The 72089-nt window shown below is 41.1% G+C and overlaps 4 protein-coding genes across 13 annotated transcripts in view; all 4 read right to left on the bottom strand.

Annotated features, from left to right (window-relative positions):
* The window catches only part of LOC110515656 (retinoic acid receptor beta), a 17949-nt gene extending 14850 nt beyond the window's left edge, over positions 1-3099 (bottom strand). For 2 of the 5 annotated variants that reach the window (XM_036973354.1, XM_036973355.1), the window contains exon 1: positions 2435-3096. In XM_036973354.1, coding sequence (XP_036829249.1) covers positions 2435-2585 — 151 coding nt within the window. In that variant the 5' untranslated portion in view covers positions 2586-3096. Of the gene's footprint in view, positions 1-2434 lie in introns of all 5 variants that reach the window. The other 3 variants (XM_021594476.2, XM_021594479.2, XM_036973356.1) reach the window with 2 other exon arrangements.
* A 10481-nt stretch (positions 3100-13580) lies between these two features.
* On the bottom strand, positions 13581-25160 carry LOC110515629 (nuclear receptor subfamily 1 group D member 2). Of its 3 annotated transcripts, none has more exons than XM_021594460.2 (8): positions 24500-25160; positions 19358-19585; positions 19044-19132; positions 18756-18900; positions 17847-18571; positions 17416-17592; positions 16921-17122; positions 13581-14947 (listed from the first exon to the last, which is right to left on the bottom strand). In XM_021594460.2, the coding sequence occupies exons 1-8, from the start codon at positions 24516-24518 to the stop codon at positions 14751-14753; spliced, it is 1782 nt and encodes a 593-aa protein (XP_021450135.2). In that variant the 5' UTR covers positions 24519-25160; the 3' UTR covers positions 13581-14750. The 3 variants fall into 3 exon arrangements, with proteins under 3 accessions (XP_021450135.2, XP_021450140.2, XP_021450145.2); XM_021594465.2 differs by lacking the exon at positions 24500-25160 and adding an exon at positions 19826-19979; XM_021594470.2 differs by lacking the exon at positions 24500-25160 and having other exon boundaries at positions 19245-19392.
* Positions 25161-28132: 2972 nt separating this feature from the next.
* LOC110515611 (ubiquitin-conjugating enzyme E2 E1) lies at positions 28133-37588 on the bottom strand. 2 transcript variants are annotated; one of them, XM_021594448.2, is made up of 6 exons: positions 37437-37588; positions 35889-36063; positions 35610-35678; positions 31458-31590; positions 28784-28931; positions 28133-28363 (listed from the first exon to the last, which is right to left on the bottom strand). In XM_021594448.2, the coding sequence occupies exons 2-6, from the start codon at positions 36032-36034 to the stop codon at positions 28266-28268; spliced, it is 594 nt and encodes a 197-aa protein (XP_021450123.1). In that variant the 5' UTR covers positions 36035-36063; positions 37437-37588; the 3' UTR covers positions 28133-28265. The 2 variants fall into 2 exon arrangements, with proteins under 2 accessions (XP_021450123.1, XP_021450128.1); XM_021594453.2 differs by having other exon boundaries at positions 35610-35660; positions 37437-37587.
* A 381-nt stretch (positions 37589-37969) lies between these two features.
* Positions 37970-68087, bottom strand: LOC110515597 (ubiquitin-conjugating enzyme E2 E2). Of its 3 annotated transcripts, none has more exons than XM_021594439.2 (6): positions 67898-68087; positions 65710-65895; positions 64066-64116; positions 40682-40814; positions 39189-39336; positions 37970-38724 (listed from the first exon to the last, which is right to left on the bottom strand). In XM_021594439.2, exons 2-6 carry the CDS (start codon positions 65886-65888, stop codon positions 38627-38629), a joined length of 609 nt encoding a protein of 202 aa, XP_021450114.1. In that variant the 5' UTR covers positions 65889-65895; positions 67898-68087; the 3' UTR covers positions 37970-38626. The 3 variants fall into 3 exon arrangements, with proteins under 3 accessions (XP_021450114.1, XP_036829229.1, XP_036829216.1); XM_036973334.1 differs by lacking the exon at positions 67898-68087 and adding an exon at positions 67654-67810; XM_036973321.1 differs by lacking the exon at positions 67898-68087 and adding an exon at positions 66300-66434.
* Positions 68088-72089: the final 4002 nt, after the last annotated feature.

The following is a 72089-nucleotide window of genomic DNA, read 5'->3' as shown; positions in this document are numbered from 1 at the left end:
TGCCACAAGATCAACTGACTGATGATGAAGCAGTGGAATATTAAGCTAGACTAAGTGGTTTGGAGGGGGAGGGGGGTGCTCATCCACATTTATTAAGAGAGAAACTGGTAACGAGTAAAGTTTGAAGATGTGTGCCACGATCTGCTTCCACTATGTCAAAGGAAAGTCACTTTCTCTGCGCGCTATCCCAATGCTATCCCAATGCTATCCCAATGCTATCCCAATGCTATCCCATTGCTATCCCAATGCTTTCCCAATGCTATCCCAATGCTATCCCAATGCTATCACAATGCTATCCCAATGCTATCCCAATGCTATCCCAATGCTATCACAATGCTATCCCAATGCTATCACACTCTCACTGAGTTCTTTTGGGGGACTTTTAGGGATGGATGCTGAAAGTAAAGGCAATCTGTAGTGAGGGAATGTCTGTGTGTTGTGAGTAGGTCAATTCCTCAGTGAAATCCAAACACCCTTAACATTACACTTGTAAACAGGAACAATAATTATAGTCATTTGGATATCAGCACTGGCCATACAACATGAATGTACTCGCAGAATAGCCAAAGTGATGAACGAGGTAAATATATGATTGTTTTCCAACAACTACTTTGCTGTGGGTGAGACAAGCCAAGCAGTCTGGGTCTCGTCTGACCTCCTGTTGGTGACCGTCCACTGAACCCTCGGTGACCTCCAGTGACCGTCCTGACCACTGACCACATTGGCTGTGCTTCGGTTGAGATGCTCCTTCATCTGCAAACACTGAGCACTGCCAGAGAGGGTCTACTGTTGTAACTGGCTTTGGTGCTGCCTTCGAAATGCTTTTGATATTGCAGAAAATATAAGGACCATAATGTCATGTGAAGCCCTTGAGACTGACTGTCAGAAGCACACCGGTGTTGGATAAATGAAAATCTCAGAGGAGACAGCTAGATCAACCATCAGATAGAGGAAACCAAAGGTATCTGATTGGAATTTGACTTCCTAATCTGGTCTGTAAATATCAACAACTAGTTGAGGAAATGGTCTCCCGAGTGGCGCACCGGTCTAAGGCACTGCTTCTCAGTGCTAGAGGAGTCACTACAGACCCTGGTTTGATTCCAGGCTGTATCACAACCGGCTGTGATTGGGAGTCCCATAGGGCGGCGCACAATTGGCCCAGCGTCGCCCGGGTTTGTGTTTGGCGGGGGTTGGCCGTCATTGTAAATAAGAATTTGTTCTTAACTGACTTGCCTAGTTAAATAAAGGTTAAATACAACATTTAATAAAGAGGGACAGTGAATGTAGTAGGCGACAACAGAGGCGTGACAAGTCAAATAAGAGTGCAGATTTTATGGCCAATTCATTATCAATGGGTTCACTGTAATAATCCATGTATTATTGATTTAGGATAACAAGTAAGTATACTGATTGATTGCACAACGGTGAATTCATTCCATAAACTAGGAGGTAGGCTTACCAATATTAAACTAATGCAATCATCAGTTGCAACAAAGCAAGCAATATGCATATGTAAAATAACAACAATATTGACCATATTCCTTTGCTATAAAGGCACAATCTGTCTCCCCCCCCAAGCCAAATAGCAGCCCTGTCACTTGGTTTGCTATAAAACTGAGGGATTGGCCTGGAGAAATGTAACCACTCTCTGATTATCAATGAAGCTATGGATGCAAGGACTGACAGTTATATCAACATTATAGTTTGAAACATATTTTGAACTATACATTGTTTACAAAGGCGTTATTTACAAATGGAGTAAAAAAAGCAACCTTATATTTTGGGTTATAGTGGTGTAATACACTTGCACTGAACGCATTAGGCATTTATAAATTATTCTTCAAGATTCAATGGGTATCATTATTTGAACTGACCATAAAAATCAGTAAATATTGCAGACCGCACCTTTACCTTTCACGTGTAGGCCTACATAAATGCTGTTGTGTGTTATTTTTTGTTTAAGCTTGATTTTACTGTACAGGCTTCTGATTTGAATTTGATGTAGGCCCTATATCTGAAATAATTGTATAATTTGTGTTGATTTGAACTAGATATGACATCAATGACATATTCAGAAAGATGTATGAATAAATGCCATCGAACTACAGCTTCTGGAAAAAAAGATGGTAGCCTGCATACAACATGACCTAAATAAATATGTTACATTGTTTTTGGATTAAAGATGCAATGATACAAGACTGCACAGGGAACAGTTCAGGCTACAATGTACGAACAATTGACCTAAGGAATAGGCTATATTATAAACAGTGCATCAAAGGTGTGAGAAGAAGATACAACTGGATATATCATGTCAAGTCCCACGTTCAGTCTTTCAAACAAATACTTCGATTTAGTAAAGAGTAAAACAGTTGGCAACTGAGGGATTATTACTTAAACCCTTAAATAGACTAAATAAAAATAAAGCTTCACCTACATTGCGCGACCCGATGAACTTGCCAATCCGTTTCTGTTAGTCCAGTGAAGCATGCGGTTTGAGATGGTTCCTGGAGCATACAAGGACTTGCAGTATAGAAGTCCAGCGTTTCCCCTGGACCAACTGCGAGAAAATCCATATAGTCAAACATGGTTTTCTATAACATTAGTGTAAGGCCGAGTCCTTATCAAGATGCGTCAGGATCTAAAGAAATGGAACAAATGGAATGCAACTGTCCTTAATTCGCACGCCCAAGTAGGATTCTGTTTTCCCTCTCAGTCAAGCGTATGATGGACATTTTTGTTCAAAGTTTGTAATTGACCAAAATTATATTTTATTAATTTGAGTCGATGCAAAAATATCTACAGTTGTATGCGGGCGCCGAGAGAAGATTTCCATCGATGGATTCATTCAAAAAATATTTGAGTCCATCGCGCGCAGGGGGCTCAGCAAAATAGTCCGTCCCTGTGAAAACCTGACAAAAACAGAATAGTAGGCTATTTTACATAACAAAGTTTGTTTTGGAGTTCTTAGCTCCCATTTATTGACGAATGGGTTATGTTGTCTCTACACAACCACTTCATACTAGTTATGTCACAGGGACCGATTGAATTACCTAATATATGCGGGTGAACTTTCCATGAACCTTTTTGGCGGCCGCTAACCTGCAAATGACCCAAACACTGTCTGACATCACCAAGTACAACGATTCCCTCACCAGACGAGATAGACGACAATATTTTGTGTGCGCTTGGGTAGAATGTTAGGTAAATGGTAGTAGAAATACAGTGTGCGAGCAAGTTGTATGATTCTGACTTTCTTCATTGATTTCACACGTTTTACTGATTATTGAAATGGCATGTATTTGGGAAGTCTGACACGATAGAATATAATGAAATACAACAGAACAGAATAATATAAAATAGATACTTGGAAAAACACACTTTTCAAAATGTAGGCTATCTAGCAACCATGTGCAATCATCTAAGTCTCCCCCTGTGAGCATGTGGAAGCTAGGCTGTTTTTCATATCTGGAAAGTAGGCCTAATAGTAATGAACTAGGCCCTAGTCATTTGTTCCACAGTAAAGCCAATTGCGTAATCTATACTTAAAAATTGAACTAAATGTTTCTGTAAGTGTACATCTTGGGTGGGTGAGATAGATAAGCAGTTCAAAGATTGAACCGTGTTATAACAAAGATTTCAAAGGCTATTCTCTATGCTCTCACATCAGCAGAAAACATGATAAGAAAATGATAGAGCTTTAAGCTAAAGATAGTGATGGAATGAAATAGAAAGGAAAGGTCAGTAGAGGTATGTAGATTCTAATTTGAAATATGTCATATTCCTCGTCTTTAAGTTGAACCTAAAATAACAAGGCAATCTCAGATAAGGAACCTTAAAGCCCCAGTCTGTAAGATTTACGGTAATTTAACCTGAAGAAGTATACCCCTTGATTTTAAAGAACAGATATGACACGTTAAATACTTCAATGAGTAGTACAACTTCCTTTCCTAGCAAAAAGACTACACATATTTGGCACACCTTTACAATATTATGCATCTCACAGTGTGTGACTTTAAAGCTGATTTGTGTTGTTGATTTTAATAATATATTTTCCCTGAGAATGTGTGGTTTTGTAAGCGAAAAGGTGGTTAAGGCAAATTCAGAACCTGTACCTGTCAGAAAAGGACATTTCAATTGTCTCTTTTGAAGGGACACTCAGAATTCAATAAAATGACAAGAGTCGAAAATAAAACTAACATGGAGGATGTCACAGTATTGGCATTTTGTTATCTAAACTACCATGTCTCTGGAAAATCAATACTCTTTAGCTTCCATTTTTCTTAATCCATGTCTTCTTCCATTTCTAATTCCTGCCATAAGGAAGACAAATTCACTGAGAGAGAGCATCATAATTAAATCTAGTGCAGGAGAGATAAAGTAGGCCATCAAGATGGGGGAAAAAGGGAGAAAAAAATCTGCGCAGTTTCATCATAACAGCACCAACTGCAGCGTACATCAACTGGAAACGAAACCAAAGAAAATAGGAGTGGGGGATTAACTCAGAAATATCAACTGGAAATTCATATAAACAGGATGGGGGTTAACTGAGAGAACAAATATAAAAAATATTAGAATGTGGGTTTTTTACATTGTAAATACACTTAATAGTTTCCGTCAATGCCACGGGACCATAGCTTCAATGTTAAAGGAGGCTAATTACCCAGTATCTCCCACACTCCAGGGAGGAGGGGTCATTCAGAGGACAGGCATGCAGAGCATTCCTGCAGCCTGCTGGCCCCCACCACCCAGCCCAGGCAGCCTCACTCCCTCTCCCTTTACAGTATCTCCCTTTCTCTCTTTCTCTCTCGAAGTTTCAAGTTTCCCCTTATTTTACCAGGTGACTGAGAACATATTGTCTTTTACAGCAACAACTGGGCTCCCGAGTGGCGCAGCAGTCTAAGGCACTGCATCTCAGCGCAAATGGTGTCACTACAGTCCCTGGTTTGAATCCAGGCTGTAAGACATCCGGCTGTGATTGGGATTCACATAGGGCGGCGCACAATTGGCATAGCGTCATCCGGGTTTGGCCGGGGTAGGCCATCGTTGTAAATAAGAATTGGTTCTTAACTGACTTGCCTATTTAAATAAAGGTTACATTGAAAAGAGAAAAAAAAGCTGGAGAAGAGTTACAGTGGGAGGAGAGGGGATGAATTAGCTAATTGGAAGCTGGGGATGGTTGGGTGGCCATGTTGGTATGAGGACCAGATTGGGAATTTAGCCAGGACACCGGGGTTAACACCACAATTCTTACAATAAGTGCCATGGGATCTGTAGTGACAACAGAGAGTCGGGACACCCGTTCTACATTTGCTACATGCGTAATCATGTGGACAAGTATCCTGCCTATATTGTATTGTGTTTTGGAGAAAATGGTTACTGTTTAACCAAGGTAAATAAAAGCCATTTTTCTCAGTTCCACGCAATGAGCAGTTACTGCCTTTTTGCTTTGTAGGGCAGAAAACATCGATCATTTTTATTATCTACTTAGACCAGAAGTAAGAGGGCCCCCCTACTGGACCTCCAACACCACTTCCAGCAGCGTCTCTCATCCAGAGACAGACTCAGACTCCGAACCTGCTTAGCTTCAGAGACCAGCAGTGGGATGCAGGCTGGTATGCTGCTGGTCTGTACTCCCTCGCTTTCCATGGGTACATTTCCATGATACATCCCCGTTCACTCTCTTCCTCTGTAAAAATGTTTCAGCGCCACCGTACCACGGACATGGTACAGGACCTGCTGTCTGTCTGTTGGTCTGGTGGTCATTCAGTCTACCTGTCGGTCTGTGTCTGCGTCTGCCTGTCTGTTCATCTATTCATCACTTTATATATTAAAATGCCATATGTTTCTGTGGCATGTTACCTTGAAATGGATGAGCGTAAAAAAAAAAAACATTCCTTTCTAGCAAGATAAGCACTCTCTTCCCACGCATGTGAAATAGCTGTGAAATTTCATCTCAAAGGAGTGCAGTAGTGCCAATTACTAGCAAATCTGCACTGATTAGATAAGGATGCCCTAATATGGGAAGCAGCTTTCCCAACTTTAAGACCATAGTTAAATTGTCACAATGCACCCTCCCCCATTGCTACTCAGATCCCAGTGAAACATTGATAACACAGTAGATTTATTTGTGATGAATCATTTATTATTAGTGAATAAATATGGTCCTGTATATGAACTGTGCCTGTCCTCTTTCTCTTCCCACATTATCCAATACATCTGTTCCAATTATCCACATAAACTACATCATCAGTGAACTCAACTCAGCAAAAAAAGAAACGTCCTCTCACTGTCAACTGCGTTTATTTTCAGCAAACTTAACATGTGTAAATATTAGTATGAACATAACAAGATTCAACAACTGAGACATAAATTGAACAAGTTCCACATACATGTTGTCACACCCTGACCATAGTTTACTTTGTATGTTTCTATGTTTTGGTTGGTCAGGGTGTGATCTGAGTGGGCATTCTATGTTACATGTCTAGTTTGTCCAGTTCTATGTTCGGCCTGATATGGTTCTCAATCAGAGGCAGGTGTTCGTCATTGTCTCTGATTGGGAACCATATTTAGGTAGCCTGGGTTTCACTGTGTGTTTGTGGGTGATTGTTCCTGTCTATGTGTTTTCACCAGATAGGGCTGTTTAGGTTTTCGTTACGTTCTTTATTTTGTAGTGTTTGTATTGATTCGTGTTTTACGTTTGTTTATTAAAACATGGATCGCAATCTACACGCTGCATTTTGGTCCGATCCTTGTTCTACCTCTTCATCAGAGGAGGAGATAGAAGAAAACCGTTACACATGTGACTAACAGAAATGGGAATAATGTGTCCCTGAACAAAAAGGGGGTCAAAATCAAAAGTAACAGTCGGTATCTGGTGTGGCCACCAGCTGCATTAAGTACTGCAGTGCATCTCCTCCTCATGGACTGCACCAGATTTGCCAATTCTTGCTGTGAGATGTTACCCCACTCTTCCACCAAGGCAAGTTCCCGGACATTTCTGGGGAGAATGGCCCTAGCCCTCACCCTCCGCCTACAAACCTTCAGTCCAGCCTCTCTCAGCCTATTGAGGACAGTCTGAGCACTGATGGGGGCGATTGTGCATTCCTGGTGCAACTCGTGCAGTTGTTGTTGCCATCCTGTAACTGTCCCGCAGGTGTGATGTTCGGATGTACCGATCCTGTGCATGTGCTGTTACACGAGGTCTGCCACTGCGAGGACGATCAGCTGCCCATCCTGTCTCCCTGTAGTGCTGTCTTAGGCATCTCACAGTACGGACATTGCAATTTATTGCCCTGGCCACATCTACATTACTCATGCCCCCTTGCAGCATGCCTAAGGCACGTTCACGCAGATGAGCAGGGACCCTGGGCATCTTTTTTAAATGTTTTTCAGAGTCAGTAGAAAGGACTCTTTAGTGTCCGAAGTTTTCATAACTGTGACCTTAATTGCCTACCGTCTGTCTGTAAGCTGTTAGTGTCTTAACGACTGTTCCACAGATGCATGTTCATTAATTGTTTATGGTTCATTGAACAAGCATGGGAAACTGTCTTTAAACCCTTTACAATGAAGATCTGCAAAGTTATTTTGATTTTTACGAATTATCTTTGAAAGACCGTGTCCTGAAAAGGGGACATTTATTTTTTTGCTGAGTTTAGTATGATTGACTAAATATTGGCATGTTATTGCTGTTCAACATCAGACTACATTACACCCATTCCATTCCAAAGCCTGGGGAATATCCTTATAGTTTAGTTCTGGAAGGAATGACACTCTTCTCCCCACCCTTAAAAAGGCAAGAATTGGAAAAGAGATACTATGAGTAAAGGCAACATTTTCTTTAATATTAGTGTTGCTTTTTAGCTGTTTACAGCCTGTTGTTAGCCCTCACTCAGCTCATCACATCTTTAAAGAGTTATTTATTGGAGTCATATATCTTTTATATGGGCTGTTACACAACCAGCAACAGGATGATAGGGACAAAGTGGCTTTAAAGCTGCCGACGTTCAATCAAACCCTTTTTAAAGGGGTGTTTGATTTTCTAAAGGGATAGTGTCAGGCCTATTAAGAAGCAAACAAAGGAAAACCATCTTCTTGATTGATGTATGGTTGCCATGGTTATTCAAAATGAGGCATATGTGGCCAATGGGGATTGAGGACATCCACACGGTCTCTGTTTTGGGATCATAACCCTAATCTATATGGAATTAAGACTGGAAGAGGACATTCATCTGCACTTGTCCCATATTTGTAAAAGACACAGTAAAATTCATTCAGATGTAGGATCTAAATTTGACCAGTATTGCCACAGCAAAACAATCCTGCAGCAACAGGATTTAAACATTTAGTCCAGAATGTTGGTTGATAGGGTGGTTAGGCTATTAGCTACCTGAAAAGTGCAATACTGTTAATATAACCGTGTGGTAGTGCAGGTTTTCAGTGAATTTATGTAAATCATGAAGCGCAAGAAAAAGAGTGATCAAATGAAGATCCTACACCAGTAAATAGATGTTTTGCATGGATTATTGCATGGGTCATGTGACACAGAGCAGAGTATTCTAAGGATGTTTACAAAGTGTGTCTGGCACAATTGTTTAATTGAAAATGGCTAAATTGTATTATCATTGTCCAACATTGTAACCAAAAACATTTAAAAATATGTATATATAAATAACTCAAAATACTGAGTATCTTCAAAGCAGCTGTACAAACTACATAATTACATAAACAAATTATTAAATGCAACAGAACACAAGTTAACAACAATTTGCAGATTACACTGAGAAACCACTGCGCACATCAATTTAATATTTCGATTTTGTTACCAAACCTCTGCACACATTTTGCTTGTTTTATGCATACAATGAGATAAACATTATACTCTTACTGTAAAATGAACAATAAAATGAAATGACTTAAATGACACACTAGGACATTCAATCCCAACCACAATCCCATTTTGTCCCAATACAATGTATCATTTCCATAGTGGAAACCATTCCACAGTTGCTGTTGATTTGATGGAACCGTTTGTGTATGGCTCTGACCATCATAGCAGACAACGGATTTTCGATCACTACAGGGCACATCATTCCAGTCTCCGCCATCCCCATTTCCCTCTCTATCGTTACACAGTGCTGATCGCTATGCTTATTATTCGGCTGACCGGTCCATCCGTTTTGAAACCCTGTATCTTTCTCATCAGTGCTATTAGCCAATGACCATGTCCAGTTGGTAATGTTATCATACAGTCCTATCCAGGCCAAGTCAGTATAATCAGCCGTAATGTCATTCGGTGGAGTCATATCCTCCATGTTTGACTATGGTGGCCAGGTCAATATACTTCTCTCTGCAGTAGCTCTGTGCTTAGGCCCAGGTCATGGGCAAGTTCACATAGTAATAGTCATAGGGAAGGCATGCACTGGGATGAATCCTGAAAAGGGAGAACTTGTTTGTGATGTATGTTTTCCTGTAGAAAAGCTGCAAACCACAGGAGGGAGGACAGCTCATTACAATGACTGGAGTGGAGTGAATGGAATGGTATCAAACACATGGAAGCCATTTGTTTGATGAGTTGATACCATTCCATAAATTCCATTCCAGCCATTATTAACCTCCTGTGTAGCAATAAATTAGGGTTCTTCAAGGATTTTTGGGAACAGTTGATGGTTCTGTGTGGAACCATACTGACTCAAATAACTCTTTTAGCCCTTCAATGGTTATTTGTTTTTCAGAAAAGGGTTATTTCCTCTTTTAGTGATAATTCAAATGTAGAAGCGTCTCATTCAAATATTTTGGGGCGTGGTTTGTTCACAGCTCTTTTTGTGCAATCGTGAGTGAGCGTCATTCCAGTTGATCCAATCTGTTGTTTTATGCTAGTACGTATTATTTATGGCTATGTCCAGTGACGGTGTCCTGTGAAAGACTCACATATGGCCTTGTGTCAATTGAGAACGATTGACTAAGCCAGTAGTTCTCAATTCTCTCCTCAGGGACCCGCAGCCTTTCCAGAGCTTGCACACCTGGTTCAACTTGTTAATTAACCAAATATTAAAACCTACAGAATTTTTTACAATATAATATGACTATTAACCTAGAATAAAAAACCCTATATGGTTCTACAAAGAACCTTTGAATTTGAGATGGGTTCTATAAAGAACCATTCTCCAAAAAGGTTATATAAATAACCATAAAAAAAGGGTTCTATATAGCCCCATAATGGGTTAGAACCATAGCGGAACCCTTTTTTGGTGCTATATATATATAGAGAACCTTTTTTATGTTTCTTTATTGAACCATAGGAAAGGGTTCTTTATAGCACCATACAGGTTCCATTGAAGATCTGATGAGCATGGTACTTTATAAAACCTTTTTAAAAATCCATATAGAACCAAAAAGTGTTCCGCTGTGGTTACAAGCCAAAGAACTCTTCTTAGGCACATTATAGAACCATTTGTTTTTAGTGTGTAGAAGGTGAGGTGAGGTTATTGCAGGTCACATCAGGTCAGGGGTAGTCCTGTCCACCAGCCAGCTCTAGCAAATAGCCTGGGGAAGTGGTTTGGTTTAGTTATTCGGACAGCTACATTTCCTGGGGTCCACATAAAATGTACAAATACATGAAAAAGTACAGAACTGTTATAGACAAGAACAGCATAAGATATAACTTTTTTAAGACACCAAGAGACAACAAAAATACTATTTACACACTATTCATATAAACACATATTTATATTATTATATACAATACAGTTCAATTAGATCTTTAAAAAGAGGAGAGCTTCTGTCATACAATAGTTTTTTTTAATCAGATGTTTTGCAGTAGCCTCTGGTTGCAGAGCATTCCATGATGACATGACTCTATACTTAACTGAGAGAGGCATTAAATCTGTTTTCGGTTTGGGTACCGGTCAGGTGAGGTGAGGAATGAGGATGGGTGGTTAGGGGTGTATTATGGAAAAGCGTTCTTCGAAGAGTTCTTAGCAAAGTTCTTAGAAGAGTTAGAATTCTATATAGTGCCAAATAAGGGTTATTTGGCTTGCAACCATAGCAGATCCCTTATTTGTGCTATGTAGAACCTTTTTTTTTAAAGGTTCTATGAAGAACTTTGTTCATTTAGTACTTAGTAGGATCTCCATTAGCTGCCGCCAAGGCAGCAGCTACTCTTCCTGGGGTCCCAACAGGGTCAAAACAGCTAACAAAACACCAAACACAACAACCGCCATAAATAAAACAAGACATTACACACATTATTACTCTATTATTATACATTTACAATAAAAACCCATAATACCACAAAATAATATGTGTTAGTGTGAGTGCGTGTGTCTCTTCACAGTCCGCGTTGTGCCGTGAGGTGTTGTTTTATCTGTTTTTACTGCTCACTTGAATTGCTTGATGTGGAAGAGAGTTCCATGTAGTCACGGCATTATGTAGTACTGTGTGTTTCCCAGAGTCTATTCTGGACTTGGGGGGCTGTGAAGAGACCCCTGGTGGCATGTCTTGTGGGGTATGTATGGGTGTCTGAGCTGTGTGTTAGCTGTTTGAACATGTGCCTTCAACATGCCTCTCACAAAGACAAGTAGTGATGCAGTCAATCTCTCCTCTACTTTGAGCCAGGAGAGACTGTCATGCATGTTACTGTTATTTATCCCTCTGTGTACATTTAAGGGCCAGCCGGGCTGCTCTTTTCTAGGCTAATTGTGTGTAGCTTTGTCCTTCATTGGGGCACTTGACCATACAACTACAATGTTTCCAGATACTTTGAGGTTGTAACATACATTGTTTAAGCCCAATAATGCTAATGCTAGTATTTTTTTTTTAGATTTAAGTATCCCTTTAATTCAACAGTGGTGATGGGAAACTCTAGGAAAGCCTGTATGTCCATGATCTACCTAGCTGGTGCTGGTCAACTATTCAGGACACCAAACAAATGAAAAACAAAAGTCAACCAATAGTGGTCTAGAATTTGGTAGACCTTCACACTCAAACTTTTACCCCTAAAAATGATATGGCGTCCTTCAGCATTTGCCTTTTGTTTGTTCAGACAGTGTTTGTTTAATCTTTATTTTATTAGGCGGGTCAATTAAGTACACATTCATACTTACAATGACAGCCTGAATGACGGTGTGTGTGTGTGGGGAGGGCACAATCCCTGATAATACTATGTGTTAAACAATTATCTGAGCACGCTGAAATGAAATGTGTTATTCTAGGACAGAATTGATGCTCATTGTGCCAGTCTGGCCCCCTAGACCACATATACCCCTGGCGACGTGTGTATGAATCCCATCTCAGCCCTTCCTGTCTCGCTAATACATTCTAACTATCACTGTCCATGCAAATATACAAATATTCAATATTTAAAACTAATTGATGCTCATTATTGCTTCTTCAGGGCATTTTAATGCAGTCTTACATCCATTCAAATACAAGCTATAACTTATTCATAAGTCAGAATTTTGTTGAATTGAGTGTACTTTGTACTTACCTTACACTCACGCAGCATCCGTTACACTGGCTGGTGTGATTTTAATTTTGCCTTTATTTAAGTAGGCAAGTCAGTTAAGAACAAATTCTTATTTTCAATGACAGCCTAGGAACAGTGGGTTAACTGCCTTGTTCAGGGGCAGAATGAGAGATTTTTTACCTTGTCAGCTCGGGGATTCAATCTTGCAACCTTTCAGTTACTAGTTGCTCTAACCACTAGACTACCTGTATAAACCGGCTACAAAGACTCCACTTCTGTCAGTCTCTGGGCAGTTCCTCTGCTGTTGTTTTTGGACATTGTACTTTGTACTACAAAAAAAAATATCAAAATTACTCTTCTGAAATAAACATTTGTACATTTCTATGCTACTGTATTGATATCAGTTTCCAACATGGAAATAGTGGTACGACATAAAAATGTGGACAGCGAGCCCTTGTGGAGGAACCTAGTCACTGCATTCCAGGTCCACATTGTAGTTTCAGAGTTGGGTGGTCACTTTAAGTGAGGGTTGTGAAACTCATTCTATGGAGGGCCTAGTGTCTGCAGGTTTTTGGTTCTTCCTTTCAATTAAGCCCTAGACAACCAGATGTGTGGAGTTCCTTACTAATTAGTGACCTTAATTCATCAACCAAGGGCTCCCAAGTGGCACTGCATCTCAGTGCAAGAGGCATCACTACAGTCCCTGGTTTGAATCGAGGCTGAAACACATCTGGCTGTGATTTGGAGCACAATTGATTGGGTGCACATTTGGCCCAGTGTCATCTGGGTTTGGCTGTCATTGTAAATAAGAATTTGTTCTTAACTGACTTGCCTAGTTAAATAAAGGTACTTTTTTTTTAAGTACAAGGGAGGAGCGAAAACCCGCAGACACTCGGCTTTCCTTGGAATGAGTTTGACACCTGTGCTTTAGGCCAATAAATTGAACCTTGTTTGTAATATGGAAAATCACTATACAATAACAGTACCTCTACAAATGATATCACAATGTAACTAACCACATACCTACAGTTCTTAATGCTTTACCCCTCATAGATGCTCATCTTAGATCACCAAACCAGTTCAAACATATTGCACACAAAAAACTCAACACCGTGAATAACTTCACTTGTATTTATTTATACTGTTTATATATATTTATATGATAGACATAGCATAACTATTAATTACAAACGGCAATCTTGTCAGTAAATGGAGACAAATACAGACTGTTCAACAACAACAACAACAACAGATGGGAAACAATATCAGTTTTAAAGTCAGTGCTGTGCTGAAATGTCAGGAGGCAAAGTCAAAACCACCCAGTAACTCCTCACTGTGAGGAAGGTGGGGAATCAGTTAAGGAACACTTCAGTGTCATCGTGTTCACATCATGCACACATGATGTGGGTCTGTGCTGACATGTGTGATTTTGGAGGTTGACAGTCCACAACACAATGTGCAAAGTTGTGTTGCTGAAAAAGTGTACTATTAACAACTCCCCAGAAGGAGGCGTGGCAGTAGCAGCTAACAAAGACATGCAAAAATGAAATATTCAGACAAAGGAAATACCCTCCACGAAGGACAGTAAACATAACAATAAGGTTGAACAATTCAAAAATAAATAAATGACTCCTTCCTCGGAGGGCTGGGAGCAAAATGTCAAGTTGTTCACTTAAGGATAGCCATGCAATTGCGGCAATTGTCAGATTCATCAAGCATTCTTTTTGAAAGATAGATGTTTACATTGAGTCTTGAGGGCTTTTATCAAACATATTGGGTCGAAAACAGTGACCATTTGATATTGCGCTTTGAATGAAACATCCAACAGGTAGCATAATCCTCACATTCACATTGCTCGTGAGCAATACACTTTGGAATTAAATGGATTTAACAAACAAACCAAGTAGTTCTGCACTTCATCATTTCAAAAAGCCGGTATAGCATTTCTTCATCTTTTTCTTTAAAAATAGAAAGGTGCCTCTAACTTGGTAAAACCACAAGCCCCGCACACACACACACACACACACGAGCAATAGCTCAGTTCTTAAGCCTTTTCCTATGACTAGAGTACAGTATCTTCTCTTCTTTGACCTTTGTCCCTATCAACATAGTTCAAAAGAAGAACTTCTCAATACATTCTGGAAAAATACACTGAGTTGGTTGACTGCAAACGGTAGGTCCCTAAGTTCTCCCCTAGGCCCTGGTATAGGAGTGGCAGACGAGGCCTGGTTTCAAAGTGAGGAAGGAGGGTATTAGGAGTCAGATGAGCCCTATTGTGAGTTTCCCATTACAAGTGCACTTTGAAGGCCACCAGTTCTTCAGAGTGTATGTTGTTGAGGGAGCGCAGCTCGGGCAGCTTCAGCAGCAGCTTGGTGAAGGTGGTAGTCTCGTTGGCGTGGTTCTTCATGATCAGACTCTGCAGCGCTCGGATCAGCGTGTCCTGCAGCGCCTCCACTGACTTCAAGTCCTGGATCCCCGAACGATCTGATCACAGAACAGAGCATAAGAACAGTCTGTATCAAACAAGGCTTTAGGTTTCATCGTACACATACAGTGCCTTGCGAAAGTATTCGGCCCCCTTGAACTTTCCGACCTTTTGCCACATTTCAGGCTTCAAACATAAAGATATAAAACTGTATTTTTTTGTGAAGAATCAACAACAAGTGGGACACAATCATGAAGTGGAACGACATTTATTGGATATTTCAAACTTTTTTAACAAATCAAAAACTGAAAAATTGGGCGTGCAAAATTATTCAGCCTCTTTACTTTCAGTGCAGCAAACTCTCTCCAGAAGTTCAGTGAGGATCTCTGAATGATCCAATGTTGACCTAAATGACTAATGATGATAAATACAATCCACCTGTGTGTAATCAAGTCTCCGTATAAATGCACCTGCACTGTGATAGTCTCAGAGGTCCGTTAAAAGCGCAGAAGAACAAGGAACACACCAGGCAGGTCCGAGATACTGTTGTGAAGAAGTTTAAAGCCGGATTTGGATACAAAAAGATTTCCCAAGCTTTAAACATCCCAAGGAGCACTGTGCAAGCGATAATATTGAAATGGAAGGAGTATCAGACCACTGCAAATCTACCAAGACCTGGCCGACCCTCTAAACTTTCAGCTCATACAAGGAGAAGACTGATCAGAGATGCAGCCAAGAGGCCCATGATCACTCTGGATGAACTGCAGAGATCTACAGCTGAGGTGGGAGACTCTGTCCATAGGACAACAATCAGTCGTATATTGCACAAATCTGGCCTTTATGGAAGAGTGGCAAGAAGAAAGCCATTTCTTAAAGATATCCATAAAAAGTGTTGTTTAAAGTTTGCCACAAGCCACCTGGGAGACACACCAAACATGTGGAAGAAGGTGCTCTGGTCAGATGAAACCAAAATTGAACTTTTTGGCAACAATGCAAAACGTTATGTTTGGCGTAAAAGCAACACAGCTGAACACACCATCCCCACTGCCAAACATGGTGGTGGCAGCATCATGGTTTGGGCCTGCTTTTCTTCAGCAGGGACAGGGAAGATGGTTAAAATTGATGGGAAGATGGATGGAGCCAAATACAGGACCATTCTGGAAGAAAACCTGATGGAGTCTGCAAAAGACCTGAGACTGGGACGGAGATTTGTCTTCCAACAAGACAATGATCCAAAACATAAAGCAAAATCTACAATGGAATGGTTAAAAAATAAACATATCCAGGTGTTAGAATGGCCAAGTCAAAGTCCAGACCTGAATCCAATCGAGAATCTGTGGAAAGAACTGAAAACTGCTGTTCACAAATGCTCTCCATCCAACCTCACTGAGCTCGAGCTGTTTTGCAAGGAGGAATGGGAAAAAATGTCAGTCTCTCGATGTGCAAAACTGATAGAGACATACCCCAAGCGACTTACAGCTGTAATCGCAGCAAAAGGTGGCGCTACAAAGTATTAACTTAAGGGAGCTGAATAATTTTGCACGCCCAATTTTTCAGTTTTTGATTTGTTAAAAAAGTTTGAACACTGTTTACAAGGACACTGTTTACAGGGACACTGTTTTACAAGGACACTGTTTACAGGGACACTGTGTTTTACAGGGACACTGTTTACAGGGACACTGTGTTTTACAGGGACACTGTTTACAGGGACACTGTGTTTTACAAGGACACTGTTTACAAGGACACTGTTTACAGGGACACTGTGTTTTACAGGGACACTGTTTACAGGGACACTGTGTTTTACAAGGACACTGTTTACAAGGACACCGTTTACAGGGACACTGTGTTTTACAGGGACACTGTGTTTTACAAGGACACTGTTTACAGGGACACTGTGTTTTACAAAGACACTGTTTACAAGGACACCGTTTACAGGGACACTGTGTTTTACAAGGACACTGTGTTTTACAAGGACACTGTTTACAAGGACACTGTTTACAAGGACACTGTTTACAGGGACAGTGTTATTTACCGGCGGAAACGAGGACGACGGCAATGAAAAGGCTCATCTCATCCTTGTCCAGCTGCAGAGCGGCCAGCTTCTCGCTGAAGTCACACATGGAGGTGAGCAGCTCCCCGGCCCGCAGCAGCTCCAAGCTGTAACACTTCCCCGTCAGGAAGGTCACGGTGCGCTCGGACACATCGAACAATGAAGCAAAGCGCACCATAAGCACCTGGAGAGAGAGAGGTGGGAGAGAGGGTGTGTTAGAACGGGGGTTATGGTGACTAGCACTAGGCAACGTACTGGCAGAATTTAACAGTGATAATGCCCACCTAACTCGGTTAGAGAGAGTTCAATGTTGAGTTAAAATACACTGATACTCTCTACCATAACATATCTACAGACTGTAATGTATTTAGCCAATTCAACACTTAGAGTTAATAAGAGTGCAATGTTCAGTTGGAACACGACAGCCAGAGTTGGGAAATATCTATTTTTGGTGTCAGAGAGTCCAGGGATTCTTACCTCAAACGTTCCGTTTTTGAGCAGGCTGACTTGGTCGTACTCGGGGAGGTCTCGGAAGCCCGGGATCCTCTTGGCAAACCCCACAACCTCGCGCACGGCCGGGATGAAACTCAGGGAGAACTCCTCCCAGATCTCCTGGCTGCACTGGCTGGGGTCCACATAGAGACTAGGAATGACCTGGGGTGACAAGAGTCGAGAACAGGGCCCTCAGTTGTGGAAAGCAGGACACAGGAGCAATAACGCAGAAGAAACTAAATGGGGGGATTTAGAGGATAGGCCTTTTTAGTTATTTTCCATGTGTGCTTTAGGCATGGTTATGGGGTCCTTTCAGGTGTGCAGTATACAATGCATTTCTACTGTAACATTTTGTAAAGAGACATTCAATCTCCTCAATGTTTCAACGGCTAATTAAATTATAAAAGGACACACACCAAGTTTGTCTTGTGGTCCTGTAGGCTGTATGATGGTCCACTGTAACCATTGGAGACAGTCTGTACGTTGTGCATTGTGTTGTGGCTCCGGTGATGGAGGCTGCAGGAGTCTTCTGGCATGCCACCACTGGGGGCGCCGTTTAGCTGCGCAGGCTGCTGCTGGTAAACAACTCTCTCTTCCCGGTAGGAAACGTTGGTGACGTGTTGATGGCTGTTGCAACTAGGCTGGTAACCCCTGGCATCGTCGTTGCAGCGGTTCCAGCTCTCCTGCAGTTCCTCCATGCGGCTGTCTCTCCTGTCTTCTACAGTTTCCCCGGCGACCTGCGAAGGTGACTCCTCCGCTTCCTCTTTGATGGACTGTTGCTGCTCACGGCGGTACGTGAATGTGCCCTGGTGACACACCCTGGAAGGAGGAACCTCGTCATCACCGCTATCCGACGAACAGGAAGAGGCGGAGCTAGAGCTGGTCTCCATGGAGTCTTGAACGGAACGGGGTGAGGAAGGGTTGGAGCCTGATGAAGACGAGATAGATGAGGAAGAAGAGGCAGAGGAAGAAGAGCTGCCGTCATTGGGGAGCCCTTCCATGGGGCAGGGTGGACTCTGGGTGCCGTGGAGCATACTGCGGAGCTGGCTGTTGTTGTTCATCATCATGTTGTTCATGGCGTTCTGCATCTCCAGCAGCATGCGCTGCTTCTCTCTCTTTGGGATGCGGCCAAACCTAACAGCTGGAGAAGGAAATCAAATAACACACATTAGTACATAAATCACTAATAAGGGCTGAAATATCCCTACAGTCAGTCAATCCATCAAACTTGTAAAAGGAAACCCCTCACCCCCATGAACCATTGTATTTCCGTTTGGGAAAAACTCAGTTATTATTTACATGTACATTTAAAAGTGGAGACTCACAGCCTCTAGACATGCCCACAGCCAGACACTTCTTGAAGCGGCACTGCTGACAGCGGTTCCTGTTGATCCTTATGACGGTGCAGTTCTCCATCTTCAGGCACTTCTTATACCGGATGCTATGCTGGATGCTCCTCCTGAAGAAACCCTGAGAACAATCACAGAAAACATTGTTTGTGCGCGGTTATTACCTAGTTAAAACACGAACGACACAGAGCCATTGAATAACATGAATGAGACCTTGGACTGGCCGTGTGGCATTCCATGAGAAGCAGTCAGGACTAGTCTTACCTTGCAGCCCTCGCAGGCGTGGACGCCATAGTGGAACCCTGAGGCCACGTCACCGCACACCTTACACAACAACACCATGCCGTTGATCTCTGTAAGGAGAAGCACACAGCAATGTTACTACTAATTCACACCTCTCTAACAAATCCACCTGTACATGATAATGACTCATGTAGACTTGAGAATGCGAAATGCACCTATTACCTGGATTATTAGTGTGGCAACTCATACAATGCATTTCCTATCCTTTGCCATTCTGAACATATCTAGTATCCTTTGCCATACTGAATGTATTTCCAGGACTGAAATACACTCACTGGTGATGCTGCTCTTGGCGGAGATAGATCGCCCAGTCTTCTCTGTGCTGTGGCTACGTGGGTGCTTGGCTGTTGTAGTGCGGGCGATGTCCACCATGATTCCTACTGCCCGGCTTGGCAGTGAGGGATGAGGCGGAGAGGAGCACCGGTAGCTGCTGCTGCAGCTGTCACTCAAACAGGACTCCGGGCTGGAGGCGGAGCCAGAAGAGATGTAAGTTATTACACCACCTGAGGGGAGAAGGAAAAAAACACAAAAGGTTATTGGAATATAAATCAAATATATGTCATATCAAAAACATAATATTGAAGTCAAAATATTTTGTAACAACTAAGAGAGACAAATTATTATTCTAAGTTTTGACCCCATTGTATGTCAGAGTAAGGTTATAATAGTGATGGAAATCGACCAACTATTTCAAAAGGTAAATAATAAACCATGTATAAACCATAAAACATCTGCCTGATTACCTTTGCCACTTCCAATATAGAGCAGGACTTATGTCAGACCGTTTTCCCCCTTCGTTCATTCGTCCTGTTGTTTGACCTGTTTTTTTGTTGTTGTGTTTAAAAACCCCTTTTTCTCCCCAATTTCGTGGTATCCAATTGTTTAGTAGCTACTATCTTGTCTCATCGCTACAACTCCCGTACGTACGGGCTCGGGAGAGACGAAGGCTGAAAGTCATGCGTCCTCCGATGCACAACCCAACCAAGCCGCACTGCTTCTTAACACAGCGCGCATCCAACCCAGAAGCCAGCCGCACCAATGTGTCGGAGGAAACACCGTGTACCTGGCAACCTTGGTTAGCGCGCACTGCGTCCGGCCCGCCACAGGAGTCGCTGGTGCGCGATGAGACAAGGATATCCCTACCGGCCAAACCCTCCCTAACCCGGACAACGCTAGGCCAATTGTGCGTCGCCCCACGGACCTCCCGGTCGCGGCCGGTTACGACAGAGCCTGGGCGCGAACCCAGAGTCTCTGGTGGCACAGCTGGCGCTGCAGTACAGCGCCCTTAACCACTGCACCACCCGGGAGGCTTGACCTGTTTTTACTACCTCATGCCTGGCGATACAATAACACCACTGTTACATAACAAGCTGGCTCTATGGGTGTTTATCCTAAATAGTACAGCAAAGCCTGCAGTTCCAGCCAGGGTCATGCATGCCACCATTATTTAAGTTTTTTTTTTAACAAAAACACAAATAATCACAAAAATACTTTATTTAAAGATGTTTGGGCACAGGGCGACAAAGTGTGTTACATGACACACAGAAACCTAATCAAAATCGCAAATATCTTCCATTTGACCTAAATTACTTAACCCTTAATTATTTTGTGGGGGAAAAAATATTTCACCCAATTTCTTTGGGAGCTTGGGGGTCCCTATTAATATATCCATCATAAAATGTGTCTAGTTTTCTATAGTACATATGATAAGCGGAATAAGGAAAAGAAGCAATATATGAATTGGAACGGGTTTTATTTAGACAAAAATCAACCACAAATAGTTCCAACCAATCACAATTAGAAGCTTTAAAGTCAAAACATCAAGAATCAAATAAACAAACTACAACTAACACCTCACGTATAAATGTTTCTCACATTTCATATAAACATATAAACCAATATCCAAATGACTGTGTGTGTGTGGTGTATATGTGTGTGTTTGGAGGGTATAGCCTATATGTGCGAGTGTGTGTGTGTTTGAGTGTTTCTGAATGTGTGTTTGTGTGGGTTAATGTTTGAGTCAGTGTTTCTCTTTTTGACAAAGCACACTCTGATTTCCAATTCTGTATGGAACCTCAGGAAGCAGTTGCTGGTGGATGTGAAACAGAGGTGGACATCACAATTCTGGCACTTGGATTTTGGTGTACCTGTGAACCCTGGTACCTTGCGTCTCCCCTTCTTTTCAGCCATAATCATCTAGTGGGCCGTGGCATCCAGGTGCACATCAGGGACTGGAATTGGAGCAGCGGGCCCTTTTCTCCTCTTCTCCTCTTACTCACCAGCAATTGTGGAACTGGGACGACCTTTCTTGCGCTCCAGACTATTTCCACTTTTGCATAGGCCTTCAGCGATGTATAACTTGAAAGTATACAGCTTTATTTGTTTCTTCTTTCTCATGCCAGTGCCCTTACAATCTCTTCAGTAGAGCAGCCAGGTGGTCACGATGATCATATCCAGGAAGTGGAACACCAGCCTGTCGTACCACCTCCTTGATCTGATTTTGTTCCGGTACAGTGCAATCAGTGAGTCAAGCAGATCCATCCCACCCCACCCATATTCAGGGGACTTAGGTGATCATCCTTCGCTTGAGATCCCACCTGTCAACCTCAGGGATTTTTTGATGGCCTCCCATCTATTCAGTATCATGGTGTCAGCTACTTGGGACACTCGGCAAGCTATGTTCCAAAACATGCGGGTGCCTGGTAAACCAAACAACGACATGTACACCATAATACCCAGGAACTGCTCCAATTCTTTTGTTGTGAGGTTAAGGGGCTTGTTTGCGTTACATTGTACCGTATATAGATTTGATTGCCCTACAATAACTTCCAGAATGTCTTCAGAGAAAACCTGCATGAAGTACTGGAAGGGGGACATGATATCATCAGATCTTGAAAGCAGGCCCTGCCATTCTGGGTAAGCATTGAAGTATGCATTGTGGGGTGTTCTCCACCGCGGTAGGTGTGGAACATCAACCTCTGCTACATCTTCATCCTCAGACTCAGTCTCATTGTCAACAGACAGGCATTCTCCTTTAAAAAAGAAAACAGGAAGCACACATTTGAATGTGTCATATACCCTTCTTCATCCACTGACACACATGCAAACACACACACACACACACACATTACTTTGCTGACTGACCCCTAACTGATCCCTGACCTCCTAACTGTCTCGGGGATCCACTCTTCCTGACTCTCAAGCTCACTGTCCTCACTGTTAGAAGGAATGACTAACTTCTCGATGATGTTCCTTCCACCCATAAAATGTTGCTGTGTCCATTTCCTGGAAATATCAGTAGATAGTAAAGTAAAAACATTGGCTATGGTCATAATTATGCATCTGAGCACATCTCCACACTTTAGCATGTTATTGCCTGAACAAAGGTGGTCTAACTGCACAACGTTGCCCTGAGGCAACAAACCAAAAAACTGTTTTAGTATATAAATAAAAACAAAATAAGTATTTAAACAATCAAACATACTTCTTTACATACTCATGCACATATTTTTTTTTATATAAAGTTATTTCAATTTAAACATGTTAAAAAGTGACTATATCTTACCAATTGGTGGCACTGCGTCCCATGCGGCTTTGCTTCCTGAAAAGACTGCTACACCCCCAGACAAAAGGCCACACTCACTTCAGTCCCTCATTTCATTGGACACAGACATGTCAGGTGATATTATAAATATTTTTTTTATCAAAATAAATTCAAGGGGTGGTGTGAGGCCCAAAAAGGTAGTTTGTTGCCTTAGGGCAACACCATGCCATAGAGGGTTAATGGTGTACCATCAAAACATGACACTACAGTGTAATGTGAAAACGAATGCGTTTCTATAAACATTTGTATGCACTTATGTTACAAATGTAATCATTTGTAACATTTATTTGGGGGTTGGGTTTCCCAGTTCTTCTATAAAATATTATATTGAATAACACTGCCCTCTACAAAGCAAAAGAGCAGTAACTGGACATTCGGTCAAAAATGTGTTGACATTTATGATACATTAAATACATGATTTATCATGTGGACAAAATGTGTTTCAGATAAAATGGGATGTCATGTTTGCAGTGGCTGGTAAAAGTTAGTGAAACCAAAGAAAAAAGGAGTAAATGCAATCGCTCACCTCAGTGAGCTGCTTTTTAATTATTTTTTTTAAACCTTGAATCACTAAGCTTTGGGCTGTAGTTACTATGGTTTACCAATTTATTGTTGTTTGTTGAAACAAGTATCAAACCATATGACACTGACAACCACATACAAATACATGTATGAACACAAGTTTGCATTGTAAAAAAAAACTGTCATTCCAGTGGGAGTACCAGGCCAGAAGGCGGTAACTGCCAGATAATGCCAGAGGTCAGGGTCAATATGAATACAAAATAAACTGGAAAAAAAGACAACAGTTAACATCTCCAATGATCTGACTACAATTCATTTGGCTCCACAATTAAAAAACACTGAAGTCATTTTTCTAAGTTTCCATTTATGAGCAGTTACTGCTCTTTTGCTTGACAGGGCACAACAATATATCGTATTTTAGTTTCTGGCAAAATCAAAGTTATTCTTGTAGTCATTGGTGTTAAATAACATTATTACATAAGAATGTAAACATTAAACCAAAAGCTTAAATATGGGCTAAATAAGACAAACTAGGAAAATAATACACATGTTGCTTGGTGTACTGTCACAAAATCAACATATATATATTATACTATAATATGTAGCCCTAAATGTAGTTAATGGTCTTGAAGACCTGGCCATGATTACCTAACCAGCTACGACTATTCTCTTCCAAAACCAACCCACATGTGGAGCTGTCATGTCTAAGAGATTAAATCTAGGTCACCAAAACAGCCTCCTTCAGGCTCACGTGGACCTGCATGCCGCCCGCGAGCTTGGACTCAGTGAAAGATTTCTGCACTGATTGCGTCACAGCCTCTTCTCGACCAATGAGCAGTGAGAGTCGAGAAGCATTGTCACATGGCTAGGCAGCTTGGTCCATGTGAGGTGAAGCAAAGTAGAACATTGTAGTGTCAAAACAAAAAACGTAGCAGTGGCATTCCTAACCCGTATACATGGCTTGACAATAAGCAGACCACAAAAGCTAAATAATCCATTAAAAGGTTTCTAATTGTGGTCCACATATAACGTATACAAAGCACACAACTAAATAAAATGTGGACAGATAAATCAGATTGCACAAGCTTTTTTCTAGAACAGATTCTTAGTACATTGATTGATACATACATACATACATACGTACATACATTGATTCTAGACAGCAACAGTAACACTATATTTGTAACAAAGTAACACATTTGCAAACAAGTAACTGATCAATGTAGCGAGAGGTGGACACTTTCAATTACATGTAACATTGTAATAGCACGGATATTAAAGCCGGTCTTACCAGTCTTGATTGATCCCATGTCTGCAGGCGCATCGATTCCGTGAATATTTGGAGAAAGCAACCTATGCTGACTAAATGTCAATAACTCGCCAGTTTGACTTTAAGGATCGCAAAGTTCTATTGTCCTTAGTAGCACAGTAGTTACACTGTAACAAACTCAAATTAAATGCGTCGATCATCTAAAGCTCAACAATGTATCTTATTTCAGTCTGTATTCGTAGCATGAATATAATTATCTGCACTCATGTCAGTATCTTGAACAAAACAAGTTCTGGTCTTCTTTCAGTCAAAATTCCCGAGACTTTTATGCGGCATCTAATACAACCTGAATAGTTTTTGTACATTTAAAGATATGTAACAAGATGAAAAACGCTGGACGAACTCCCTTGTTGAACCACTCTTCTGTACTCAATGTTCTAAATAGTGCGTTAACCATGTGACCCAGTTGTCAGCCACTCCCACTTGCCTGGGCGCTTGAGTCACTTTAACCCAGTGACACACTTTTACAGACCAGAGGCAGAGTTAAAGGCTCAGTGCACACAAAAACGTGAATTCTCTGTGTTATACACACAAACACTATATATCCACACTATGAGCTTGGAATAATACTATGAAAATGATAATGTCCTTTAGTGTAAGAGCTGTTTGAAAAGACCACCTGACATTTCAGCCTGTTTTGGTGGGATGGAGTTTTGGCCTGCCTGGTGACAACACCAGACCACTCCCAAACAGTCCTAGCAAAATTACTGCTTGAGAAATTGCTATTTTCTGAAAAGTTAGTTGTTTCTTCCATTAAAATGGAAAAACAATCACACTAAGATACTTAAATTGTTACCAAGAAATGATTTGATAGAGATAACCAAATAATGGCTGCATTGGACCTTTAACACAATGATAAACATAATCGGGACTGCTCCAAGCCAATCTCTGGACTGTTGACTGCCTCACATAGCGTGAATCCATAGGCAGCGCATTGTGATGATCCATCCTCCATTGGGTAACATCGAGGTGGTACAGAAGGAATGCAACATATGTATAGTTCAGAAATAGAACTCAAAAACTACAAGCTCCTAATGGTACATAGGGGTTCTACTATTATTAATGTCAATAATAAAGAATATGCTAGAAAGCTTTGTGTCCCTACTGGAAAGTTACACAATCTGTGTGTGTACAAATTTGAGTACTGATGTCATCAACATTCAAAAGCCTGTATCATTCCTATCATGTACCTACTGCTCTAGTAAAGTCACACAGTGCAGGTAAAAGTCTGTCAACATCAAATGCCAGATGTATTTTGACAGGCAAGAGTTAGTTTGATTAAAAGTAATCTGGCTAATACTACTGACGAGTGAGTGTACTTGGACTATAAATGACTGTCTAGGGTCCATGTGAGATGGAAATAGATATTTGTTTTTATTATTGGTATGACCTACATAAGTGGTACATATTTTGGTAAAAGTATTGTTTTTATGTATATTTATGCAGCTTAAAATCATTGTTCAACCGAGCATCTAAAACATTGTCCAACAGAGTGCGCTTCTAAAATGCTTACGTCCATTTTCAACAAAAATAATAAATACAAAACCAAGAGATATTGCCATACCGGTTATTCATTTCATGGTTTAAACCTCAGGGCACAAAGTTACTGTAGTTTCATTCAAATCATTTCATGTCCATTTAGAACAGCTGTTCTTTAGGAAGGGTAAAACAGACACTTATTGGACTGCTGCAAAGCCACATTGGCATGTTGTACATACAGTGCATTCGGAAAGTATTCAGACCCCTTCACTTTTTCCAAATTATGTTACGTTAAAGCCTTATTATCCTTATACATCTACACACAATACCCCATAATGACAAAGCGAAAGCAGGTTGTTTGAAATTTTTGCAAATTTATACAAAAGAAAATGCATCCTGTTTCCATTGATCATCCTTGAGATATTTCTACAACCTGGGAGTCCAACTGTGGTAAATTCAATTGATTGGACATGATTTGGAAAGGCACATACCGGTCTATATAAAAGGTCCCACAGATGATGGTGCATGTCAGAACAAAAACCAAGCCATGAGGTCGAAGGAATTGTCTGCAGAGCTCCGAGACTCGATTGTGTCAAGGCACAGATCTGGGGAAGGGTACCAAATAATGTCTGCAGCATTGAAGGTCCCCAAGAACACAGTGGCCTCCATCATTCTTAAATGGAAGAAGTTTGGAACCCCCAAGACTCTTCCTAGAACTGTCCGTCCAGTCAAACTGAGCAATCTGGGGAGAAGGGCCTTGGTCAGGGAGGTGACCAATAACCCGATGGGTCACTGGCAGAGCTCCAGAGTTCCTCTGTGGAGATGGGAGAACCTTCCAGAAGAACAACCACCTCTGCAGCATTCCACCAATAAGGCCTTTGTGGTAGAGTGGCCAGACAGAAACCACTTCTCAGTAAAAAGGCACATGGGAGCCCGCATGGAGTATGCCAAAAGGCCCCTAAAGGACTCTCAGACCATGACAAACAAGATTCTCTGGTCTGATGAAACCAAGATTGAACTCTTTGGCCTGAATGCCAAGCGTCACGTCTGGAGGACACCTGGCACTATCCCTACAGTGAAGAATGGTGGTGGTAGCATCATGCTGTGGGGATGTTTTTCAGTGGCAAGGACTGGGAGACTAGTCAGGATGTGGGAAAGATGAGCGGCGCAAAGTACAGAGAGATCCTTGATGAAAACCTGCTCAGGTCCTCAGACTGGGGTGAAGGTTCCCCTAACAGGACAACGACCCTAAGCAAACAGTCAAGACAATGCAGGAGTGGCTTTTGGACAAGTCTCCGAATGTCATTGAGTTGCCTAGCCAGAGCCCGGACTTGAACCTGATAGAACATCTCTAGAGAGACCTGAAAATAGCTGTGTAGCGATGCTCCCCATCCAACCTGATAGAGCTTGAGAGGATCTGCAGTGAAGGATGGGAGAAACTCCCCCAAAACATGTGCCAAGCTTGTAGCGTCATACCCAAGATTCAAGGCTGTAATTACTGTCAAAGGTGCTTCAACAAAGTACCTAGTAAAGGGTCTGAATACTGATATAAATGTGAGTTATTTTTTTTAATAGGGTTTAAATATTTTTATATGAAACTGTTTTTGCTTTGACAATATGGGGTATTACGTGTAGATTGACGGGGGGGGGGGGGGGACAATGTAATCCCTTTTAGAATAAGGCTGTAACGTAAAAACATGTGGGAAAAGTTAAGGGGTCTGAATACTTCTTGAATACACTGCAGTAGAGGCAATTTATCACTATTCCTTCATCCGACCCTAACCAAGCACACTCGGTATGTATGTGAGCTTGCACTGTTCCTTTAGCACCAAATTCCATTGGCTTTTCAAGTGAGAGATTACCATGTTATTTTGCAATAACTAAATACTATTAAAAGTAAGACATGGACAACAGAACTGTGTAAAGGGGTACTTAGATTTCGTGGCTATTGTGGTACAACTGTACTGTAGTTCCATATTAAAAGGTGAAATACATGCTTTTAATGGCACTGTTTCTGCATTTCATTTGAGGGACAGCCTACTATATTTCAGGAGATTAGCAATAGGCTAAGCAGTGGAGTATCCTACGGAGAGTAATACAATATATGACATTACATATAGTTTCATTGTTTTTCTTTATTTCCATATCTGCACAGATAACTTAATCAGGAACCAAAAAATATACCAGACAATAAAGTACTAAAAATCTGAAATAGAAATTCCCCCCCACACGGCTGTGCTCTATGGGCCTATGTGGCGTACCGCTTCGTCCACTGTTTGGCTGTTCTGTCATGCTCGGCTCTGTTTGTCGTGTACTGGGTGGCTATGCTTCCAACCAGGGGATCAGCTGAAAGTGAAAAACAACATGAGGGAAATAACAGTTAGAGGGTGGTGAATTTTGAAACAATTACTTTGCTCCAAGTGATGAATTATAAGCATTTTATAACTACTTATGAGTTATGCCAGCTTGTAGTGGTATCATAAGGAATTATACATGCAATATAAGGCATTATGTGTGGGCCTCAAAGTGATACCCATAACTTTTTTTAAAGTAATCCATATCTGAGCACAAAATGACACCAAAGAAATTGACAGGTATTTGCTATTTACCATGTTACCTGCAGATTCAATTTGACCCTTCTCGAGAGTCAGAAATACTCATATTTGTTCTGGTATCATATTTCCAGCCTGGGACAGATGCAGATCTGAAGAGAAACAAGTAAAAGGGGACAAGGAAGCCAATTAGGCTCCCCGATGGATATCTTACCTGGGTTACAGTCTGTGAGCAGAGAGCAGATGGACAGCAGCACCTTGGAGATGGTGAGGGCGGGGCTCCAGTTGTCCTTCAGGATGTCCAGACAGATCACCCCCTGACTGTTGATGTTACAGTGGTAGATCCTTGTCCGAAACGTTACCTTGAGGAAAAACAAAAGTAGAAAACATACATGCCATGTGCATATTAAACATAATAACAAGGCTAGAGACTCCAGATCAAAATCTATACAGAACAAAAATATAAAACGCAACATGTAAAGTGTTGGTCCCATGTTTCATGAGGTGAAATAAAAGATCCCACACATTTTCCATATGGACAAAAAGCTTATTTTGTGCACAAATTGCTTTTCATCCCTGTTAGTGAGCATTACTCCTTTGTCAAGATAATCAATCCACCTGACAGGTGTGGCATATCAAGAAGCTGATTGAACAGCATGATCATTTCACAGGCGCACCTTCTGCTGGGGACAATAAAGGACCACTCTAAAATGTGCAGTTTTGTCACACAACACCACAAATACATTTTGAGGGAGTGTGCAATTAGCCTGCTGACTGCAGGAATATCCACCAGAGCATTAAATGTTCATTTTTCTACCATAAACTGCCTCCAATGTCATTTTAGAGAATACTAGGCAAGTCAGTTAAGAACAAATTCTTATTTACAATGACAGCCTACACCGGCCAAACCCAGACGACGCTGGGCAAATTGTGCGCCACCCTATGGGACTCCCAATCACGGCCGGTTGTGATACAGCCTGGATTCGAACCAGGCTGTCTATAGGGACGCCTCTAGCACTGAGACGCAGTGCCTTAGACCGCTGCGCCACTCGGGAGCCCTGCGGGATTGTTTGAGACCAGCCACCAGGACAGCTGATGAAACAGAAGAATTTCTGTCTCTAATAAAGCCCTTTGTGCGGAAAAACCTATTCTGATTGGCTGCGCCCCTGCCCAGTCATGTGAAATTCATAGATGAAGGCCTAATGATTTTATTTCAATTGACTGATTTCCTTATATGAACTGTAACTCAATAAAATCATTGAAGTGGTTGCATGCTGCGTTTATATTTTTGTTCAGTATAGTTATTTATTAAAGTGGATCAACATTTATTGGGGCAAAAGACAATACATGTAGGGCCGGAATGATACCAGTATCACAATACCTGTTAGTATTGTGGCAAGGACACAAAACAAAGCAGATTTTACTTCTTTAGCAAAACAGCTCTAATGTTGGAAACAAACATCATTTCGTTGTTATCCAGTCACTTTTATTTTCCAAGCTACATCACAATTTTTTTTACATACAGCAGGTTTATTCGTAATTTTTTGGTTTGTAATCGTGATATTACGATCTTGTCTCATCGCTGCTACTCCCCAACGGGCTCAGGAGAGGCGAAGGTCAAATCATGCGTCCTCCAAAACATAACCAACCAAACCTTGCTTCTTAACACCCGCCTACGTAACCGGGAAGCCAGCTGCACCAATGTGTCGGAAGGAAACACAGTTCAACTTACGACCGAAGTCAGCCTGCAGGCGCACTGCCCACCACAAGGAGTCACTAGAGCACGATGAGCCAAGTAAAACCCCCCTTTGCCAATCCCTCCCCAACCCGGACAACGATGGGCCAATTGTGCACCCCCCTATGGGACTCCTGGTCCTGGCCAGTTGTGACACAGCCTGGGAACCAAACACTGAGATGCAGTGCCTTAGACCGCTGCGCCACTCGGGAGGCTCTATACAACAGGCTTTAAAGGACCAAAGAGTTTGGTCTACTTCGTGTTTTCATTTTTGCCATTTTTTCAAAATTGTGATACTGGTATCATCCTGGACTTAATTCAAGCATCAACTACTGAGGAGCAATATGGGACTAACCAATATTCACAGAATCATTTAAACACACAAGGCAGAAAATATCTAACTGTGAAAGAAAATCACATCCATACTGTTCTGGCACCCAAGTGGAGGTGTCAAATGATCTCTGTTGGTTAATGAGAGGACTTCCACATGTTAACAGGGAAAACCTGTCAAACCGCAGGGATGGTAAGTTACTGTAGATATGCTACCTGCTGTGTTCTAGAAACGGGAGGAAATTCAGTCATCCTCATTTCACCATTCTTAAAGAGAAATTCCATATTGTAATGAAATGATCAAATGTGACAAAACAATCCAAATACAATAGAATTTCAGCGAATTTTTATGAAACGTTTGGATTCGTTTTTAGCACATGGAATTAAACTTAGAACGGAAAAGTTAACTAGTGAGCTAACTAGCCAAGCTACAAGCTATGTTCAAATTGTCTATTTAGTTTGTGTTGCTGTTGTGTATCAAATTGCATAGGCTACCTGTCTCTCCTCCTTCTCGGGAAATGACCCGACTCGCACACACACAATACGCACAAACAGAGGCACACGTGTAAATAGCTCTCTAGCATCTGGAAAGTGAGTCTCGTTTTTTGTTTTCTTTTTTTTGCTGTGGCGGCAACAATTTAGCAGCAGCGTAATATAACAGAAACACTGTCGTCGTCGCCGGTCGCATTTTTTGCTGTGTATACCCTGAAGAACAAGCAAATGAATACTAAGTAAATCTGTCCCATTCATTGCGCGGGACTAAACCAAGATGACTGTTTTGTAGAGAGTAAGTAGTGACTGGAAGCTGACGATTGCCTAGTACCTTGGGTGGTTTGAAGGGATAGTCGGGTGTGAAGGCGATGTCCAGGAAAAAGACCCCTCCCTCGTAAACAGAGCCCGGTGGTCCCAGGATGGTTGACCTCCACTCATAGATGTTGTCTCCTTTGGGACCAGCGCTGGTATTAAATGAGAAAGTTACAGATTATTTTAAACTATTAGCCTGGTCACAGATCTGTAAGTGCTATAGCCCACTCCTTTGTTGTTACCCACCAAGTAAACCAAAGGAGAACAGTCTCCCTAATTGGTGTAAACCAGACAACGTTCTTTGTTATTGTTATGGCTCAGGTCACTTATGTGTGTGTGTACTTTGTCTCATTGACACAAGGGACAGATAACTTAAAGCTGCAAATCAGCAGTTGCAAAAATGACAAAGCATTCTCCACACCCGTTTATGTAAAAAGCTAAAAGGGCTAGAGAAATGTAACCACTCAAATTCATAGACAGAGCAATGGACGCTGAGACTGACCATACAAGATTTCAAAATGATTGTTTTAACAATCACTATATAGCCTCAAAACATTGTTAACATTTACTTTGTTTACAAACATTGTAGTGAAACAACCGTATATATTTTGGGTTCTGATGGGGTACAACAGTTGAACTAAGCTGATAAGGTTATAGAATAAGTTATGGGTACATGTAATTAATTCAAAAGTCCCAAAATGGATGAATCGATTGTCCCTTTAAACTACTGCACCTGCAAAACAACGTGTCTGTCAAACTGTTTAGAGCCTATTATCCCTTGGGGTTACACTCGCTTGGTGACCACACAGCTTTATATTGCTTGAGAGAACAGTACATTTTCTCTCAAGCGTCAAAGAAGCCTCCATTCACAACCAATCCCTGATGACGTGCCTCTGTATCATGGCCCATATTGATTTCCTCAGAGCAGATCAGCCTTTATCCTTGGTACATGCTGAACATGTAGTGGGAATTATCTAGGGAGTGATGACTACAAGGCTGATCCAATATAACGTGGAAGATGTAAAAATTCAGCTTCATGTAGATTTCTAATAGAGGTCGACCGATTAATTGGCATGGCCGATTAAAATTTTTCATAACAAATCAGTAAATCGGCATTTTTGGACGCCGATTATGGCCGATTACATTGCATTCCACGAGGAGACAGCGTGGCAGGCTGACCACTTGTTACGTGAGTGCAGCAAGCAGCCACGGTAAGTTGCTAGCTAGCATTAAACTTATCTTATAAAAAAAACAATCAATCTTCACATAATAACTAGTTAACTACACATGGTTTATGATATTACTAGGTTAACTAGCTTGTCCTGCGTTGCATATAATCAATGCGGTGCCTGTTAATTTATCATCGAATCGCAGCCTACTTCGCCAAATGGGTGATTTAACAAAAGCGCATTTGATGAAAAAGCACAATCGTTGCACGAATGTACTTAACTTAACATCAATGCCTTTCTTAAAATCAACACACAGAAGTATATATTTTTTTAACCTGCATATTTAGTTAAAATAAATTAATGTTAGCAGGCAATATTAACTAGGGAAATTGTGTCACTTCTCTTGCGTTCATTGCATGCAGAGTCAGGGTATATGCAACAGCTTGGGCCGCCTGGCTCGTTGCGAACTAATTTGCCAGTCTTTTACACAAGTATGACATAACATTGAAGGTTGTGCAATGTAACAGCAATATTTAGACTTATGGATGCCACCCATTCATTAAAATACGGAACGATTCCGTATTTCACTGAAATAATCAACTTTTTGTTTTCAAAATGATAGTTTCTGGATTTGACCATATTAATGACAAAAAGCTCGTCTTTCTGTGTTTATTACATTATAATTAAGTCTATGATTTGATAGAGCAGTCTGACTGAGCGGTGGTAGGCAGCAACAGGCTCGTAAGCATTCATTCAAACTTTACTGCGTTTGCCAGCAGCTCTTAGCAATGCTTGATTCATAGCGCTGTTTATGACTTCAAGCCTATCAACTCCTGAGATTAGGCTGGCAATACTAAAGTGCTTATTAGAACATTCAATAGTCCAAGGTATATGAAATACAAAATGGTATAGAGAGAAATAGTCGACACGGCATAATTCCTATAACTACAACCTAAAACTTCTTAACTGGGAATATTGAACCACCAGCTTTCATATGTTCTGAGCAAGGAACTTAAAACTTCTTAGGGCTGCAATCCCGTTAACGGGATTGATATGACAACAGCCAGTGAAAGTGCAGAGCGCCAAATTCAAACAGAAATCTCATAATTAAAATTCCTCAAACATACATCTTATACCATTTTAAAGGTAATCTTGTTGTTAATCCCACCAAAGTGTCCGATTTCAAATAGGCTTTACAGCGAAAGCACCACAAACGATTATGTTAGGTCAGAGCCAAGCCACACAAAAAGCACAAAGAGATAAAATTAATCACTAACCTTTGATGATCTTCATCAGATGACACTCATAGGACTTCATGTTACACAATACATGTATGTTTTGTTCGATAAAGTGCATATTTATATTAAAGCAATCTCTGTATACATTGGTGCGTTATGTTCACTAGTTCCAAAAACATCCGGTAATATTGCAGAGAGCCACATCATTTTACAGAAACTCATTATAAATGTCGATGAAAATACAATTGTTAGACATGGAAATATAGATACACTTCTCCTTAATGCAACCGCTGTGTCAGATTTAAAAAAATCTTTACAGAAAAAGCAAACCATTCAATAATCTGAGTACAGCTTTCAGACTACAAAGCAGCCAAAAAGATATCCGCCATATTGGGTAGTCAACATTAGTCATAAATAGCATTATAAATATTCACTTACCTTTGATGATCTTCATCAGAATGCATTCCCAGGAATCCCAGTTCCACATTAAATGTTTGATTTGTTCGATAATGTCCATCATTTTTGTCCAAAGAGCTACTTTTGTTAGCACGTTTGGTAAACAAATCCAAAGTCATGAAGTGCGTTCCCTAGATGCAGACGAAATGTCAAAACGTTCCGTTACTGTCCGTAGAAACATGTCAGACGATGTATGGAATCAATCTTTAGGATGTTTTTAACATAAAACGTCAATAATATTCCAACCGGAGAATTCCTGTGTCTTCAGAAAAGCAAAGGAACGCAGCTACCTCTCATGTGAAATGCTCGTGACCAGCGCGTGACTGCTGGCAGACCTCTGACTCATTCCTCTCTCATTCGGTACCACTTCACAGTAGAATCCTCAAACAAGTTTCTAAAGATGGTTGACATCTAGTGGAAGCCTTGGGAAGTGCAAAATAACCAATATCCCACTGTGTATTCAATAGGGGCTGGGTTGAAAATTGACCAACCTCAGATTTCCCACTTCCTGTTTGGATTTCTTCTCAGGTTTTTGCCTGCCATATGAGTTCTGTTATACTCACAGACATCATTCAACAGTTTTAGAAACTTCAGAGTGTTTTATATCCAATACTAATAATACTATGCATATATTAGCCACTGGGATTGAGGAGCAGGCAGTTTCCTCTGGGCACGTTTCTTCCAAACTACTCAATACTGCCCCTGCAGCCATAAGAAGTTAAAACGTTTTTTATTTTTTACTTTATGTTCTGAGCAAGGAACTTCAATGTTTATTTTTTATTTTTACATTTTTACATTGCACTTTTACTTTCTTCTCCAACACTGTGTTTTTGTATTATTTAAACCAAATTGAGAATGTTTCATTATTTATTTGAGACTAATAGATTTGAGACTAATAAAATAGATTTGATGTATCATATTAAATTATTGTCCTTTCAGTATTGTATAATTGTCATTATTACAAATATATATAGAACATTTGTCCGATTAATCGGTATCAGCTTTTTTTGGTCCTCCAATAAATCAGCATCGAAAAATCATACTCGGTTGATTTCTAAACACCTTTTTTCTCACCATCTTAATCCAGCCTTGCATTTCAAGTCTAAACATTTTGATTAAAATAGAAGGTGCAGCTTTATTTTATCAGCATATGGGACAACATGAGAAAAATCAGAAAGTAATGCAAGCCTTTATGAATAAGTGGTCAAATCATTATTGTTTGGAGAGTCGCATGTAGGTATTGACCATGGCAATACGAAAGACTGTGGACGGATTAGAACAGAGAAGATGAGCTCAAATAAAACCAACCTGCAGTTTGGCGGAGGGTCCAGCGTGATATCTGCCAGCTCTTTCTGAATCCTGCAGAAACAAACATGCCTTCAGATCAATCATTGATTGCCCAGTCGTATCTTTACACACCTTTGTTTTCTCAGCCATGGTCGAATACAGTGAGGCTAGAATATTTTGAAACACAAATAAAGTACAGAGAATATCATCTAGGAGATTAACCCACCCCTCTGACTAAATGTCACTTTGTTGGTGTTGTGTGTGACAACCAGACAATATTTCATGAGGTTTGGGTGTTACCTCTTCGCACTGGTGGATAGCAGCTTGGAGGTCTTGCTCATACTGGCTTTGCTCTCCCGTTTCTTGCAAGGTGTGTCCTTCGGTTTGTTTTGATTGGAGGAAGAAGATGAAGAGCTGGTGCTGACACGCGACTCCTCATCCGACATACCGGTTTGGACAAGAAATTAGCAGGAACCTACAATGCGATTGTGATGCAGCAGTTGAAGAACAAAAAAGCAGTAGCTTTTGACAAATTGACAAAGTTGACAAATGAAATTGCTTTCAAGCTATTTGCAAAATGAAGTTACGTTACAGTTATGACAGAGCACCTTAGACATTCTAGGAAAAAACAGCTACCTCAAAATAGCTTGCTGAGATTACCTAAAAACAAGCCACTTCAACACAGCTACGACCAGTGACTTTTTCATAGCAGGTTAGGAGAATTAGGTTAAGGTTAGGAAAAGGTGTTGTGAAAATGCTTTCCTAACCTGCTAGAAAAAGTCACTTCCGGTCATAGCTGTATTGAGGTGGCATGTTTTTAGGGAGTCCCTAGACTTAACGGAGATGCCAACAACCTGATGCATCTGCTTTTCAGGGATACCGTTTATTCAACTTAGCTTTTACACCTGCTACGTTAGGTTACGGCAGTGGTTTACAACCTTTTTCGGTCACTGTACCACCAACATAATTTTGCTCTGCCCAGAGTACCCCCTCATGTGCATTTTACCAGCAGGCCTATGGTCTCATGAGTCTTCAAGTACCCTCTGTGGATAGGCAAAGTACCCCTGGTTGGGAACCACTGGGTTAGGGAGTCCCATACTGCTTGGCTAGTGCTCCGTTGAAATAGAAGTAACTGGCTAGCTGCCACCCCCTGGCAATAATATTGTGATTATGGATGGTTGCGCAAACAATGTTGGCCAGCCCTGATATGGCAAGCCTCCATTATTCCCCAAATGTAATAGATCATGAATGATATGTAAAAATGTAGCTAATTTACCGTCAGCTAATAATACAAGCGCCCAGAGGAACAAATGGAGTTTATGTTTGCAACTGCTTGTGCCAAGTCAAGCTGGTTGGACTAGGTTTGGTTAACTATGTGGACATTAACAGCTGGCTAGCATAACCATCTAGCTAGCTAGTTAACGCTAGTCACAAACCGCCGACCTGATTTCCTCGCCCCCCCCCATTAGCCGACCGTTTGACTGCCCAGACCGTAGCCAAAGTTCGCAAAATATTGTAGTTACATGAAAGTTGACGCCCACCTCAACCTTTCAACGTTCTGAGATATTTAACTTAGCAAACGTTAGTTGGCTATCTAGCTATAAGGCAAACAACGTTACACCATACAGTGAAGCTAGCTTAGCTACTAACATTACTAGCTTGAGCTAGCTAACGTTAGATTTATTTCCTGAGCCAGGCAGTGTCACCACAAATGTGTCTGTCGAGTCGTTAACTAGCCGTCTTTTCCAATACAAAACTAATTGAATACACTCATTGAATGTCAATGTATTTTATAAATCATGAGACCTATTCAATATTAAAAGTAACGTTAGCCAAGTAGCAAATTACCTCCTTTGTGTCTGGATCTCCCCACTGCCTGAGCTCGTGCGTATAGCCTTCTGTGGAACGGAAGTGCCGCGGGTGCAGTGGAATCATATCGCGCACTCACTATGATGACAGTATATCGGCGCATAGGGATCATTCAATATTAGGTCATGGTAGACTGATATGACATTTTGATATCATACATTTAATATCATACATTTAAAAAAGATGCACGAAAAAGCACTTGTCGGATGAGGGACAATATAAAATGTGGAGTATCACTGAATATGGTGTTACCAAGTCAGGGTGAGAGAGAGGTTCATATATGGTCTATGGTTCATGCCCACCTCTAACCTAGACCTGTAATGCAGTTTGTTCTGCTGTAGTCTATTTTACCCTGGTTTCACAGATTCCCTGGATTCCCCAGAGTTCATTATATGCATAGGCAGTGGCAATGTGTGTCAGTCAGTCATGAGGCAGAAGACTGATAGGTCCAGAGATGATCATTTTAACACCTGTCACAGACCACAGAGGGTTCACAGTTACAGAACAGAGAGTATAGTCACAAGCCAACCAGTGTTTTATTGGGTGCTTCATTAATACAAGTCATAACAAACCACCCTGCCATGCCAGAGTAGCCAGTAAATGTACAAGTCCTGCCTCTTTCACAAGCAGACCTATATTTCTGTGGTCTGCCTCAAAAGAGTTTGAAAAAATACATACAGTACAAACAAAACCAAAGAGCACAGAAGAGCATGACATGTCATTTGATGCAAATCTTCCTCCTGTTCCATGCAGATAACATTGATGACTGGAATAGGAAATTAAAAAACACAAAATAACCTAGGGTACAGTAAAAAGAGTATATAATCTGCATTTTGTTCCTGGAGCCACTATGAAAACAAAGATACCTACTGTATAGTTGAGGGACAATACTCATCAGAATAATAGTATTTTTTCAATACAATTCCAACATTCAGATATTGGAAAATAAAATCCCAATCTACTCTTTGTATAAAAAAAGAAGAAGCTTTCAAGTCAACAAGGAACAAAGGACAGTTCTTTACAAATAAAAGGTAGATACAAAGTTTAGGGGGGAGGATTACAGGTATACCGTTGCACTTAGTGAGTGTGCTTTGAAAGGCTGGGGGGAGAGGTAGAGAGGTACAGTGGGGGGGGGGGGGGGGGGGGCAGTGGAAAAGTCAGACGGGGATCTATGTGGCATATCTCTTCGTCCACTGCTTGGCTATTCTGTCATGTTCCGTTCTGTTGGTCAGGTATTGTGTGGCAATGCTCCCCACCAGAGGGTCCGCTGCAATGACAAAAGGAAAAGGATGCAGATCAGAGCATGCATTAATGAATAGCATTTCACCGGTGTATGGTTTTTGGACCCAGAGAGAGTTTAGAGCATATTATTACATTGTATTAAAATATGAATAAGGACTTTTTTTTAAAAGATCATTTTAAATCCCTCAACAGGTTCAATGGCAACAGAGCTACTGTCCCTGGGGAAGGGAACGCTAGAACTCTGCTAGTAGAGCTGCAGACAGTTATCAATGAAACATTATCACCATCTCTGTGTATAGATGTTTCATGCTGTGAGTTTACATTATCTACACACAGAGATGGTGATAATGCTTAATGCGGTGAGTTTACACTATCGCTATCTCTGTGTGTAGATAGTGTAAACTCAAATGTAATTTAAAATCAGTCATGAATCACCAGCTGAAATGAGAACACTGCAGATCCTGATGTGGACATTGACGGGTCTCTTACCTGGGTTACAGTCTGTGAGCAGAGAGCAGATGGACAGCAGCACCTTGGAGATGGTGAGGGCGGGGCTCCAGTTGTCCTTCAGGATGTCCAGACAGATCACCCCCTGACTGTTGATGTTACAGTGGTAGATCCTTGTCCGAAACGTTACCTGGTAAGTACAGGAAAAGACAGCATTTATAGTTTAGAACCCTGGTTCAGCAGCAATACTGACAGTAGAATAGTCTGAATTGGACAAAATAAAGTAGCAGTATGTGTAATTTCTTCGTTGAGCAGATGGTGACCACCCTTATAACACGGCTGCAGACCTTCGATATACCAGAACAAAATACCAGAATTGTCATATGCCTTCTAATTTCCTTAGGCTTTAATATAGCCAACAGGGGGCAGCATGGTGCATTTACCAATATGCAGAAAATATGTATAATTGTCATGAAATGCCCCAGGAAAAAACCCATGCCCATCTCTAATCTCGCTATAACCATTACATATATTAGTTTGAGAGGAAAACAATCATTCCCATAAGACTTTAACAGGGATTCAAATGAGGGGTCAAAATTACTTTATTTGGTTTCAAATGTGCTGACGTCAAACCTTTGTACAAGAAACATCCACACAAACATCCCTGTTAAGTTTACTATCATGTTTCTGATTGACCGTGAGTCTGACATCTGTTTAGGCCTGACACCTGACACCAGCCCAGTCCTCCAATCACCAACATCTGGACAGACTGACCCTGACCTTGCAGAGGAAACTTCTAATGAGCCTTGGCATTCTGAACACACAGAGAACAGGACATTCATTATAAATAACCCCACAATGGTGCACTCTGCCCCACTAACCCTAACAACTGAATCTTATACTTCCGATCTGTCCAACAAGCTTGTCAAACTGGAGTTTCAGTTAGGGGCTTGAAAAAAGCTATGGTAAGAGTCTATAGTATACAGCAAAACTCCAACGGAGCATGTATCATGTGCTATAGTGACGGAAGGACTGGCTACAGATCACAGTGGGACAAAACACTTGAGCCCTCTGGCTACACTGAGCAGAGCCTGTGGATTTGTTTGAGTCTGCTGTCAAACAGCAGAGCCGGTTCTTACACAGCTCAGAGAGAAACAGAGACAAAAAGAGAGAATGAAAGAAGGGGGGAGGAAACAGAGAGAGTCAGAACTCAAAATGAAAGCCAGTGAGAGGGAAATTGGGTTATAAGAAGCAAAGAGATATCCAAAAGCACATTTCATACAATGATAATGACATCCACTCAACAACCGAAAATACTCCACAGGGTACGTTTCATGAAAAGGCTAATAAAGAATGAATTGAAAATATGAACAGTGAAACTGGTAAAGGCTTGGCGGAGCACACCAGATTTCCAGAAAATCATGTTAGCTGTTGAAATTACATTAAAGCAAGAGTTCTCCACACAGGAAGAGAGCAGCACAATGGCACTAAAGCTATAAACCATTTGTGGTCACAGTGTGGTGGTGGGTGCTGACCTTGGGTGGTTTGAAGGGGTAGTCGGGTGTGAAGGCGATGTCCAGGAAAAAGACCCCTCCCTCGTAAACAGAGCCCGGTGGTCCCAGGATGGTTGACCTCCACTCATAGATGTTGTCTCCTTTGGGGCCGGCGCTGAAACAGAAACATGTCAATATGTTAAGCAACTCAGGGCATTGGGATTGACAACCGGCTACTGACAGAGTAGCCTAGAGTAGACAGTCTGAGTCCAAGTGAGCAAGAGAGGAGGAAATGCTAGTTTCTGACGAGTTAATGAAGCAGAGATTTGAGATTCTCAGTTTGTACTTTTAGCCTGAGTTTTAGTTCTGTTCAATGATTATCACTCAAGCTATCTAGGTTGTGCTACCAAAGAAAATCTGAAACATTCTTAAACCCCCCCAAAATGTGCAACATTCAAAGGCTAATATGATCATCCATCCATTGAAATAAACAGTTTGTTAGTTGGATTGAGGATTATCATTTCACAAATAGAGAACAATTTAGCTATGTCAATTCATACAATATATACACAAAAATGTAATTGTATCTTGAAAGTCCTTTATTAGATGAGTAGTTATGTTGAGTGGGGTGAGGGTCACATCTGTTGGATAGTCTGGTAATTAATGTGATTTCCATATTAAGTCTCCACCCTCCCCCAACAGAAGACTGTCTTGAACACCGACCAGATCAGAAATCCCAGGACAAATGAGCAATTCCTCAGATTTCATGTCATTACTGTACATGAACTTTAACATCGACCAAACCCACAGGTACACAAGAGCATACACACACACGACGACGACTGCTCACACAGATGCTCACACATACTTAGAGATTGGGAGCAGGATTGCAGCAGCACAGAAAACACATGACTAGCAAAGTCACCAATCGCTTTGTTCATCTTGACAAGCACCAATAATCTGTGACTGACGTTTCCAGGTGGCCATGTCAGAATGAAATGACTAGCAAGTTATGCTTTCTCCACAACATAATAACCTCAAATAGCGCGACTTGAGTATCAAACAAGTGTCTGACTCAGTGCATGCCCATGAGAATGGATCAGTCTCCACAAATAGAATGAAAGGACGAGACGCTTCCTCTTTCCTGTAGTGTCAACACATTCAGATTTCATCTTATACTATTTATTTTTCTAAAGCAACTATTCGAAGCCTTCTTTAATTAGTTAAGGGACTTGAATATTTTTCAATAGCTGTTTTGTGCCCATAAGAGCAATGCAAATATGGACTTATCTTGATGAGGCACAAAGGAAATCTGTTTTATACTGGTATGATTTGGAAATGACTTAAGCATATCATCTGGAGACCATATTGGGAAATATTCATTGTCAGTGCATTGCAACAGGGAAGATGTGGCCTATTAATAGCTAGCTGTAATGAATCTGTAATGAAGAAATATTCTGATGTTGCTTAGGTGGGTGAGGTAACCACTGCACTGTTCATGGAGAAAATGAGTTGCAACCAGACACAGGGAGAACTGTTTTTATGTGGGTGGGGGAAGAAGTTATTTACTCATCTACACATCCCTGCACCAGAGGTAATCTGCAAATTTAATGAGTCATATTCACAAGGCCCGAAACAGAAGAAAGATGAGTAAAATGGGAAGGTTGTATGTGAAATTATACAACGAGAACTACTGGTTTTCATTTTCCGTTGTAAAGGGTTTTGTTACAGTGTGCCATTTTGAACGCACACTTTAGCTGTAGGCAATTTCCTTTTCAATACTCACGGGAAAAAATCAAATTTAAATCAAGCGCCTACATAAAACATGATTCAAGGTGAAAAACTCATTGTTGCTTGATGCAATAATAAAAAATAAATACCTCCCACTGTGCCAGATGTGTGATCCTTTTCAAAGCAGCACAGATACAGGGACTCTTTCATGTCCTTTGAGGCAGATCACTTTCCAGCCCAGATGAGATAGATGAGACAGCATGGCAGAGGATCCACTCTACACCACCTCTGTGTAGATCTGACAACACACGGACCTCTGGGTAAAGGCTAAGTCAATAGTTTAAAGTACATGCCACGACTGTAGGTTGCCCGGCAACCACCCCCCCACCCCACCCGCAGGGATTGCGGTGCTTTGTGGAGGCTGCCTAAGCATTCAGGACCTGACTGACAGTGTCTCATTAGAACAGTGGAGTGGGAGAGCAGGGCCGAGGCCACAGCATCGGACTGAGACAGAGAGAGGCTGTCTAGGTTAAGGATATCGACTGAATCAGCATCCTGAATGGCCAGGTTTAGGTGTCAAGGGAGATTCTGCACACCCTTACATCCTGCTTTGGTCATGGGATGAATAGAGATGTTTTATAGCAGATCCTATTCACCAAGCCCAAAACTGTGCAAGGGGTATAAGTAATCATTACTAAACCACTTTAAAAATGCACAATGATTTTTAATGCTAGTCAAAGGATTGCAATTTTGGATGCTTACCATTCATAGGGAATGAATGTGCCTGCTCAAAATCTTACGTCAAGTCGCTAGACTTTAACCCCAGATCTAACCCGAGACTAGTTTGACTGCATATAGGCCTATAGCCGAATACTGCGATTTCGCAACAGTAATAGAGCTCTCCTCGCTCTACTATGGGAACACTCATCCTTTAATGCAGACATATGAGTTCAATACACATGACATTAACACATGAAATCGCTACGGTTTACAATAATATCCTCTGTGCGACTCGAGAGTTATAATAAATCTACAGGACGTCAGTAGATTTCTTTGAGTCACAGAGTATTTGGGTCATTTCTTCCAAGAATCTGGGATGCATTAGTGTGCGGGTGTCCGTGAGAATCTACCACTAGCCATCCTCTGCGATTACACTCATGTGGGAATGGCTCCGACAGCTGGAGTGCTGCCTCCGCAACAGAATGCAACCCAACAGAATCCCCAAATAAAACCCCTCAGGCCCGATTTACTCTGCTTTCAAACCACTTATCATCTTGTTCGAATCCAAATGTTAAAAAACAGAATGCCAAGCTAAAACATGTTATGCTTGTCAGTTAGCTAGGCATGGTTGATTCCTTTTTAACATGATACAAGTTGTATCTCATATTTTATCATGCCATATTCTAAATGGAATAATACACTGGTAAATCTGGCATACATATAGACATTTTCAATTAACGGAAGATGGCTATTCATATGACCACAGACACAAAACCACTGACTAGATCATCTACATGATGTTGAACGACGACATGGACAAACCACATACATATCATAATGAACCATGTTCATTTCATGCATGCTCTTACATGCCCATAGACAGTGGACAAAGAATCTATTCTGAAATACATCTCATTACTGCCTTAATTTTGCCGGACCTCAGAAAGAGGTCTCTATAATAAATACAAATAACACCATTTCAATATAAAATATACTAGGCTGGCTGACACAAAGGAACCCTAACAAAATGTTGTTTTTATGGAGGCGGTGTACTGCAGGCCTTCTCCATTCATACGCCGTTCCACTTCACACCAACATTACTGGAAACTATCCATGTAACAAGCTGTGATCCATAAGTAACGGAGACCAGACATAATTTCCATATATATTGAATGACCTTTCCTTGCAGTGGCTGTGAGAGACTAGTGCACCCCGTGTCCCATTTAACATGGTCTATATTACATGATTCCAGACAATCTAGAGATTGTGCCAACATGCCAAAACCTTTATCTTGTTGTATGGCGATTACAGTAATCTCTGGCAAATCGGTGACCTTCCCTCCCCGGGCTATCGCCAGCTCTGGTAATTCTCCCTGACATCAGGGAAGCAGTTGAGTTGACGAGCAGATGCAGACAGGTGATCAGCCTGTGTCATTTATCCTACTCATGATGACAGAGACAAGCCGATGACAGTGTTCTACCACGGCTGACCTCAGTTACAGGGAACATTGCTTGATTGCGCATGAGACAGACAAAAATCCACAACTCAGACCATTCTAGGAGGGCCCATGCTGTTCACTTACAGTATTTATTCAATTTTGTGGGTTATTTTCTGGCAAGCACTCACTGTGTGTAGGAGTGTGTCTGTTCGGCAGAATGTCTAAAATGTTCTCTCTATTCCACCTTTGACATCTGCTGTGCAGCCAGAGACAAGAGAGCACAAAAAGGTTAAGACAGTGTAATTTATTCTTCAACTTATTAGCTTGTTAACACAACAAGCTAATAACTGGTAGAAGACAGACAGAACCAAGCTCACAGACAGAAACTATGCCAGAATTTGTAGTTCAGTTCAAGGTCAAAAGCTGTCAAAGCGTACAAAATAATAAGAATTCATATATGCTGTCAGAAGGCATAGTAGCAACAACCATACTAAATCAACAAATTAAAAAGGCATTTGGGTACATGTTCATGTGTTGAATTGTTAACGTACAAGGCCAGGGAACTGTATGGATGTGGAGACTAGAGAAAGTACCTTCTTTTGCCGTACCAATTGAACATGTGCTTGGTGCAAGTGGCCCAATCCTCCAGGACCACAGTTCCTTAAAACAATTGAGCAATAACCTTTTATACCTCAAGCTGTTCAGTATGTTGCTGTATAAAAAGGTCTCAAAATTGACCGCCACAGCAAAAGGTGTTGTATAAAAGAGTAACGGAACCCATAATTGAATGTGATTCAGTCGGTTTTGACGCTTTTTAATGCTGCCATGTGCAAATAGAGCTATTATCTTAATTATGCACCATTCCAGTTAATTTCCCTTAGGCACTTTTCTTTACTAATGGCATAGTCATTCAGTTAAAATCTTCTGTTCCATTGGCGCGGCGGCTGTGGCGGTTATCAGAAAGGGAACTTAATGATGCAATCTTCGTTTCCCCTGACCGTGAAAGCAAAGCGCCGATGACCAATTACCATGTAGCTCAGCAGCAGAGGTGACACCTCCCTCCCCGGCCTTTCGTCTTTATTTGCACAAATGACATGGTTTGTTTTTAAATCAAGCCTTTTTATTGTTCATCCTTACTATGAATACTGTAATTATTTGCCTGTGATTTATCCTGAAACAAGCATTTCTGGCAGAAATGGTTGAATATGTGCACGGTTTCTTCGAGTCCAAGTGAACCACATACCAATACTTACCCCTAACAGGCCATTTCACATGCTGGTTCAATCCATTTAAACTACCTTCCATTTGGTATTGATGAGAATGTGTACTTTGGAAGGTACTTCAGATACTTTTATGACATCAATAGGTAATAAAATATTTTCTATTCCCATTCCTCCATTTTAATTTACTAAGATGTTTCTGAAAAACAGGGACTTTGGTGGGTAAACATCGCTCTCCTCACAGCATTGCTGGTGCCTGAAGCAAGCTTTCTTATGCATTGCAAATGTGTCTCAGGACTCTCCATAAATAATGTATAGCATATATCATAATACACAGGCTTCGCATACATGAATGACTCAAAATGATGAGTCATTAAAAAATAAATCACTTAACCCACAAAGTTTGTGTGTACTGAACTGAAGTATGTTACAACAAACAAAGGAGGCCATACTTTAAGTAGCTACATCAGAAAAGCAACGCTGCTCTCACTCCAAACCCTTAACCATTCAGCCATGACCAGAGGTTTTTTCAGTACACATAACCCCCCCACAAAGCTGCAGCTCCCGGGGCAGTTGCTTGGCCTTGTGGCCAAGGAAATGGACTCGTTACCAGAAGGTTACTGGCAGAGATGAGTGGTGTGGTGTTATTCTTTGGTGAAGCACATGATTTATAGCCTGGTTTCCGTCTCTACTCAGCTATTACCTTCCAATCCTTTCGGCAATTCTATCATTAATGAGCTCGAGGAGATCAAAGGATTTGATCTCAAATCGATAACCCGCACAGCTATCATCCAATCACAATGTTTATGCAAATGAGACAGAGCAAAACGTTCTAATTTACTTCATAAATTTGATTGGAAACATTCAAACATTGGGAATTCTGATGTAATACATTTCATTGTAAACAAACATTTGGTGTTGGAAGAACAGATGTTTCCCCATTTAATGCATTTTTACCACCAGCCAATGTGATCAGAGCAGCTAAACCACAATATAAAACACAACATGCAACAATTTCAAATATTTTACTGAGTTACAGTTCATATAAGGAAATCAGTAAATTGAAATAAATTCATTAGGCCCTAACCTATGGATTTCACATGACTGGGAATACAGATCTGCATATGTTGATCACAGATACCTTAATTTCTTTTAAAAGGGTAGGGGCGTGGATCAGAAAACCAGTCAGTATCTGGTGTGACCACTATTTCCCATATGCAGCTTGACATCTCCTGCATAGACTTGATCATGCTGTTGATTGTGGCCTGTGGAATGTTGTCCCAGTCCTCTTCAATATTTGCAGTAAGTGGAACATGCTGTCGTACACGTCGATCCAGAGCATCCCAAACAGGCTCAACGGGCACAATGTCTGGTGAGTATGCAGGCTATGGAAGAACTGGGTCATTTTCAGCTTCCAGGATTTGTGTACAGATCCTTGTGACATGGAGTCATACATTATTATGCTGAAACATGAGGTGACGGAGGCAGATGAATGGCACGAGAATGGGCTCAAAGGATCTCGTCACTATCTCTACGCATTCAAATTGCCATCGATAAAATGCAATTGTGTTCGTTGTCGGTAGCTTATGTCTGTCTATGTCATAACCCCACAGCCACCATGAGGCACTCTGTTCACAATGTTGACATCAACAAACCACTCAGCCACACAACATCTGCCTGGTACAGTTGAAACCGGGATTCATCCATGAAGAGCACACTTTTTCAGTGTGCCAGTGGCCATTGAAGGTGAGCATTTGCCCACTGAAGTCGGTTGCGATGCCAAACTGCAGTCAGGTCGAGATCCTGGTGAGGATGACGAGCACACGGATGAGCTTCCCTGAGGAGGTTTCTGACAGTTAGTGCAGAAATTGTTTGCTTGTGCAAACCTACAGTTTGTCCGGGTAGCTCGACTCAGACCATCCCCGCAGGTAAAGAAGCTGAATATGGTGGTCCTGGGTTTGCGTGGTTACACGTGGTCTGCAGTTGATGTGAGGCCAGTTTAACATACTGCCAAATTCTCGAAAATGACGTTGAGGCAACTAATGGTAGATAAATGAACATTCGTTTATCTGGCAACAGCTCTGGTTGACATTCCTGCAGTCAGCATACCAATTGCACGCTCCTTCAAAACTTGAGACATCTGTGGCATTGTGTTGTGTGACAAAACTGCACATTTTAGAGTGGCCTTTTATTGTCCCCAGCACAAGGTGGACCTGTGTAATGATAACTTTGTTTAATCAGCTTCTTGATATGCCACACCTGCCAGGTCAATGGATTATCTTGGCAAGGAGAAATGCTCACTAACAGGGATGTAAACAAATTTGTGCACAAAATTTGGGAGAAACATGTTTTTTGTGCGCATGGAACATTTCAGCTCATGAAACCAACACTTTACATCTTGCGTTTGTATTTTTGCGAAGTATATTTTTTAATTGCTCAAAATATGTCACAAAAAAATATTGCTACTTCTGGGACACGCATTGGACTAGGCTACTGGTTCAAGAGTTCTAAGAGACATACAGAGAGGATGGAAGAGAGAGGCCAGTGGCGATGCATGAATTGCGCAAAAAGTGAACAGTGAAGACAGAGAAGAGAGAAGTTAATTCATAGGCTGGGGGATTAACAGTGGTGGAAAAAGTACCCAATTGTCATACTTGAGTAAAAGTAAAGATACCGTAATAGAAAATTACTCAAGTGAAAGTCACAAAGTAAAACACTACATGAGTACAAATCTAAAAGTATTTGGTGTTAAATATACTTAAGTATCAAAATTAAAAGTATTAATCATTTTAAATTCCTTATTTTAAGCAAACCAGACGCCACCGTTATCTGTTTTTTATTTTTTTATTTACTGGTTGTCGGGCCACACTTCAACACTCAGACATAATTTACAAACAAAGCATGTGTGTGCAGTGAGTCCGTCAGATCAGAGGCAGTAGTGATGACTATTAGTTAATATTAGTGATAATCTATTTACTTTGAGGTTTCAAGTAAGGAATATGACACGGTTATTAAAGCTATACCTAGTGGGATAAAAACTATACTTCAGAATAATGTATATTTTGGAATATCCACAATTGTAAGCGATATCCAGGTGAACGGCATAGGTCTACTCGATACGAAATTCAACAATCGTTTATTAAGGGATATTTTCTACAGGAAGTCTATTCCCTCTGCGATATTTGGTTGGGCTTCATCGTTTGATGTAAACTGGCACCGTGCTTGGCTCACTCCACACAAATTTATGATGACCAATAAAGTAAAGGAGATCTCCTTTAAGATTATCCATAGATTCTATCCGTGTAATAGCTTGATTTCTAAATATATACCTGATGTTACCAGTGAATGCAGTTTTTGTGAACTAGAAATGGAATCTATTGAACACTTATTCTGTCATTGTTTATATAGTGAAGTGTTCTGGACTGATGTAAAACTATATATATATATATATATATCTTGGCCTCAAATTGCATACAACCATTGAAATTTCTAGGTTTGACATTATTTTACTACACTGATTCCACAGTTGAACGTATTGAACGTACACCCAGAGAACACAACTGTGAAGAGTTTACGGGAATATTAGCGTCGTAGCTCTTATTGTGGGACTTTGACTGTGGAAAATCACCTCCCTAGTCTGCCTATTGTGTGTATTGACATTCATATTGCATTGTACAGCCGAACCCCATCTTACCCCATTTAATTGATCCCCAACTGTTAGGCATCAGCCTACTCAGTGGCATGATTCCACTATTTATGGCATGATTCCACTATTTGTATTATTTGCATGACTTTCATTGAGACTTATTTTGAAGGCTAATTGCAAATTCCACTATTGTGGCTGGCTTCACATAGCTGGGTCCGACCACCATTAATCAAATAAGAACTGTCTTATAAATTAGGGGTATTTTAGATGATGACACTTAGCTAAATAGTACGCTAGCTAACTATAGCTACTGAAACAGATGTCGTTTTGCTATGTTTTTGGGGAAGACCATTGTTCGCATCCATTAGATTGCTAGCCTTTTTACAACCAGCACTGTCCAGAGCTTGGGGAAGCATTTCTGTGCTCTTACCAACGTCGCCAGACAAAACTTTACCAGCATCATAGCATACGTATCGGTGAATCGATGTGACATATGAAATATGAGTGATCGTGTAATCAATGTGTAATATAACTACGTCAAATGAATGAACGTGTTAAATTATTACATCACTTGCAGTCATATTCGGGTCCCGATTGGTCAACAAGCTTATTTGACACGTCAGATAGTGTTATTTGATGTGTATCAAACCGTGTTCCATACAAACATGAATAGAATGGGCTGGCAATTTGACTGGTAAACTCATGGGTACAATCGCAATGGCTGTCTCGTATTGTGATGCAATAATTTACATAGTAAAGTAGAATGTTCATTCAAATTATGCTAACTGATGAGGGTCATGCAAATAAATGTGTTTTTAGTTCTCTCAGCTGAGTTAAATCAGTAAATCACAGCCCATATTGATGGGTACTTGGGATTCAAATTTCGGCCGACTAACTGACCCTAAACCGGTCAACAAACGGGTAAATTTTTTCATAAACAGTAAAATGACTTGACCAACAGAAAATATTATCAGAGATCTGTATACAATGACGAGATGCTTATCTTTCCGCACTAACGATGGCAGTCGTCCCAAGGCGGTAAGGCAGGCGACAAATGTAGGCCCCATAGAAATAAACCCATAGAAACGCATTGGATTTATTTTGGACAGATCTGGGTGAGAGTAAAACCTCTCACTTCGCCTATTCCTCTCTGATACTATGTATACATACAAGGACCGGACATTTTTTATTAAGCGCATGGAAAAATGAAACAATAGCAAGCCTATCGTCCTACAGTCAAAAGGCTATAGACTATTATTGAACATGCAACTCATGTAATGAAGCAGTTAATAAAACACATTTTCAAACATTTGCGGAAAACTGCGCATCTAATGCGAGCAGTTCCATATGTGACCGAGATTAAAATCGCAGTTAGAAATTTAGAGGGGGAATCTAATAGCCACTATGATGGGTTGCCAAAATGACTAAGATTGTGCCTTTGGCTTCTAGACAACGATAGAGTTGATATGAAAACCAATAGAACAAGATATAAATGCTAGTTAATGGCATGAGGAAGTCTATAACATAATTGCTTCCACGTTTCTATTGCTTGATTTTCGCAGAGCTACTTTGAAGCAAGGTAAGACATGCCTCATTATTTGACGTAAAGTAAAAGGTTCAGGTTTCAAACAATTATACCGCTTCAAGCTCACACGGCAAAGTGGTGGGTGGCGCTCTGATAGGTAGGCTATAGCCTATGCATAAGAATGGCGAATGGGAGGACGCGCTTTACGATTTGAGATTGACAAATAAAAATAGCTTATTTTAATAAATCGTGGCCACCAAAGTTATCACACGATTTCATTTAGAATTGTTATTTTTTTGCGCAATGACTAAGCTTACAAAAGCAGGTTTCACTCCAGTAGCCTACAGGCGTTTTGAGGAGCAACTCTCCCGCTGTTTTACAGGTGGTGGGCTATTCCGCTCCTCAAACTAGGCTCTGTATGCTGTGCGCGTGTGATAAACAAAATGCATGACAACTAACGAAAACACACACGCACCAATTGGATTCAACAAAATTATGCAAATTACCCTATAGCGCAATAAGCATGACGGGTCAAATGTATTTTCGGCAACTAACCGACTAATATCCCTAATGTGTACACTTCCTGCTTTTACTCTATGGGTACACTTGCAATGGCCGCCAGTCCACCCATTCATTATACGATCATTGACATTCTATTTCTATGGCAGCACATGCTGTCCGGAATGGAGGAAAGCAGAAAATGTGCCCCCCCCACCAAAAAAACAAATATATACATTTAATTTGTTTTGCTATTCAAACGGTTATTACGGAGATTGCGGTCATTTGGCTGGCCAATTACCAGTAACCAAAATTCCATCAGTCACAGCCCTATCGGTATCCTGTATTGCCTCATTTAAAAAAAAGTTTGTCCAGCTGATTAAATATTTTAGGCCTAGGCCACATTTGTGCCGACATCGCAGAAAAAAAAGGTATTATTCATTCATATTGGCTCTCAGGTTATTACTCATCTGATAATGACACGTCATTTACAAGTTGTCACCACGAGAAATCTCAGTTGATTTTGATGAACAAATTTGTCTGTACATTTTTGTCTGTACGATAGAAATAACTGAGATGGTAAAATGAAACCTAATCCTCTTGGGACGGTCTATTATTTGTAACTCGGAGAAACCCATTAAGCTTTGAGATGGTATCCCTGCCAAAATGGTAACGCGATCAAGAGCAACTGTTTACTTTGGAGTTATTTGTTCCTTTGTCAAGATTTGACTGTTTGCTTACACGTTAGCTGTGGATTACCATCCTGTCAGTCTCAATGACCTAAACAGCTTCTGTAAACCAATTGTATAATGGCTAGACTTCACCATAAAGTGGCCACGTGATGCGTCACACTTGGATTCCCATAGAACACATTAACATTTGGGACAAATGTTTATGGGAAGTGCTGCACAAACGAGGACATTGAGAATCCAATAACACGCATGAATCAAGACAGGCTGTGTTAGCTTTCAAACAAGTGCCTTGGTGGAGGGCAATAAGGATAAATTAAAGTGAGATGATGTCTGAGGTCTGGAACAAAGCATGTTAACTTCAGTCACTCACAGCTAATTTCTTTTCCACTCAACTTACTCTGCAAAACAACTGACAGACTGTTCATTAGAACATGCTTAGTTCAACAGATGCTACACCAGCTCAGTTTTATCAAAAGCATTTGAGGTGAAACATTTTACATCTTGTACAGGTGTAGGATCTCAGTTTGACCTACATTGCCACAGCAAAATAATAATGCTGCAACAGGATTGTAACATTTAGTCCATAATGTTGCTTGATCAGCAGTAGGCTATTAACTGGCCAAAAGTAGGCTACATGAAAAGTGCAATACTGTTAATATAGCCATGTGTTTGTTTATGTAAATCAATTCTCAGCAACAAAAGACTGATAAAATTAAGATCCTGTATTTGTACTATGGTTTAATATTTTCCCTGTGTTTTACAAAATGTTCCATCCCAATAATAAATCGCTTTCCTCCAGAGTAACCTGGTATTTCTCGCCAAAACTGTAAGTGTCATTCTAAAGCATATAAATATGTCTGGATTTGATTAAAGCTTTGATCGGGATGAAAATTCAAGCCTGATGCTACCTGAGCCAGATTATGAGCACTACATTAAACACATTTTAGGAGCCCAAACACCAAAAAGCACCAATGATTGTGCCGTTATCCAATAGTACATATGATAGGCTATCGCACATTACGCACGACAGAAAAACATAAAAGCCCATATATGTATGCTCTCTTGGGTAAATAAATTAAACAAGCGGCAGTAATCTTTTTGAGTGTGGATTGTATTACTGTACTATATGGACTGGAATTACACACCCCGTTCAAACCATGAAGCTGGGAGAGAACACGCAATGCTGGTGGAAAACATGCATGCAGAAACCCCAAAATAAAACAAATCCCATCCCAGACATAGATTACGATAGTAAAACTGATCAGCGATATGTTTATGTTGTAATGCAATGGATGTTTGCCATCAGTTTATCACTAAACCACCCAAAACACACCCACCCACCCACATTGTAAATACCAATCCCAGACATTATGATAGGGAAATTGATCATGGATGTTTATGTTGTAATCCTATGGATGTTTGGCCATCAGGACATCCCAGTTTTACACTAAAACCTAGTTGAATCAGATGTCAATCAAAACCCTGCACACCCAGACCCAGTAGCGCTCTGTTCAGGTGGAGGGTTGGTCACCACCACTAACTCCGCCACCACTAACACCAATTTGATTTTGAAATATAATTAGGGTCCATTTACAATTTGTATAATTAGCCGTGCTTGACTTGGGATGAAAGAATGCAAGGAGCGGTCTTTTTTCCCAAGTCGGTCCATTAGACCATTTTCACAAATGACATTATGCTATTGAGACCTCTGATTATTCTCTGTTAAGGGTTAATACACTTTTAACCAAATGTCCATTATTATAGCCTACATGAAAAGTAAGCATTATTGACTGGAAGGCTGCTGTGTCTGATACAATGTAGACCTACCATCTCCTGCAATAGTGCGCTTGATCAAGGTACCTGTCAGTCACGTTGTCAACATGTGGTCAACCTTTCATCTGGAGAGCTCCTGGGTGTGCAGGCTTGGCTTTTGATTCAGCCCTGCAACACCCAAGTCTGCTTATCAAGATTATGTTGAGCAGTCGATGTTTAAGCTACAACGTGGTTAGGACAGGGCTTGAACAAAAGCCTGCACACCCAGTAGCTATCCTGGAGGATGGTTGCCATAATTGCAACATTGCAAACCAATGTTATAAAATTATTCCCTAATTCAATTAATCAAATGGATATGGTAGGCTACTTTAAAGCTAAAATATTAATGTTTCATGGGAGATCGATGCACATTATTTGTGCAATTACATGGCTATTGTTTAATAGAGGGGAATACCATCTTATTTAATCGAGGGGAATTCCAGCATATTTATTTTAGGCTTTCCAAAGTGCCGGTGGAAAGGCAACAATGACATTAAAGCTTAGTTAACTAGCGAGATGGCCAATTCAGAACATAACGACTACAAGTTATCTAGTCAGTCTGTTGCCTGTCATTTTATTCCTGCTGCTGAAATGTCATACTCTCCCCCCTTGGGCAACGGCCCACTCGCACACACACACACGCACGCACTGAAGGGTCATTCCGATGATTGTTGATATGTAGTTTAAGTGAGTGATTGATACAATTTAAAAGCGTGCCTTGATGAATTACATGAACAAAAATGATTAAACTAATTTTTATGACCTCATTTGGCAACTTGGAGCAGCGCATGTGCATTTTCAATCTGCACAATCTCAAATAGCATACTGTCTGTCACGTAGAGATTCACAGACTAACAGCAAATAAACTTGAACAAAGCAGAATCAGAACTGAATGCCCACTCTCCATTGTTATTCAATGCAGACCCCGTCTTCATTCCACTTTGATGAACTTTTTTTGCCTCGATGTGTGAATCTGGGCCAGCGATAGGATACTTTGTTTTATAGAGGAGCTGGTATGTAATTCCCTAAAAATGATAGGTGCCGGTGCGGCGCTACGGACAGCCCAAGTCAAGCACTGATAATTAGTAGGCTGACGCATTGCCTACCTTTCAATATTTCCTAATGTTGTGAGACGTGCGTATTACTTTCTCTTTCGCTCTCAACTGTTGCTTTATTCCTTCCTCGCTCTCAAAAGTTAAATGAAATGCGCTTTGTTTGCATCTTCATCATTGTAAAGACATGCTTGAATAATGCTAAAATGCAGACGGAGTTCGCTTCTCTTCACAAACATAGAATGGTTATGGTCTGAAGAAATAACTGCTATAGCCTATCGCCATAACGAGTTCCCATTCTTCTTTCAAACTCCCCACAAGTTATTTTGGCTGCTGTATTTAACATTCAGCAAGGCTGCATCCAAAAAGAGCAAGGCTGCATCCCTCTTCGAATAGTCTATTAGTATAAGAACTGCACAAAAAAAATGTCCAACAAGCAATTCTAGTCTAGCTTTTCCTGGGGCTGCATAAGAGCTAAGGAGGGAGGCCATTGGAGCGCTAATACTGCATTGAATGTATTACCTAAAAGAAGTTGGCTAGGACATCCATATACAGCCCACGAAAAAATTAAGTGACCACTGCAAAATTATCAATTTCACTGGTTTTGCTATTTATAGGTATGTGTTTAGGTAAAATTAACATTTTTGTTTTATTCTATAAAAACTACTGACAACATTTTTCCCAAATTCCAAGTAAAAATATTGTCATTTAGAGCATTTATTTGCAGAAAATGTTGTTTTAAAATATTAATTTTAAAACAAAATACTAATGTTTTAACTTAGGAAGAGTTCAGAAATCAATATTTGGTTGAATAACCCTGATTTTCAATAACAGCTTTCATGCGTCTTGGCATGCTCTCCACCAGTCTTTCACATAGATGTTGGGTGACTTTATGTCACTCCTGGCACAAAAATTCAAGCAGCTCGGCTTTGTTTGATTGCTTGTGACCATCCATCTTCCTCTTGATCACATTCCAGAGGAGCATTGGCATGGAGCATTGTCCTGCTGGAAAAAACAATCCTCAGAGTTGGGGAACATTGTAAGAGCAGAAAGAAGCAAGTATTCTTCCAGGACAACCTTGTACGTGGCTTGATTCATGCGTCCTTCACACACACACCAATCTGCCAATTCCAGCTTCGCTGAGGCACCCCCAGATCATCACCGATCCTCCACCAAATTTCAGTGGGACACTGTGGCTTGTAGGTCCCGGTCTCTGTCTAACCAGTTGATGACCAGGTGTTGGGCAAAGCTGAAAATTGGACTCATCAGAGAAGATGACCGTACTCCAGTCCTCTACGGTCCAATCCGAATGGTCTTTTGCAAACCTCACCCTGGCTCTTCTTTGCTTCTCATTGATGAAGGGCTTTTTTCTATCTTTGCACGACTTCAGCCCTGCCCCTAGGAGCCTGTTTCGAACCGTCCTCGCCGTGCACTTCACTCCAGCTGCCGTTTGTCATTCATTTTGTAGGTCACTTGATGTCATCCTATGGTTGCTGAGTGACATTCGAATGAGTTGGCGGGCATCCCGGTCAGCGGAGAGTCGTTTTGCACTCTGCCGGTTTGTAGCTTTGTTATCCCCGATGTCTTCTGCTTGACCTGTTTGACACATGTAGAGATGGTGATTTAAGAAGAATTTGCAGTGGTATCTTAATTTTTTCCAGGGCTGTATATACAGTGATCTCAAAAAGTATTGGAACAGTGACATTTTAGTTTTGCTTTGGCTCTTTGGCTCTTTGGAATTACAATTATACATGACTATGAAGTGCGTTGTCAGCTTTAATTTGAGGGTATTTTAATTCATATCGGGTGAACAATTTAGAAATTACAGCACTTTTTGTATGCCGAAAAAAAATGTCATGGCATTAAGAGAAAAACCAAATACGCTAGACAAGGTGAGATCTTTTTATGCCTGTAAAATGAATTATGCGGCAAATGTAATTGGAAACGCTTTTATGCTCAAATATTGATACAATAACCATCATATTGACGTAAACTTGGAGCAACGCGATGACGTGTGGTCCTCCCATTACGACTCGTTGGGAAAGCATGTCATTTATTAGATTAGTGATGCCTGATGAAATAAGTTATGAACTTCACAGGGTGGTGAAAGTGTAAAGTGATGAGCTTGATGATCCTTTCCAATAAATATCTAGGGTCTTATTCTGGTGACATGATGATCAATGCTTGTCTGCAGTTTGACAAATCAAAATAATCTCGCCCCTTTGTCCATAATAATCTCACCATGTAGGCTATACAGTGCATTCGGAAACTATTCAGACCCCTTCACTTTTTCCACATTGTTAAGTTATCACCTTATACTAAAATGGATGAAATATTTTTTCTCCTCAATCTGCACACAATACCCTATAGTGACAAAGCGAAAACGGGTTTAGACATTTTTGTAAATTTATTACAAATGAAACACAGAAATACCGTATTTACATCAGTATTCAGACCCTTTGCTATGACACTTGAAATTGAGCTTAGGTGCATCCTGTTTCCATTGATCATTCTTGAGATGTTTCGACAACTTGGAGTCCACTTGTGGTAAATACTATTGATTGGACATGATTTGGAAAGGCAAACACCTATCTATATAACGTCCCACAGTTGATAGTGCATGTCAGAGCAAAAACCAAGCCATGAGGTTGAAGGAATTGTCCGTAGAGGTCCGAGACAGGATTGTGTCGAGGCACAGATCTGGAGAAGGGTACCAAAAGAGGTCTGCAGCACTGAAGGTCCTCAGAACACAGTGGCCCCTACCATTCTTAAATGGAAAAAGTTTGGAACCACCAAGACTCTTCCTAGAGCTGGCCGCCAGGCCAACCTGAGCAATTGGGGGAGAAGGGCCTTTGTCAGAGAGGTGACCAAGAACCCAATAGTCACTCCGACAGAGCTCCAGACTTCCTCTGTAGGGGATAGGAGAACCTCCTAGAAGGACAACCATCTCTGCAGCACTCCACCAATCATTACTGTAGAACAAGCTATGCTGCAGCAACTCTACCTCACTCACTTGCCTGCCCCTACCCTGAGTGTTGATGATTGATCATGCAGATAGCAGAACAGAGAAAGCTGTAGAGAATACAGAGGCGCTGCATGGTCAATCTGACATCTGCATTGGCCGTGCAGCATTTAGGGTGATACGGCCTATGCAGAAGTCAGCGCAATCATACTTTTTTGCGCTTCGCGGAGCAGGACAGACCTGTTATGAAGGAAGTAGTCAAGGAAGTTAGTTTGTGTTAATACAGGACCTTCCAGCCCCACCTCCCGCCAACCAACCAACCATGTCAATGCAGAGCTATACGGAGCCCTCCGCATTGGGCGGTGCACGACGATGCAGTAAGGAGCTCAATTTGGCCTCTGCATGCCTTGCGTCACACCATCCAATTGCGTCACACCATCCATATGGCGCCTCCGACCACATTTTCAGATCACGCGTGAGTTTTCGCCCATGCCCCGCACCAGGAAATCCTCTTTCTCAAAGCTAAAGATCCCGATCATGTCCTGCGCATGTGTTATTTTACGCAGACATTCGTTTTTCCAAACGTAGCTGCTGCTCACACTACCCCTCCCTTCACATTTCGCTCTTTACCTCACCCTCTTCTTAACCATGATGATGTAGCCCGTCTCTACCTCTTATTTCTGAACAGTTGAAATAAAAACCCTACAGCGATTTGAACAAACATTTGAAAATATATATTATGAAGGCTACAACCTTCTGTCTGTCAGAACAGATATTGCAGTTGCACAAGCAGGAAGCAGTCCCTACACCTTGGGGAAAAAATGATCAGCGTTGTGTGTGATGGCTAATCTTTAACTGCTGCCATATTGTAGTTCCTGTTTGCCTCTCGGTGAGCTTAGCATTGTTTTCTACTGCAAGCTGTGGCGCTGAGCCCACGGCAAAAAAATATGGAACATGGGAAAAAAAGATGTGCACCGAGGTGCACTTTGAAGATGCTAGAACAGTCCTCTGCAAACAAAAAAAATAATGAATAAAGAAAAAAAAATAATCAGCCGACAACCCCATAGTAGAATGGTTTCTATTTACCAAGGTCAGCTTGTAGTTGTGTGTTCTATGCAAAATACATATTCCTCTCAAAACACATTCAAGTTATGGGGAACATGGCAAAACATGCATTCTGACAAGCAGTCAATGCACAAAAATTATTGCAATCGCTGGGGGAAAAAAGCAGCTTTTAATGGCCTTCGTTAAAAAGAGGGGGATTCCAGCTTTCCATTCCTACTTTATTTCTCAACTTTTAAATATGCGGGAATTGCACCATTTAAAACGGTTTCAAAACATGAAAGTTAAATGTAACTGGGCTCAATTGTAGGGTAACTTGGGGTAAAACGACACCCTACCTCAAAATAATGTTTTGGGAGGGACTTAAGTGCTGTAATGGTGATGCTAATTTTGCTAATAGCTTTTTGCTAATAGCATACCTGATAGTTTGGACACCGCCCAGCGACCTTTCCCCCCCCACTACACATTCTTGCAGAGGAAACACTGCAGCTTAGCCAATATTCGCAATGATGATGGAAAACAACAAACATTCAATTGCTAATTAGACTGCATGTTGGTGTCTTGCTGCGTTCCACCTTTGGGCAGCCGAACATTCTAGGCAGCCGAGCATGTATCCTGACCAGTGAAAATAGTCTGACAATGGGCGGGTTTGTTTACACTGATATCGTGACGAGAATAACTAGCTGCATGTAACTCGCTAGCCTGCCTGTTTGTGTTGTGCTTATGTTTGCCATACTGACAAAGTTTGTACAAACATGTCAATTATGTATAAAACACATAAATAGCTGAATGTAGCCTACTCCACTCCTGAAAAAAAATAACATGAACTCGTGCTTTTTCTTACTGATGCATGGAAGGCAATAGTTCGAACAGTGGTGTACAACATGAAGTTTGTAAGCTACACCATTGACCAGACAAAGGCGATCAAGGAAGGGGAGCGGCAGCGGAGCACTCAGCACAGTAGCTACTAGGAAGCGGAGTGGGCACTCGGTTACGTAGAAAAAAGAATCTGGCACATGCACAGAAATATCTGTATTTTTAGCCTGGGCAAATTGGGATACAGAAATTCGGTATCTGTAGCCACTCTGTATAATTTAACAGTTCCATTTCACGTCATACTGTTCATATAAAAATTGTATTATCATTTAGCAGTTTATCGCAGATATTTATCCTGGGAAACAGGAGTGGGTTTGGACGGGATATCCTGGTAACCTGGTTCCCGTTATTAAACCCTAATCTCACGAATCTTGGAGATATGTGCTGAAATTCTTGAAAGTTGAGCTGCAAATGACAATGATCAAGTATATTTCCCAGAGGCAACTGTGGCGCACATCTCCTCCCCCCTCATGAATATTGATAACTCCCCTGCTGTGGCCTCTTAGATGTGAAGTCCCCTGGTAAAGCCTGTGAAAAATGGCTCAGAGTTTATCACTCCCACAGAACCCTAGAGAACACTAATAAGCAGCAGTCACTCAGTCATGATTCCATCGTGTAAAGGGGGATGGAGATGTGTGGGTATTATTGGTTATTTGCCTCATGGTTCAGAGAATGCATGTAGACAATAAGTATGGCAACAAGCAACCGGTCAACAACACACAATGTCATGTTATAAATCCTGCTGAGTGCGGACATTTCCCATTTGGCCTGGCATTGTCAGAAAGTGACACGGTTTGGTCATCTTTAAGGGCATTACATCATGCCATTTGGATTCAGAGGCCAGCAGAAGCTATTTGTGCTGAAGACTGACAGTGTAAATCATCCTAATTAGAGTGCATCTGGTCTCATGAGAGACGTGTCCAGTGCTACAGTAGGCTATACGTCAATGGCAACATTCAGTCAGAATAAATGCTACTCTGCTCCAGACTCTTTTCATTGTTTCATGACAAACATTGCTGCTTGTACAGCAATACTTGAAATATCTGATAGTTAGCAAAATCACAATTCCCAAAGCCTATTTGGTTTCACTCATTTGATGAGTGAATATGACAAGGTGAGAGCTGTCACAATAATGTTAGTAAACTGGTGCTGGAAATGTAATCGTATTGCCCTCGTGTTCACATGCTGAAAAAGCACCTACATGCTCCAAACCTCTTGAAACAAACACAATTTCTAACAAATATTTAATAACAGTGCTGATGAAAGACAATGTCAGATCATGTATGCTTAGGACTGTTATAAAGCAGAGTACTATAAAGTGATTAGACAGTAGCCAACTACACACCAACCATTACTTTCAACCTTCCACAATCACCTCATGATTAAATTTGCTGGCCAGTCTCCGAATCTCCAGAGATGTTTTATTACAGGATGATAAGGCTGGGAGACTCTCCCCTGCTTGAACAAAGGGGATGTCTGACTGCAGGCCTCTCAGTGGGGTGAGCGACGAGAGGAAATAAATCAGCCACCGGCTCTGTGTGTAATATGCCGAGCGAGGTGATCTTTTCAACACAACACACACTGTCTCCTGAAGGGGCCAACAGACAGTGACACCATTTGCAGTGTGAAATAAAAATGAATAACCTTTGGGACTAACCTGGTCGGTAGTGAGCGGTGTGTAAGGCATAAATGACGACTTTGACAAGCCTCTTTTTCATGCAAAGCAAATAATTGTTTTTGCCCTTATTGACATTCACTTTTTTTTTTAAGTGTGTGTGTGTGTGTGTGGGGGGGGGTTCTACTAAGCTAACATATGGAATTGTTTTAAGATGGTCTTACCATGGATCATTTAGCAATTGGATTTAGAATTTTACAGGAACCCTGTAGGCATCAAAAATATATACAAAACAAATGATAAAATATTGAATTTGGCCTCAACTACTATAAACCATAGAAATAACATTGTATAACATTCTTAAATGGCAAAAAAGACAGTAAAAAAAAATCATATGGAATAAGGTTTTAGTGTCTGTCCTATATGTCCTAGGATATAAGAATGCTCAGGAAATATTTTCGTTTTGGACACATATTTTACCCCTTATTTTTGTTGGCACAAAACTACCTCTATTAATTTGTATGTGTTACCTTCAGAAATGTTCCATGATAGAACCAAACCACTTCGTGAGAAGACCGATTTTCGGGATGCCTCATGGTCTGACAAACAACGCTATAGTTCGGCCACCTTCTACCGCAGATGCGAGAGACCGACACAGGCGAATGCAGATCTCTCTAGCTTAAAGTGACAGATTTTTGTATTTTGTTACTTATATTGACGCACGGGTGCATCAATAGACTCTTAAGGATAAATGAAATTGTCCGTTATACATATTCTATAATCCTAATCAGACCATTATAACAATGGAAGAACATTAATTGGAATGTGTTATGAAATCCATATTATTTCAGTTGTTATTGAGGCCGAGACGATACCAGTATCGTGGGAAGGAAACAAAACACAAATTGGATTTAACTTCTTTAGGAAAATAGCCCTGATGTTGGAAACAAACATTACGTTGTCATCCAGTCACATGTATTTATTTTCAAGCTATAGCACACACTGTTTTACATAGAGCTGATTTTTTTTTAGAAAGGACCAAAGAGTCTGATCTGCTTCGTGTTTTCATTTTTGTGTACAGAAAAAAATATTGCGATACTGGTATCGTCCCAGCCCTAGTTGTTATGGGATTAGCATGAATATGCAGCCTGGGAATACACAGAGAGGATTATCTTTAAAACACCTAATTGTTTTCCAGGCAACTAGTTATTTTTATGGCTGCGTATATTTCTGTTAGTGATTATTTTACTTAAAAATGATGCTGCCTTTAATCCCCCTGCCTGTGTAGCCTCAAGCGAAATTATTTCCAACACGACAACCTCATTTTTCAGAGTCCATTGAAACAGAGTATTTGAAGTCCTTGAGTAAAGAGCCAATACTCAATATCTAATTTACCCTTCAGTAACTACATTTTGAATTAGAATGAAAAGGTTACCTAATATATATATATATATACCCTTCCAGCAAGGGTGTTACATGAAACTCAGTTAAAGTGATGAGTTCCTGCACAGCACTACACACAGAGCTGGATGAGTCACTCGGGGCCTTTTCTCTTTGTTGTTTTAACAGGTGCATATAAAATTAACACAACCAATCTAAAATGGCCAAAACGCAACAGCATCTGCTATTGCACTCCATCTCCTGCAGATAAATGCCTAAACTTGCATTGTGCCTGGCCTCCATTTTCCCTGGTAATTTGCCTTTGAATGCTGAGACTGAGGTAATTACTGTGCTGTTATAAACAGGGGGATAATCAATGACAACGTCACTTTGTGTTCTTTAAGTTAATAAGGCCTCTGCACAACGTTCCCCTGGGATGCCTTTTGTCATTCAGCGGCTGATGCACATTTGGTCGGTCTACCACTCGCTAACTGAACACCATATCTCTTCTTCAAAGGACAGGCAGCAGAACACAATAACCATTGTCTGTCTATGGAAAATCCCCAGCAGAACCACATGAGAATCAAAACTTATTTCTTAAATCACACGTTCTCTTTTCCCTTTTTAGATGGGCTTTCAACTGAACTTCTAGGATCTAAAATGGTACGTTTCCTATACGGTTAGATAAGTAGGCCTATATCTTGTGTTAGGTAGAAGAACAAACTACAGAAATGTTGTGAAAAGTGCTGGCTTAATAACTCTTACGCGCATGATAAACATCTTTATCATAACAAGGATATATAGATATATATATATATATATTTTTTCACCTTTATTTAACCAGGAAGGCAAATTTGAGAACAAGTTCTCATTTACAACTGCGACCTGGCCAAGATAAAGCAAGGCAGTGCGACACAAACAACAGAGTTACGCATGGGATAAACAAAACGTACAGTCAATAACACAATAGAAAAATCTATATACAGTGTGTGCAAATGTAGTAAGATTAGGGAGGTAAGGCAATAAATACCACTGTAATACCTGACCGCCTATGTAAAACCAGAAAGACTGAAGTCCATCCTTCATTCTTAGAACCAAGAATCCCAAACAGAAATACAGTATATCCTGAAATCCCAAGCCCATAACATGAGCAAGGTGAATAAACATAAATGCTGGTAGAGAGCAATATTTCCTTACCTGCAGTTTGGAGGTGGGTCGAGTGTAATTTCTGCAAGTTCTTTCTGAATCCTGAAAAACAATGATACTCTCTTTTAATCTTTGTGGCAATGAATATCTCTAATCACATAACTGAAAAAGCTCCCAGAATGCATTTGACCCCAGTGTCATGATTTTTCAGAGTGTGTGTGTTACTACAATAGAACTGCACAAATGTCAACATCTTTCAATAACTCTTTCAAATTCACCCACGCAGCAGTCACCTGCGAGGGAAGGGTTAATAACATCATATAAACATCTTTGTATAAAAAGGATGACAAATCACAATGACATGCAATGATTAAACGCGCAACGGTGCAATGTATCTTGTGACATAACAGTCATAATGTTATGTCACAACCATCTGTGTTGAACCAGGCATGGGGAAAACAGCATGGAAACACATTGTACCATCACTGACTGCACCACTTTAATCAACAGAGAGCTGTGGTGTCCAGTGTTGCGGTCGTAATACTAAAACCCTGGGTTTGAGCACAGTGGACTGTCTTATAAGTGCGCTACACATCAGGAAGATGTTCCAAATATCAGAGGGTAGTTATAAAAAGCACTGTAGCCTCAGCCAATCCCTGGCTCAGCTGGTTGCATAATTCTATCATCACCCCGCATCAATCTGTGTTTCCACTGGCAAGGCTAGGTGGGCGACAGTGGGAATGCTGTTCGTGACAACACTAACCACACAGATGTGATATGAATGAAAGTATGGTCATCATCATTAGGGCTCAGTCCACCGGACCTAACTAACGAAAGCTCTATGAAAATGCTAGAACCAAGGTTAACCAGGCCGGGTCCAGTGTTTCCTGGTCAGCTCTGGTCAGATCCAGGAAAGACTCGGGGAGCATAGGCATCATAGTAATCTGCCTGTCAGATGAATGACGGGCATTACAGTGTCATGATGGGATAGATCAAGGTTACCTTTCATTACATATCTTGTATGGATTAAATCTAATGGATATATTAATAGCATGAGTGTGACTAAAATAATGATGTCCATAGGACCGGTTAGCGTTATATACATTAAGTGTACAAAACATTAGGAACGCTAGCTGTCCATGACAGACTGAACAGGTAAATCCAGGTGAAAGCTATGATCCCTTATTGATGTCACTTGTTAAATCCACTTCAAAACGGTGTAGATGAAGGGGAGGAGACAGGTTAAAGAAGGATTTTTAAGCCTTGTGTACGTGTGCCATTCAAACGGCGAATGTGCAATACAAAATATTTGAAGTGCCTTCAAAGGGGTATGGAAATAGGTGCCAGGCACACCGGTTTGATTGTATCAAGAACTGCAACATTGCTGGGTTTTTCCACACTCAACAGTTTCCCAGGTGTATCAAGAACGGTCCACCACCCAAAGGACATGCAGCCAACCTGACAACTGTGGGAAGCACTGGCGTCAACATGGGCCAGCATCCCTGTAGAATGCTTTCGACACCTTGTACAGCCAATGCCCTTCGGAATTGCAGCTGTTCTGGGGGTGCAACTCAATATTAGGAAGGTGTTCCTAATGTTTTGTACACTCAGTGCAACTCACCACCCTGAGGATAGGAAGGTGCTCAAACCTGCCCCACTTAAATACCACTAAACTGAGACAGATTCAAGGTTTACCTCTTGGCACTGGTTGAGAGTTTGGCAGCTGTTTTACTGGAGATCTTGGTCTCCTTCTTTTTGGGCTGTGCTTGTTCCCGCTCCTGTTCTGGGGGTACTGATGATTCTCTTTGTTCGATATCCGAGCTCCCCCCACTGGTGCTGGGGCTGTCGTCCGGTCTCTGCACCTCACTGGACATCCTGGCCCTGGCAAACAGACACCAAACAGCACAGCTTAATCTTTCATTATGTTTTCTATACAAAATAAATGAGTGGTGTAATGGTATGTTAGCCTTCCCAGGCCTTTTCAAAAAATTACTTTGTGTGGACTGCCGGGGTTCCAAAGTTGCACATTCTATAATTTGACTTGTCATTGTGCTGTTTGGCAGGTTAAGATTAAGATGCCATTACCTGCCATTCTGCCCTTGAGCAAGGCACTTTGGTCAATTGACTGTATTGGTCAATTGCACACACGGTCCAACTGAAATTTGACTTCCGCTTTAAACCCAACCCCTCCGAAAGACACAAATACAGTTTTTGGGGGGAGAGGTGTGTGGGGCTGCCACACTAGGCGCCGGGGGAGCTGTTGTTGTGGGGGGTTAAGTACCTACCTCAAGGGCACAACAGCAGGCAATGGCATCTAGGATTTTATACCAGCAACACTCTGGTTGCCAGCTCACTTCCCGCTGGACCACAGACACAAACTGGCAACCCTCGTGTTGCTGGCTCGTCTCTCTAACCACACAGCAACGGCTACCTGCCTCCACTGCATGGTTGAGTAGAACAGAATACTTGATTGTCCTAGCAGGAAGAAATTATTTTCACAACAGGGTAATTATGTAAATCTGTTTCACTTTGCTGGTTAATGTGTTGAAGGCAAGGTGGTGAAGCTATTTTGTGTGTTGTAAAATAAAAGGTTGCGAGCGGTTCAACAGTATTATGACAAACTACTAAGATCTCAAACTCATTCAAGAAGATTCAACATTACCGTGTTAACAAACCACCTACACATTTTCTGGAATGCATTAGAAACATGCCCGGTGAGATGTAATGGAATATAGCCTAGTATGAAAGAACAATGCTGTCAAGATGTCTTGACTAGCCTGGACTTGAAGAGTCAACTTGTCACAGGCCTACTGACAGACAATATAGTCTTATCTAAAACAATGAATTCAATATCACCACTCACGAACCTTTTAAATAGTTAACCACATCGATTGATGGAACATAGATCGAAAGAGACACTAGCCGATTAAACTCAACTAATCAGGGAGTTGAGTTCAGTAGGCTAAAGAGACCCTAGAACAGTAGGCCTGTGCCTCGACAAAGGGCATCAGATGACTGAGATATCGCCTTAGGCTTTGATCATAATAATGAGGTGAGGTCATTTTGATCTATCACGGTGTCAGTGATATCCGTTTATATTGTTTCGAATAAAAGCCTGGGGAATAGGACTAACGTCACGGTGAAAGATACAAACCGTCAGTAGTGCTTAACCACTATCTTTCCCGGGGGTGTTATGATAAGGACATCAACGCTACTTGTGTATGCACTCGCCAGACATGTATCAACTTGCGAAACAGGTGAGTGAGGGCAACGTTGGGGAAATTATATTAATTCTGAAAATTGTTAGTTACATTTCTCAAAGACGACGCGCATGTTGACTATAGGGGCCTCAATAAATAGGACACAACAATGTATCACTTTCTTCTGTCGTTGTTTCGGACCCAGCTGAGCAATAGGTCAACACAATTTCAAAGCCTCCCCCTTTCGACTGAAAAAAAAATAAACAAATAACATGTGCCCGCGACACAAATAGAGCTGTCAAAAAACCCCAATGTATAACAAACATCAATAACACTGCAGGGAAAAAGTTGCACCCGCTGTGCTATGTCCTGCTATGGGGAATTTAAAATGAAGAGGCCTGAGCGTTTAAAACTCGGGAAAATATGCAGAGAACCTCACGTTTAGGAGATTCTTCGACAAGGCATCAAGGGCTCGTCAAGGCCAGTCGACGCGAGGGCCAAATGAACGGCTTGGAAATGTGTGAATCCAACGTTTCTCAAGTGTCCACAAAAAGCGTTGAGCTGCTCAGGCACAAAGGGAGGCACGTCCCACACCCCCTCATCGGAAAATGCCACTTTCACGGGACATTTACTTACTTTCTGTACACATACCAAGGACAGTAACATGCGTGCATAAATATTACCTGGCAGCTGACTGTCGATGCTGTACTTATTATTACAATCCCAGGTGAAAAGTATATCCACACACACGGCCGTCTGCTCGCACTCGTGTCCTTGCTATTTAACTGAAGGTAGCAACCGAAAAGCGATTACAGAAAACTGAAGAAGCCGGACCGCCTCCACGCGCGCTCTCATATTGCGCGCGCAGCTCGTGCACGTGTGATGGTCCCAGTGGCCGGAGATGAAACAAATCTGTATGCTTTATCACAAAACAGTTGTAATATTCAAAACAGCAAAGATAGAATTTAACTAGTCAAACTACTCAATGTTGGATGTCGGCTATCTGAAAATGATGGACACTGTAGGTCAAATGAGCAAGGTAGGATATGACAACGTGCTTGTACATTAAGAAACTCAACAAAGCATGGCATAACACCCTGGGTTGGGTTTCCCAAAAGCATCTTAGCACTAAGATCATCTTAATTCTATTGAAACTAAATGGACGAAAGATGATCTTAGTGCTATAATGCTTTTGGGAAACCCAGACTTTGTCCACACATAGTTGTCCATGGGCAACATAACTTAAGTGTAATTGGGATCAATAGTGTATGTGCATATCAGTGGAGGCTACTCAGGGGAGGAAGGGCAGGACCATCCTCCTCATTGAATTTCAAAATAAATAAATAGTACAACTATACTAAATATATTCACATCACCAAATCATGTATTAAAACACTGTTTTGCAATGGTCTACAGTGGCTTCAGCAGCACTCTGTAGGGTAGCACCATTGTGTAACCGGAGGACAGCTAGTTTCCGTCCTCCTCTGGGTGCATTGACTACAATACAAAACCTAGGAGGCTCATGGTTCTCACCCCCTTCCATAGATTTACATAGTAATTATGACAACTTCCGGAGAATGTCCTCAAACCTATCAGAGCTTCTGCAGCATGAACTGACATGTTCTCCACTTAATCAAAGGATCAGAGAATGAATCTAGTGCTGAAAGCATGAGCTACAGCTAGCTAGCACTGCAGTGCAAAAAATGTGCTGAGTAGTTGACTCAAAGAGAGAAATTACAATAGTTTAACAGTTTTGAACAAATACATTTCTTCCAAAAGCAAGAGAGAGAGAGAGAGAGAGAGAGAGAGAGAGAGAGAGTGAGCTAACTATATTTTGTGGTATATCACTTTCACTAGTTTAGCCTACTCAAACACCCGACTCCAACAGAAAGGGATCCTATGTTAGCTATGGCTATCCAACATTGGAACTCTTCCAAGTCAAGGTAAGCTCTTGGTTTTATAAATGTATTGCCACCAGGGCCCGCCGGGGAACTGCTAAACTGCTTGCTGCTGACTGTACACTGTACTGCATGATCGTAGCTGGTTTACTAACGCAATTTCAATTCAACATGGTTAGTGCAGGCCTGAATCACTTCATTGAATATATCTATTGTTCCCTGGACAGCAGATAGATAGCAGTATTGCGCAGCTGATGAACAGAAAATCCGAAATAGAACATTTGCCAAAATAGAACGCAACTGCTTAGCTACAGCGACCGACACATATCAGTTTGCTACTAGCTAAATTTGCAGTCTGGTCGACATGGATTGATTTATTGTAAAAAATAAACGTAAATCTATCGACAATTCAAATGAAGGGGAAGAGCTGGAGAACAACGTGACAATTATGAACGAACAACCACCAGAGAACCAGAAAAATCAGGAAGATGGCGACAGAGAAATGCAGCTAGCTAACATAGCTAACGTGGCTCCGGTGGCTAAGAGAAGGATACGGTTGATTCAAGAAGAACCCAGAAAGTTCCAAGAGATGGACAGACAAGTATTTTTCGTACTGCATGATGGGACTAGGCCACTTCGTCTTATTTGCCAGGAGGCAATCAATTGTTTTAAACAAGCAAATGTAGAGCAACATTTCCAGTCACACCTTGCCCACATTGACAAAACATATCCGACACAAAGCAACCTCAGAAACAACAAAAGAGTGCAACTCAAAGAACAGCTCAAAGGACAACAACAAATGATGGACAGATCTAGCACTGTTGCAGAGAAAACAATGATTGCTTGGATACTCGCAAGAAACAAGAAGGCCTTCACAGATGCGGAGATTGTGAAATAATGTTTTTTGGCCGAAATATTGTATGCTGATATCACGAACAAGGAAACTATTTTAAAGTAAATGAACGCATGGAAGACATTGGCGAGGACATCGGTAAGCAACTGATTACTGACATATTCGTGGCGCCGTGTTTTAGTATTGCGCTTGACGAAGGCACTGATGTAAGTGACAATACCCAATTATGTGTTTGGGTCCGCTTTCCTCAAAACGAGTTGTTCAGAGAGGAACTTTTATGTTTACTGCCCCTTCAGGGACAAACATGAGGAGAGGATATTCTGAAAGCCCTTGTTACATTTTTTTGCTGATAATTATATTGACTAGTCAAATCTGGCATCTGTGTGCACGGACTGTACCCCAAACATGCGAGGGAAGGAGAAGGGACTCATAGGCCTGATAAGAAAGAAAGAGGATTCATAGGCTTGATGAGAAAGAGAGAAGATATTCCCAAATTTGTTACCTTTCATTGTATCATTCATCAGGAAGCACTTGTGACTAAACTCATAGACTGTGACTTACAGAATGTGATGCAGCAAGTCGTGCGCGTGGTGAACATTATTATTGCCAGGACACTGTCAATTCTGTCAGTCAATTCTGCGAGTTGCTGGAGGAATACCAGACAGAATACAGCAACTTGATATTTCACAATGAGGTGAGATGGCTGTCTCGTGGCAGAGTTTTGGAAAGATTTCTCTCTCTCCTCCCTCAAATCCATGAATTTGTTGCAAGCAAAGGGAAAGAGAAGCCAGAGCTGGGTGATCCACAGTGGATATTAAAGCTGTCTTTTGTAACCGACATCACCTGTCACCTGAACATGGGGAACCTCCAGTTCCAAGGGAAAACTAAAACTCCAGGCAAAATGCTGCGTGTGGTCACAGAATTTCAAATTAAAATCACCACATGTTCATACCTGATAAAAAGTTTGTTCATTTACCAAAACTCAGAGCTGTCATAACATTCTACCCAAACATACTGCAACATGTTTAGCTATGATGCATTTGTGTTTGTGTTGGAAGAGTTGGAGGTTGAGTCTAGATTCAAGCGTCATTTGTGTGTGTGTTGGAAGAGTTGAAGTTGGAGTTTGAGTCTAGATTCAAGCGTCATTTGGGTATGTTGAGTCACTGACGTGATCTTCCTGTCTGGGTTGACGCTACCCTTGGGTTGTGCCGTGACGGAGCTCTTTGTGGGCTATACTCGGCCTTGTCTCAGGATGGTAAGTTGGTGGTTGACGATATCCCTCTAGTGGTGTGTGGGCTGTGCTTTGGCAAATTGGGTGGGGTTATATCCTGCCTGTTTGACCCTGTCCAGGGGTATCATCGGATGGGGCCACAGTGTCTCCTGACCCATCCTGTCTCAGCCTCCAGTATTTATGCTGCAGTAGTTTATGTGTCGGGGGGCTAGGGTCAGTCTGTTATATCTGGAGTACTTCTCCTGTCTTATCCGGTGTCGTGTCTTTAGCTATGCCGGATTAAGTGATATGACATGCTATTCTATAAAATAATTTCTCTGTAATTAATATTACCTGATTTATATATTTATAGAGCTGTTATCTTCCGAATAAACTCTTAAAGACCTAGTAATATTTTACATCAATAGCAGTCAATATTAATCGTCATCTTAATTCTGTCTCATCTGAAAGTTGTAAATTCTTAGTTATCTGCACGAACCCTGGCTAACAAGTTGAATCAGCAATGCAAAATTGGGTTTAATTATTTATTTACTAAATACCTAACTAATCACACAGAATTATACATACACATATTTAAATCATAACTTGATTACAAATTACGTCATAAAGGAAAGAGTCCCTAGCGGGCGGGACAGATATGACAGCTGGTTACACAAAAGAAAAGGGTTGGGTTTGAGTGAAAGTGCAGGAAGACTGAGGAACAAAGGGCGAAGCTGTGCTATCGTAAACACAGTATCTTATGCATTCTAAATTACCGCCCATTTGGAAAAGGAAAATGCAATAAATATTTACTCTGAGCTGCGCTTCGGTAGGTTGGTGGTAGATGGAAGGCCGTGTTGCCCTACCGAGCCCTTTGTACTTTGAAAAATGTCTCTGGTTGTCAATTGGATACG

The sequence above is a fragment of the Oncorhynchus mykiss genome, chromosome 3 (assembly GCF_013265735.2).
Source record: "Oncorhynchus mykiss isolate Arlee chromosome 3, USDA_OmykA_1.1, whole genome shotgun sequence".
NCBI lineage: Eukaryota > Metazoa > Chordata > Actinopteri > Salmoniformes > Salmonidae > Oncorhynchus > Oncorhynchus mykiss.
Note: the sequence above shows the minus strand (reverse complement) of the source record. Positions and strands in the feature narration are given on the sequence as shown.

Coding starts and splice junctions, on each gene's coding strand:
- LOC110515597 (XM_036973321.1), bottom strand. CDS start 66,328: ATGCCATTGCCTGCTGTTGTGCCCTTGAG. Junction 65,896..66,299: donor CCTGCTGTTGTGCCCTTGAG/GTAGGTACTTAA, acceptor TCTGTTTGCCAG/GGCCAGGATGTCCAGTGAGG. Junction 40,815..64,065: donor GACCCACCTCCAAACTGCAG/GTAAGGAAATAT, acceptor TTTCTGTTTCAG/CGCCGGCCCCAAAGGAGACA.
- LOC110515611 (XM_021594448.2), bottom strand. CDS start 36,034: ATGTCGGATGAGGAGTCGCGTGTCAGCACCAGCTCTTCATCTTCTTCC. Junction 31,591..35,609: donor GACCCTCCGCCAAACTGCAG/GTTGGTTTTATT, acceptor ATTTAATACCAG/CGCTGGTCCCAAAGGAGACA. Junction 28,932..31,457: donor ATCCCTTCAAACCACCCAAG/GTACTAGGCAAT, acceptor TTTTTCCTCAAG/GTAACGTTTCGGACAAGGAT.
- LOC110515629 (XM_021594460.2), bottom strand. Junction 18,901..19,043: donor ACGCCTGCGAGGGCTGCAAG/GTAAGACTAGTC, acceptor GATTGTTCTCAG/GGTTTCTTCAGGAGGAGCAT. Junction 14,948..16,920: donor CGTCGTCCTCGTTTCCGCCG/GTAAATAACACT, acceptor TTCTGTGATCAG/ATCGTTCGGGGATCCAGGAC.